This window comes from Salvelinus namaycush, chromosome 24, assembly GCF_016432855.1.
Source record: "Salvelinus namaycush isolate Seneca chromosome 24, SaNama_1.0, whole genome shotgun sequence".
Taxonomy (NCBI): Eukaryota; Metazoa; Chordata; class Actinopteri; order Salmoniformes; family Salmonidae; genus Salvelinus; species Salvelinus namaycush.
In genome coordinates, this window is record NC_052330.1 from 8637 (window position 1) to 80725 (window position 72089).

Genomic DNA, 72089 nt, shown 5'->3' on the forward strand with positions numbered 1-72089 from the left:
TTCCTTGCTGAGCGGCCTTTCAGGTTATGTCAATATAGGACTTGTTTTACTGTGGATATAGATACTTTTGTACCCGTTTTCTCCAGCATCTTCACAAGGTCCTTTGCTGTTGTTCTGGGATTGATTTGCACTTTTCGCACCAAGGTACGTTCATCTCTAGGAGACAGAACGCGTTTCCTTCCTGAGCGGTGTGATGGCTGTGTGGCCCCATGGTGTTTATACTTGCGTACTGTTTTTGTACAGATGAACGTGGTACCTCCAGGCATTTGGAAATTGCTCCCAAGGATGAACCAGACTTGTGGAGGTCCACAATTTTTTTCTGAGGTCTTGCTGATTTCTTTTGATTTTTCCCATTTATGTCAAGCAGAGGCACTGAGTTTGAAGGTAGGCCTTGAAATACATCCACAGGTACACCTCCAATTGACTCAAATTATGTCAATTAGCCTATCAGAAGCTTCTAAAGCCATGACATCATTTTCTGGAATTTTCCAAGCTGTTTAAAGGCACAGTCAACTTAGTGTTTATAAACTTCTGACCCACTGGAATTGTGATATAGTGAATTATAAGTGAAATAATCTCTCTGTAAACAGTTGTTGGAAAAATTACTTGTCATGCACAAAGTAGATGTCCTAACTGACTTGCCAAAACTATAGTTTGTTAACAAGAAATTTGTGGAGTGGTTAAAATGAGTTTAAATGACTCCAACCTAAGTGTATGTAAACTTCTAACTTCAACTGTAGATGACCTGGAGCCAGTGTGTTTGGCGACGAATATGAAACGAGGGCCAGCCAACGAGAGCATACAGGTCGCAGTGGTGGGTAGTATATGGGGCTATGGAGACAAAACGGATGGCACTGTAATTGACTACATCCAATTTGCTGAGAAGAGTGTTGGAGTCATTTTGTAAATGACTTCGCCGAAGTCAAAGATCGGTAGGATAGTCAGTTTTAGGAGGGTATGTTTTTTTTTTTTTTTTTTTTTTGTTTTTTTTTTGGGGTGGATCAGCTTAATATTGCGGAAAGAATGTTGCTTCCAATGTAATTGTCTGCATCATTTCCAATCCCCCATATTTTTTTGGGTAAATATATATATCCATACACGCATGCATACATATATACATATATACATACACATACCTATATAGACATACATACTTTTTTAAAGAATATACCTTTATTATTATTCCCCGCAACCCTACCACCGCTCCCCCAATTGGAGTAAACTAATAAACACTTCTGCTTTTACCTTCAATTTATACATCTTATACCTATTTTACAGACACAGACTACTTTATAATAGTTCTCTCTTGTTTGTTCTTAGTCCTTCCTCTATTTCTGTTGTCCATCCAATTTTATTTCCACTTGTAACTGTGCTATTTCACAAAAGCTCCGCACCTATACACATTTCACAGATCCCGTATGCCCTACATTGTTTATCTTGTTATTAGTCCCACCCTTCAGTTCCACTCAACCCTTCCCATCTATCTTCCAACATCATCCATTTCGGATTTTTATTTGCCATATATTTTTCAACTGTGCTGTGATGCTTCACAAAAGATTTGAACCTTCCTATTCTCATAGCTTCTACAGATTGTAAATTAAAAATAAACATTTTTGCTAAAATAATTATTATATTATTGATTGATTGACTATGGCTTTTCAAATCCCCCAGTATTGCTATCTGTAGCGTTAGTTCTAGGCAAATGTTGCAATTCTTCAGCCATTCCTGGACCTGTGACCAAAAACGAGCTACATATGGACAATACCAAAATAAATGGTCTAATGACTCTGCCTCCTCACAGCAGAATCTACAGAGCTGGGAAGATTGTATACCCCATATATATAACATTCTATTAGTTGCAAGAATTTTGTACAATAATTTAAATTGAAAAATTCGAAGTTTTGAATCCGGCGTTGTTTTGCGTATCAATTCATAAACCATGTGCCATGGAATGGGTACATCGAACATCTCTTCCCAACTATTTTGCAATTTATATGGCACAGCTGTCAGTTTTTTGGTCCTTAAATGAAATTGGTATATGTTTTTATTTATCACACTTTTCTTTAACCATTTATGTTCTTTAATACAGGGCCGACATACAAGTTCCTTACTTTTTTCCCCTTCTACTTGCCTCTTCCATTTTTGTGGTAATGCTGCAATTAATTGGTTGTAATTTTGGGTAGAGCAGACATTTCCATATGTCTGTGTGAGCTGCATGTGTGACATAACTCCACCAGTCCTATTTATGATATCATTCACAAAAATTATACCTTTTTTAAACATTTCTTCGATAAATACAGTTTTTTTATCAATTACTATATTTGAATTTAACCACAATATTTGTCGTACTATTTGTTCCGTCCTTTCAGGTGGATTAAACTGAAATTGCAACCAACTTTCTAAGGCTTGTTTAAAAAATAAGGATATTTTGGAGATTATTTCCTTTTCAAACAACCGAAAGTGAGCAGGTGTAATCTGAATAAAGGGAAAAAGGCCCTTCTTGAACATAGGATGAGACATTCGTACCAATTTACTAGAGAACCAGTTTGGATTTAAGTATAACTTTTGTATGACTGATGCCTTTAGTGAGAGGTCTAATGCTTTAATATTTAATAATTTCTGCCCTCCGAATTCATATTCGTTATATAAATAGGCCCTTTTAATTTTATCTGGCTTGCCGTTCCAAATAAAATGGAATATTTTTTGTTCATATAATTTAAAAAGCAGGTCACTAGGTGTAGGCAAAACCATAAGCAAATAGGTAAACTGTGATATGACTAAAGAGTTAATCAGGGTGATTTTTCCACAAATAGACAAGTATTTTCCTTTCCATGGTAGCAAGATCTTATCTATTTTTGCTAACTTTCTATAAAAATTTATTGGAGTGAGATCATTTCTTTCTTTTGGGATTTTTATACCGAGTATGTCCACATCTCCGTCAGACCATTTAATTGGTAAACTACATGGCAATATAAAATGTGTATTTTTTAGTGATCCAATACGTAATATGGTACATTTATCATAATTTGGTTTTAATCCAGAGAGGATAGCAAAGGTATCTAGATCCTCTATGAGGCCGTGGAGAGACTCTAGTTGTGGTTTTAAAAGAAAACATGAATCATCAGCGTACAATGACACCTTAGTTTTTAAGCCACGGATTTCTAATCCATTAATATTAATGTTTGATCTAATTTTAACAGCTAACATTTCGATGGCAATAATAAATAGATATGCCGATAGTGGACAACCTTGTTTTACTCCTCTAGATAGTTTAAAACTTTCTGAGATGTAGCCATTATTTACTATTTTACACCTAGGGTCACTATACATAATTTTAACCCATTTTATAAGAGATTCCCCAAAATTGAAATATTCTAGGCATTTATATATAAACTCCAGTCGTACTTTATCAAAAGCCTTTTCAAAATCAGCTATGAAAACCAGACCTGGTGTCCCCGATATTTCATAGTGTTCTATTGTTTCCAGTACTTGCCTTATATTATCTCCAATGTATCGTCCATGTAAAAAACCTGTCTGATTAGGATGAATAATATCTGACAAAACTTTTTTTATTCTATGCGCCAAGCATTTTGCTAGGATTTTTGCATCACAACACTGAAGTGTAAGAGGTCTCCAATTTTTTAATTGGACTGGATCTTTATATATACCACTTGGGTCCTGTTTCAGTAATAACGATATCAGACCTTCTTGTTGCGTGTCTGATAATCTACCATTTATATAGGAGTGGTTAAAACAAGCTAATAATGGTCCTTTGAGTATATCAAAAAAAGTTTTGTATACTTCCACTGGTATGCCATCCAGCCCTGGAGTTTTCCCATCCTTAAAGGCCCCAATTGCATCAAGCAGTTCCTCCTCTGTAATTTGGCCTTCACATGAGTCTTTCTGTACAGATGTTAATTTTACATTATTAATAGGAAAAAAATCCATACAATTAGTTTCAGTTAGTGGAGATGGAGGAGCCTGAAACGAAAACATATTCTTAAAGTACTTTACTTCCTCTTTCAAAATATCATTTGGTGAATCATGCGTGACTCCATCATTTGTAACAAGTTTTAATACATTTTTTTTGGTAGCATTTCTATATTGAAGATTGAAAAAGAATTTGGTGCATTTTTCCCCATATTCCATCCAGTTCGCTTTATTTTTATAATATATTACACTGGATCTTTCTTGAATAAGTTCCTCCATTTCTTTTTGTTTTTCCTCTAACTTATTCTGTGCCTCTATGGTACCGTTTTTATTGCTATCTAACTGTACTGTTAGTCCTTCAATTTCCTTTGTTAATATGGACTCTTTTGATCTAAATTCCCTTTGTTTTATAGATGAGTACTGAATTGCATGGCCTCTAAAGGCACACTTAAAAGTGTCCCATACAATAAGGGGATCTGCTGTACCTATGTTATGTCTGAAAAAGTCAGTTATAAAATCTTCTGTCCTAGTTCTAAACAATTTATCATCTAGTAGACTTTGATTAAATTTCCAATATCCTCGCCCACGTGGAAATTCTGTAAGAGAAATATATATGCCAATTATGTGATGATCCGACCGCATTCTGTCCCCTATCAACACTTTTTTAACTTTTGGTGCCAGAGAGAATGGTATAAGAAAGTAGTCAAGACGACTAGCTTGATTCAGCCTCCGCCATGTATATCTCACTAAATCAGGGTATTTAAGTCTCCATATATCCACTAATTCCAATATATCCATGACATTCATGATTTCCTTAAGTGCCTGAGGGTGATAGTTTGTAGTGTGAATTCCTTTCCGGTCTATAGAGGTATTTAAGACCGTATTAAAATCTCCCACTATAATAATAGAGTCTAGTGTTGCTTGTAGAGTTGATAAATTCTTATATATATTTTCAAAGAAGCTTGGATCATCATTATTCGGACCGTATAGGTTAACAAGCCATATTTGTTTATTGTCCAATAACATATTTAAAATAATCCATCTACCTTGAGGATCTGTTCGGACAATTTGCACATTTGGATCAAAATTATTGTTAATTAAAACGATCACCCCTTTTGAATTTCTTTGCCCATGGGAGAAATATATTTTGCCCCCCCAGTTCTTTTTCCACAAAACTTCATCTAAAACTGTTGAATGGGTTTCCTGTAAACAATAGATATTATAATCCTTCTCTTTTAGCCAGGTAAATACTGATCGTCTTTTCTTATTATCTGCTAAGCCATTACAATTGTAACTGGCTATACTTATTTCACCACTTACCATAATGAGACACACCTTTCATTCTTTTAATCAGAATATATTTTTGTAAACGTACTATTAAAAAGTAACCTAATGATTGAGTGTCTATATAGTTGTACCATGATATTTGCATTTCTACTAAGTAAACCTCCAATTGGTCCCTACTATTCCACCCGCTAAAAGGCCTCATCTCGAGATGGCTTGTCATCCCAATGCCCGGTAGACCACCCTCGACCCCCTGTATCCCATAGCCCTGAACCGACTGGGATCCATTCTTTGAAAAGAGCATACAGTGCCATTTACCGAATTGAAGAAGATCAATTACCATATGCATTTCCATTGCCCTCACCTCGATTTGTATTATATATATCTGTGGATCATCCTCTATTGTCCCTAACATCTTTTACTTCTTCCTTCGCAACAGTTGTGGGATACACACATACACCCACACACACTCAGCCCTTACCCCCACACAACCATAAGCTCACTTTCTCAACAATTGCACCATCCCAGAGCCCAACTCAAAATGGGTCATGATTAACAAATGCACTTGCAGTTGCAGCTGCATGAGAAGGCCTGCAAGACCGCACAAAAAATTAGCAAAAATTGAGAGATTTATTTACCATTGTCATATCCTAGATAATGGAGGTCAAATGTACACCTTATTCCTGAAACACCCACAATACGGCCTCCCGTCATGACCATGTCCCCACGCATCTCCATGCAGTCCGACTTTGATTTTGTGCCGCCAGGGCCACAATAATATACCCCCTCTCTGAATGTCCGAGTGTGACCCCCTCCCCATGGGTTACTGCAGCTAGTGTTGCCAGCACTGCCACTGCCTGGGTGGGGGCACCCCACCGGAATCCCCACCGGCTAGGTACAAGGTCGTCAAGGTTCTCATTAGCAGCTTTGAGAATTTCCTTGTATATTATGCTCTCCCTTTATGGGGCTTTGGCTTTGCAGGACCAACCCTGCCAAGCAGGCTCAGAATCTTGAGGGGGCAGTGCTGCTCTTGGTCTCTGACCTCATTTTAGCTGCATACAGACCGCTTACAGCGGGCACATAAAACAGTTAGGGACTTCTCCTTAGTATCTGGGTCATTCAGGTGGGTGTCTAGGGTATAGTGCCATGGACCGTACCATTAAAATAGGATAATAAATAATTAGATATAATTTATAAAAAAATAAATAAAAAATGTAGTTCTCCATGATAGGACAATAAATAAATAAGACGTATAATTCATTATAAAGGTATATCCATCATCTGAACAACATTGAAAGCCCTCTCATACCCGGCTCACAGCAATACATTGGCTCTGGGATATGCAACCATTTCATTACTCACTCACTCAACTTTCCAAACATAACAAATAAAATAAAAAATAAACACAAACCATACCATCCACACATACTGTGCCTTCTGTTTACTTAGTTTTTATCTTCACTATGTTGAATTAGTGCTTGTGTGTTTAATTAGTTATATGTGAAGATTTATAGAAAAGCTATATTTTTTGTTGTATTGTTACAATCAGTAACCGGGCTTGAATTGTGTTTATTTCCCTCGTCTATGAGAACTTTGTAATTTTTAAAATAACCATGGAGTAGTCTTTGTGTCTCTGAACAACTGGTTATCAATATATAGTTTATCAACGACGAGAGCTACTCGTTTCGCTTTTAATCTATTTTCTTTGAAAATTGGATACAGAACTTTGCGCCGTTCTGCAATTTCCTTCGGAAACTGATCATTCATGCCAATTTTGGTCCCAGCAAGTCTTTTACCCAGGCTTTTAACCATTATTTTATCTTTAAATGAAGCAAATTTGGCAACGATTGGGCGTTCGTACCTCTGCCCTCTCTGTCCGAAGCGGTGAACGCGTTCAAGTTGGATTTTGTCGATAACTTCGCGTGGAATCTGAAGCGCTGTAAGGAGGAACTCTCTAACTATAGATTCAGGAACTTCTCCTTCTTTTTCTTGGATACCTGTAAGTACCAAATTCTCTCTCATGGATCTAGTTTGTATGTCTAGTAAGGTTTCCTTCAGAACGGTGTTCTCCTTTTTAATTCCATTCATTTCGGTTTCAATCTTATTGACTGTCCCTTTTAGCGCGTGTGTTTGCTTCTCCAATGTCGCAGTTTTTTCATCACTCATCTCTAGGCTTGCCTTCAACTCTTTTATATCCTTACTAACTAATTCAAGTATACCCAGTTTGTCATTTATTGATTTTAACAGATCGGTTTCGACCTTTACCATTCCCGGTGGTGAGAATATTAAGTCATCAGTGTCTGTAGAAGAGTCACGTTTTCGTTTTGTAATCGGTTCCCCTGTCTTACTCTCCGTCATGTTTGGTTGTTGCCTGTTTTCGTAATATTTGTCGATAAATGTCTCTAGTTTTAGGATTTGTTTTGTGTTATTGTCCAGATTGAAGGTTATCACTCACCAGATTAAGTAGTGCTAATATTTTAGTCTAATTTAGCAGATATTTCGAATATTATGTTTTATCTTGAGGTGCTCTACATAAATCCCTTCAGTCCGCCATTACCCTTACGTTACCTTTACGTCATACGTCAGGATTGGTACAAGCAAGAGATCCAATTTCAAGCAAGGAGGAGGGTATGTTTAGCAGCATAAGTGAAGGAGGCTTTGTTGCGAAATAGGAAGCCGATTCTAGATTGGAGATGCTTAATGTGAGTCTGGAAGTTGAGTTTACAGTCTAACCAGACCTAGGTATTTGTAATTTTCCACATATTCTAAGTCAGAACCGTCCAGAGTAGTGATGCTAGACGGGCGGGCGGGTGCAGGCAGCGATCGGTTGAAGAGCATGCATTTAGTTTTACTTGCATTTAACCTCTCTTGGGTGCATGAGACGTTAGCGTCCCACCTCTTTAACAGCCAGTGAAACTGCTGGGCGCCAAATTCAAATACAGAAATACTCATTATAAAAATTCAGAAAACAAAACATATTTTACATAGGTTTAAAGATTAACTTCTTGTGAATCCAACCACGGTGTCAGATTTTTTAAAAATGCTTTGCGGCGAAAGCATACCTTACGATTATTTGAGAACATAGCCCACTAGACAAATCATTACAAACAGTAACCAGCCAAGTAGAACAGTTACACAAGTCAGAAATAGAGATAAAATGAATCCCTTACCTTTGATGATCTTCATATGGTTACACTCAGCAGACATTCATTTACTCAATAAATGTTCCTTTTGTTCGATAAAGTCTCTTTATATCCAAAAACCTCAGTTTTGTTCGCGTTTTCTTCAGTAATCCACAGGCTCAAACGCAGTCAAAACAGGAAGACAAAAAAATCCAAATTGTATCCGTAAAGTTCATAGAAACATGTCAAACGATGTTTATATTCAATCCTCAGGTTGTTTTTAGCCTAAATAATCGATAATATTTCAACCGGACAATAACGTCGTCAATTTAAAAGGTAAACAAGAAACACACTCGGTCTCGCGCATGAAAAAGCTCTGTGACACTTTAGGGTCCACTCATTCAGACTGCTCTTACTTCTTCATTTTTCAGAATACAAGCCTGAAACAATTTCTAAAGATTGTTGACATCTAGTGGAAGGCATAGAAACTGCAATTTGAGTCCTAAGTCAATGGATACTGTAATGGCATTGAAACTTCCTGAATGGATTTTTCTCAGGTTTTCGCCTGCCAAATCAGTTCTGTTATACTCACAGACACTATTTTAACAGTTTTGGAAACTTTAGAGTTTTCCATCCAAATATACCAGTTATATGCATATCATATCTTCTGGACCCGAGAAGCAGGCAGTTTAATTTGGGCATGCATTTCATCCAAAATTTCAAATGCTGCCCCTACCCTAGAGAAGTTAAGAGCAGTTGGAGGCCACGGAAGGAGTGTTGTATGGCATTGAAGCTCGTCTGGAGGGTTATTAACACAGTGTCCAAAGAAGGGCCAGAAGTATACAAGAATGGTGTATCAGAGGTGGATCAGAGAATCACCAGCAGCAAGAGCGACATCATTGATATATACAGAGAAAGGAGTCGGCCCAGAGACACTGCCAGAGGTCCGGACAACAGGCCCTCCGATTTGACACATTGAACTCTATCTGAGAGGTAGTTGGTGAACCAGGCAAGGCAGTCATTTGAGAAACCAAGGTTGTTGAGTCTGCCGATAAGAATGCAGTGATTGACAGAGTCGAAAGCATTGGCCAGGTCGATGAAAATGGCTGCACAGTACTGTCTTTTACGATGGCGGTTATGATATCGTTTAGTACCTTGAGCGTGGCTGAGGTGCACCCATGACCAGCTCGGAAACCAGATTGCATAGCGGAGAAGGTACGGTGGGATTCGAAATGGTCAGTGATCTGTTTAACTTGGCTTTCGAAGACTTTAGAAAGGCAGGGTAGGATAGATGTAGGTCTGTAACAGTTTGGGTCTGGAGTGTCTCCCTCTTTGAACAGGAGGATGACCGCGGCGGATTTCCAATCTTTAGGGATCTCAGATGATACGAGAGAGAGGTTGAACAAGCTAGTAATAGGGGTTGCAACAATTGCGGTGGATAATTTTAGAAAGAGAGGGTCCAGATTGTCTAGCCCAGCTGATTTGTAGGGGTCCAGATTTTGCAGCTCATCAGCTATCTGGATTTGGGTGAAGGAGAAGTGGGGGAGGCTTGGGCAAGTTGTTGTGGGGGGTGCAGAGCTGTTGGCTGGGGTACGGGTAGCCAGGTTGAAAGCATCCCCAGCCGTAGAAAAATGCTTATTGAAATTCTCAATTATAGTAGATTTATCGGTGGTGACAGTGTTTCCTAGCCTCAGTGCAGTGGTCAACTGGGAAGAGGTGCTCTTATTCTCCATGAACTTTACAGTGTCCCACTTATGGGAGTCACTAGTGCGCATCTGACACCAAAGGAGGCTGTCTCATGGTGCGTTCGTAACCAAGGGGGAAGTGGGAATTTACCATGCTACTGGGAAAAAATCCACTTGAACGGTGGTAATTACTAGTGCGAAAATCGTCTATCATCCTGAGCACCCACTTCTCCCACATGGTGAACTCTGACGTCAGCTACTAAGGAAATGGCCTCTAACAGTGTTTTTGGCAATTAAATGCAACAAAACATTATTTATAAAAAAACACTATATTCATGTGGTTTTTTAACTCTTTAATTTGTTTATAAGCGTGATAGCTGTACTTTGAGTTTGTTGATACAGCTTGTTGCCCTTTAGTCAATTGCAGTTTCTTAAATGAGTTCAAATCACATGAATGCATCCAACTGGTAAGTTACCACCTCCTGCTGTACTGAACCCAAACCGAACTGTGGTTTAGTGAACCGTTACACCCCTAGTATGTTAAGTGTGTAGCTCAAACCATTCGGACTCTACAGACGTTTTTGCAACAGATTCAACAAGATGTTGATGACAACGATGCTGCTTTCCACTTTGATTCTTAAAGACGTGCTCTGGAACTTTGGCGTCCATGTAGTTCATACATGCAGAATTACTGTTTTACCTTGACTAGCCACGAAATCCCTAGATTGACAGCAGCTGTTTTTTTGGAAGCTGTGATGAAGCGCCATTTTCCACAAATGTTCCCCCATGTGGGCCGGCCCTCTAGCAATTAGAATTCAACCAATGAGCTTTAGCCACTCGCCATTTGAGTGACCGGTAGCAAGATGCACCAATGACATGGTGTACATGTGATGTAGTACACAATTTTCAGCGACCGCTTTTGACTCGTGAGCGCTCCTTTTAGAACTAGTGGCTAAAAAGTATCCAAAAGTGCCGTAGAATTCCTCTAATATAAATCCACAAGCGTTCTATAATTATACTAAGCTCAGCAACAAAAGAAACTGTCACTCTCACTGTCAACTGCGTTTATTTTCAGCAAACTTAACGTGTAAATATTTGTATGAACATAGGATTCAACAAGTTCCACAGACATGTGAATAACAGAAATGTAATAATGTATCCCCGAACAAACGGGGGGTCAAAATCAAAAGTACTGCAGTGCATCTCCTCATGGACTGCACCAGATTTGCCAGTTCTTGCTGTGAGATGTTACCCCACTCTTCCACCAAGGCACCTGCAAGTTCCCAGACATTTCTGGGGGGAATGGCCCTAACCCTCACCCTCCAAACCAACAGGTCCCAGACGTGGGATCCTGGCTCTTTGCTGGCCATGGCAGAACACTGACATTCCTGTCTTGCAGGGAATCACGCACAGAACGAGCAGTATGGCTGGTGGCATTGTCATGCTGGAAGGTCATGTCAGGATGAGCCTGCAAGAAGGGTACCACAGGAGAGAGGAGGATGTCTTCCCTGTAACGCACAGCGTTGAAATTGGCTGTTATGACAACAAGCTCAGTCCGATGATGCTGTGACACACCGCCCCAGACCATGACGGACCCTCCACATCCAAATCGATCCCGCTCCAGAGTACAGGCCTCGGTGTAAAGCTCATTCCTTCGACGATAAATGCGAATCCGACCATCACCCCTGGTGAGACAAAACCGCGACTCGTCAGTGAAGAGCACTTTTTGCCCGTCCTGTCTGGTCCTGCGGCGGTGGGTTTGTGCCCATAGGCAACGTTGTTGCCGGTGATGTCTGGTGAGGACCTGCCTTACAACAGGCTTACAAGCCCTCAGTCAGCCTCTCTCAGCCTATTGCGGACAGTCTGAGCACTGATGGAGGGATTGTGCATTCCTGGTGTAACTAGGGCAGTTGTTGCCAGCCTGTACCTGTCCCGAAGGTGTGATGTTCGAATGTACCGATCCTGTGCAGGTGTTGTTACACGTGGTCTGCCACTACGAGGTCGATCAGCTGTCTGTCCTATCTCCCTGTAGCGCTGTCTTAGGCGTCTCACAGTACGGACATTGCAATTTATTTCCCTGGCCACATCTGCAGTCCTCATGCCTCCTTGCAGCATGCCTAAGGCACGTTCACGCAGATGAGAAGGGACCCTGGGCATCTTTCTTTTGGTGTTTTTCAGTCAGTAGAAAGTCCTCTTTAGTGTCTTTAGTTTTCACAACTGTGACCTTATTTGCCTACTGTCTGTAAGCTGTTAGTGTCTTAACGACCGTTCCACAGGTGCATGTTCATAAATTGTTTATGGTTCATTGAACAAGCATGGGAAACCAGAGTTTAAACCCATTACAATGAAGATCTGTGAAGTTATTTGGATTATTACAAATTAGCTTTTAAAGACAGGGTCCTGAAAAAGGGATGTTTAATTTTTTGCTGAGTTTATGCATCGTAATGTCTGTAAACAATTTGTCTTTTCTTAGGAAGTGTCTAAAATAAATGGTGTCAGCCGCTAATGCTAATCATTAGTTAGCTGGCTAAATCAATTGAGGCCAGAGAAAAAAAGTGGTAAAAAAAATAAGGAAAATTGCACAGCATCGCGTCAGCTAGGCAAGAATGAAGGCTACCCGACACTCACTTTTAAGTTGAACGCCATGTTTCTTCTCAAATCCGTAGGACATAAAACATAGAGATAAGATAGATATCTATTTTGAGAAACTACATGTAGTATTTTCATATTTTAGCATACACTTTTCATAATGCGAAATTCCTGCAGTCAGCACATGACCAATCGCGCAGAGGCATTGCTCTGGCTACTAAGCAAAAACTATTTACACAAACATACAATTAAAATATGCTATTTTTTTATACAAACTGATCATGGTGCGTGGACTTCAATGAACTGAATGATGAGGAGGGTGAAGAGGGTGATTTTTAAATTTGATTGATCTAAATGATGAGGGTGATTGAATTTAGAACAATAGTGTAATGATAAAGAGTTGTGTGCAGGCGCTCTAATTATTTTATTATGAAAGCCTGGAAATGGTAGCCTATATAATCTCCCCTCAGAGAGTCAAATCAGACACAGAACAAGATACAACGTGTGTAGTTCACAATAGCAAGATGAACCAAACTAATGGACACACTGACCGCATTGCAAATGCTTGCAGAATTTAGATGGGTTGGAGTCAGATGGAGGATCGGATATTGAGCTTGAAATCGATTCTTCTTTATCTGATTCCTACGTTAACTCTGAGCCTCCGCCTGTGATGCCTGAGCCTCGTCGCAGTAAATCCAGAACTGAGCCAACTGAGACCTGCTCTCCCGCTTCCCCAAGCACCACAGCTCCCACTCGGGAAAAAGAAGACACAATGTTAAGTAGGTAGGTGTACACGAAACAAGGCCCATGAAAACTGCAGTGCAACCAATTTGTTTGTGGGGCTTGTTCATACAAAACCCTGAACCTGTGCTGACTGTGGACGCAAAACATAAAAAGAAGCCAAGATTGATTCATGCGTAAAGGCACAGGTATAAGGGCACAATACAGTGTCCAACACAATCAACAAATGACTTTTTTTTAATCTTGTCATTAATATATCTCTTTATGCAATTAATCCTTTACAATAGTTTATTAACTATTTATCAAGGGTTGGTGCTTATGTTGGCGCACCTTGCAGGTTGACATGCAAAAGTGGACGCCGGCAACGTTCTCAGCAGGTACTTATATACTGAAAGGCCAGGCGGTTCTAGTGTTAATAGGGATATGCATCTTTATCTTTCAAGACGATTCAATGCGTATCTAGATACATGGGCTCCGATACGATACAGAAACTAGACGTTTTAGTTTGAAACGATTCAGTTTGATTAGAGGAATGAATCCATGTGATGATCTCATCACCATCGCCCACTAATTAATTTGTCATTTTTGCAGATGAGAACTGTTCGAGCTAGTAATTTATCGATATTTGCTATGACATAGCCAATGAATATATAGCACAACTTTGGGTTTCACCCGTCTCAGAATCGAATGGTTTAGACCTGTGGTCACCAACCTTTTCTGAGCCAAGATCACTTTCTGAACCAAAAAGCAGGCCGAGATCTAATGCTCAGATTTTTTTTAAACATGATGTTAAAAAAAATTAAACCTATTAAAAACAGTTCTGTAGCAATGAGGTTTGTGCAGTAGGCTATAGGCTCAATACATTATCACTGCATATATGTTATTTTCAGACCATTGTAAAATGATACACTGCTCAAAAAAATAAAGGGAACACTTAAACAACACAATGTAACTCCAAGTCAATCACACTTCTGTGAAATCAAACTGTCCACTTAGGAAGCAACACTGATTGACAATAAATTTCACATGCTGTTGTGCAAATGGAATAGACAACAGGTGGAAATTATAGGCAATTAGCAAGACACCCCCAATAAAGGAGTGGTTCTGCAGGTGGTGACCACAGACCACTTCTCAGTTCCTATGCTTCCTGGCTGATGTTTTGGTCACTTTTGAATGCTGGCGGTGCTTACACTCTAGTGGTAGCATGAGACGGAGTCTACAACCCACACAAGTGGCTCAGGTAGTGCAGCTCATCCAGGATGGCACATCAATGCGAGCTGTGGCAAGAAGGTTTGCTGTGTCTGTCAGCGTAGTGTCCAGAGCATGGAGGCGCTACCAGGAGACAGGCCAGTACATCAGGAGACGTGGAGGAGGCCGTAGGAGGGCAACAACCCAGCAGCAGGACCGCTACCGCCGCCATTGTGCAAGGAGGAGCACTGCCAGAGCCCTAAAAAATGACCTCCAGCAGGCCACAAATGTGCATGTGTCTGCTCAAACGGTCAGAAACAGACTCCATGAGGGTGGTATGAGGGCCCGACGTCCACAGGTGGGGGTTGTGCTTACAGCCCAACACCGTGCAGGACGTTTGGCATTTGCCAGAGAACACCAAGATTGGCAAATTCGCCACTGGCGCCCTGTGCTCTTCACAGATTAAAGCAGGTTCACACGCACATGTGACAGACGTGACAGAGTCTGGAGACGCCGTGGAGAACGTTCTACTGCCTGCAACATCCTCCAGCATGACCGGTTTGGCGGTGGGTCAGTCATGGTGTGGGGTGGCATTTCTTTGGGGGGCCGCACAGCCCTCCATGTGCTCGCCAGAGGTAGCCTGACTGCCATTAGGTACCGAGATGAGATCCTCAGACCCCTTGTGAGACCATATGCTGGTGCGGTTGGCCCTGGGTTCCTCCTAATGCAAGACAATGCTAGACCATGTGGCTGGAGTGTGTCAGCAGTTCCTGCAAGAGGAAGGCATTGATGCTATGGACTGGCCCGCCCATTCCCCAGACCTGAATCCAATTGAGCACATCTGGGACATCATGTCTCGCTCCATCCACCAACGCCACGTTGCACCACAGACTGTCCAGGAGTTGGCGGATGCTTTAGTCCAGGTCTGGGAGGAGATCCCTCAGGAGACCATCCGCCACCTCATCAGGAGCATGCCCAGGCGTTGTAGGGAGGTCATACAGGCACGTGGAGGCCACACACACTACTGAGCCTCATTTTGACTTGTTTTAAGGACATTACATCAAAGTTGGATCAGCCTGTAGTGTGGTTTTCCACTTTAATTTTAAGTGTGACTCCAAATCCAGACCTCCATGGGTTGATACATTTGATTTCCATTGATCATTTGTGTGATTTTGTTGTCAGCACATTCAACTATGTAAAGAAAAAAATATTTAATAACAATATTTCATTCATTCAGATCTAGGATGTGTTATTTTAGTGTTCCCTTTATTTTTTTGAGCAGTGTATATGATCACCCTGGTAATATAGAATTTGTTTTATTACTTGTGAGGCATAATTGAAATAATTTGCGTCTATTTTATTTTTTACTTTTTTTTTTACTGGACTGCATCTGATGCAGCCCAGCATCGCCAAACGCTACATTGGCCATCAGATGCTTCTGATCAGTCTCGAGGGAGGGATGAGTCATGTCACACTTCATGTTGTTACTCATATGACCACAGCGTGAAATACTCCTTGATATTAGAAACGCTCCGCTAATAACAACGCAAGTCTATCGATAGCGTGAGTGGCTAGGGAGACAGTGTTTTATGGCTTACAAAGTGTTGACAGTGCTGAATAAAAACCTCATAAAAACAGCAGCTCTTTGCTGTATTTGTTGACACTCTCTCTAGTCATGTTTTTTTTATTTTACACAGTAGACGACTATCAATTTCGCTGTGGGCTAGTGAAAGCTGCAGACACAGTAATCTGAGCTATTTGATTGGCCAGCCGTAGGCCTATAGGTACACTTGCTTTTCTCTCCGGGCCTGCATGATAGGTGGAGTTTGTACCTTCAGACTCATTATATGGTTCAAAATGAACACTTAAACTACCCAGTGTACAGGGCAGCTGAATCAAGTGCACCTAGCCCAAACTGTGCAAAAAATTTTACAGAAATGTTTGGTGATAGACTAGGAAACCCTTGCGTATCGGTGAATCGTTACATCTCTATTGCTTGAATATACCACAACCCTCGGGCCTTATTGCTTAATTAGACTTTAGTTTGACTAACAGCTAGCCAAACTGCATTGGACATGAAATATCTTAGGAAAGACCATTCTGGTTCTTCTTTCATTATGTATTGTATGAGTGGAAACCTAATGGATAAACAGTATAATACCTCAAACACCTGTATAATCTTTGAATTTCATGTAGCTCACCAAATCGAATGTCTGTTTGCCATAGAGAGTGGGTGAAAGTTTGCCCTTTGGCCAAGGGCTTTCGTGTAATTTTTTTGCAGTTTTAGTGTATTCATTATATGTCCTGTTGTTCACAGATCTGCACCAACATTTTGCGGACTCTTCCGCCTAGTGACAACCCCGATTTTGACCCAGAGGAGGACGAGCCCACTCTAGAGGCCTCATGGCCACACATACAGGTAAAACCATATCACTTTAATTTGACCTCTTCTTAACTTTTCTTTACGTATGTGTTATACCTGGTAGTATGAGCTTTATGTACAATTCATGTACCTTTTTCATAGATTTGTATTTTATTGACTTTTTCCAGCTTGTCTATGAGTTCCTTCTACGATTCTTGGAGAACCCAGACTTTCAGCCCAGCATCGCCAAGCGCTACATTGATCAGAAGTTCGTGCTGCAGGTAAGCATCGCAATCTGATGTCACACTGACCCGTTAATGACCCTTATCCTCTCAGATTTCATGCCGTCATCGTCAGTCACCCAAATGGCCACATGACATCACCATCAGTAGGGGTGTATTAGGAAGCAAATTTCCGAAAACATTCAACTTGACCAATAAGAAACGGTTGTTTTTGTTGCATAATGTGTTCCATTGAAAAACGTTTTGCTGTGTTTGCTATGGTATATAGGGATGTTCCAAATAGACCATTTATAAAAAATAAAATGAAAAGTTTAAACTGACATTTTTTTTTTATCGGTTTTCCGTTAAAGCGATAAGAAACATTCATAGAATTCAACGTGAATTCAGAGCGTTAAGCATTGCACCTGTACTACAATTACTGTATCTCAATTTCACTTTGGAAAGTTTGCATTTCCTTCTCATTTAACTCCTCAAAGTATTACCATACAGGACTTCGCTGTTTCTCTGCCATTTTCCAACTGTTAACGATGACGACGTAGGGGTGGATAAATCGACTCCTAAGAATCGTCTCATAAGATTCCGTATTTTGGGAACAGAGGAGACTGATTTGTTGCCTTACTTCCGAGAAAACAAAATACTTGCATCTTTCATAGCAAGCTAGCGAGGGACTGAGAGAGAGGGGATGGGCACAGTAAAGGCATGTCGGCCACCAGGCAGACAGTCAGAACCGTGTACTAGGCCTGTCTTATCAGCAATCAAAAGCTGGAAATGGAAATGCTGGAATGCTGTATCTCGCAATTTCTTGGCTTGCTATGTCTCCCAACTTCAGTAAAGCAGGGCCTATTATCAATGAATATGCTAGGATATTGAGATAAGTTGAGCCTCGCGCTTCATCGCTCTTAGTTGTTTTGGAAATTGACCCACTATGCTGTTTCTTTCTGCATCTACGCCCAATATATTTTTGGTTAAGGATTTTTCTTAACATTAAGGATCCCAATTTTATTTAATAGTGTGCACTAACGAATACACCCCTGGTCTGTCAGTGTTGCTCAAAGCTATTGTATTGATTCACCAAATATTGTAGAGACTCATTTCCTGTTGTTTACTGTGTTAGTTCTATGTGGAACTAAAGGGTACACACAGACCCAAAAAGACAGACCTGGCAGCATTACAAGCCTCAGACTGACTGCTAAACATCTACTCTTCAAAAGACAGTACAATATATCAAACGCAAACCGAATTTGGATAATCATTTGAGAATTTAATCTGATTTGTAAGCGGTCATATTGATTTAGTTTAAACGAAAACGGCACCAATTTCCTTTCCTGTTTTTTGTTCGAGAGCCTCAAGTTCAGAGTATGAAAGACCAAAATGTTTTGATTATATCTCCTGGCAGTTATCAAAACCAGTTATTTTAACATGACATCTTCTGAACGTCAGTTGGAGGCATGTGGTGTCCCTTTGGAGGACGTCATCTTACAACAACTTGTACATTTCTTCAGTGTCAGTCTCACCATTTAGCCGAATTTGTCATGGGCATGTCTGCCATGATGACAGATAGTCCTCGTATGCTTCGGCTTGGTATTCTAGGATCTATACCGTCATATTAATTTGGCACCAAATGGTAGAAAACGGACAAACTGGGAGATACGACCTGAACTGTCAATAAGAAACGCAGGTGTTCGCATTTTGTAATTAAACATTTTGCTACGGTGTGCCCTAATGAATACGACCCAGTCTCACCCTTGCAGGAGCAACGAACCGGGGCTGTGCCGTGCGTATTTATCGAGCCGTCCTGCTTTCCCCAGGGCAAGGGAGCGAACAGGGACTAATACTACGGCCTGGAATGTTGGCTGAGCTGCAGCATCCGAGGTGCTTAGGCTAAATTTCCATGATGCGAGTGGTGTCGTGGGGAGCTTTGAATAGCTCCCTGTTTACATTGCAGGAAGAGAAAAGGGGACTGTGGTCAGAGAGAGGCTGGGGAAGAGGAGCGGCGGGAGGGCAGAACAAGCCCAGTTTTTTTTTTTGTAGTGTCAGTGCTTTCCCCTTTCTCTCTGTAAGCTTGTTAGAGACAGATCTTGACATGGGATAGGGACTGTACGATATGCTCACAGTGGAACTGATGGTTAGAATGTGTTTCATTTAATCTTGGTGAGCAGTAAGTATTTATTTTAGAAATGTTTGTCTGGGGAAAATGCATCCCTCTGCGAATGTTTAGCTCATTGATAGTCTTCAAAAGAGAGTGTGTGTGTGCGCGCGCACGTGTGTACTACAGGCTGTGAGTGCATGCAGAGGGGAAGAAAGTGCAGCCCTGTCATTACCGTAGTTACAGTTATGGAAAGTGTTGTCACGGAGGTGTTGTCACCACAGTACGGCTTCCTGTGAGTCTGCTGATGCTGGACAAAAAACTCTACCAAAACATCAACATGAAAGCCTTGAATGGGTCATATTTTCCCAAATATTCAATTGATTCATTTTGATTAAATTAAAGTATCAAATGGCTTGAAGTATTTCCAGGCGATGTACAATGCTTTCAAAAAGAATTCACACCCCTTTACTTTTTCCAAATGTTGTTGTTACAGCCTGTATTAAATTGATATGTTGGTCACTGGCCTACACACCATGCCCTATAATGTCAAAGTGGAATTATGTTTTTTGAAATTTGTACAAATTAATTTGAAAGGAAAAGCTGAAATGTCTTCTCCCAATAAGTATTCAATCCCTTATGGCAAGTAAATTAGTTCAGGAATAAAAATGTGCTTAACAAGTCACATAATAGGTTGCATGGACTGTGTGCAATAAGTGTTTAACATGCGCCGTTTATACCTCCCGTGTGCATGCCGGTGATTAGTGGTAGTAGTGGTGTGCAGATGTGGGCAGGCTTCTATTTAAATAAATCCATTAAATATTCACCATCAAAAATAAATCCATTATTAATTTGTTCCTAAGAAACATTTATTTTGTAGTAAAAATATAACAGAATAAAATAAAGATTATTTTCCTCACACGACGTGTGGAACCGCTGTCATATAAAAAAGTTTTGAAACCCAAGCCCATGCTTATTTTGATCCACGTTTCATCTCTTTCGTGTCCTCACTACCACTTTGTTAGGGAGCAGCTGTAGGGTCTTACATTTAGAGTATCTTAAAAATAATACATTTCCCTTGGCAACATTTTTTTGCTACTATCTTTAAGCCTTTGTCTGGGGGGGGGAAATCTTTCCATAACTGTTATAGGGGTCTTACCGTCCTCCCTCGGCTAACCTTTGTGCACTCGAGGAGTTAACTAGTTTGTTGTCGTCTTTTACTCAATTAGAAGTTATTATCCTGGGTGAACTAAATTATGAGTGTGAAATGCAGGCTTTAGACAATCTATACTGAACAAAAATATAAACGCAACATGCATCAATTTCAAAGAGTTACAGCCAAATCCTCTAAAACGTTGGAGGCAGCTTATGGTAGAGAAATTAACATTCAATTCTCTGGCAACAGCTCTGGTGGACATTCCTGCACTCAACATGCCAATTACACTCTCCCTCAAAACTTGAGACATCTGTGGCATTGTGTTGTGACAAAACTGCACATTTTAGTGGCCTTTTATTGTCCCCAGTACAAGGTGATCATGCTGTTTAATCATTTTCTTGATATGCCACACCTGTCAGGTGGATGGATTATCTTGGCAAAGGAGAAATGCTTTTTAAATGTAAAACAAAAATGTATGCACAAAATTTAAAAGAAATAAGCTTTTTGTGCATATGGACAATTTCTGGGATCTTTTATTTCAGCTCATGAAACATGGGACCAACACTTTACATGTTGCTTTTATATTTTGTTCAGTGTAAAAGGCATGTAATGATCTAAACCTAACCCAGCTAGAGACTAAGCATACACGGCCCAACCCTAAAGATCCTTCAAAGTCCACTCTGATTTGGTCTTATTTCAACAAATACACCAGAGAAATATGTTTCTACTGGTGTCTTCGCCCAAGACATTAGTGACCATTGCCCAGTTGTTTGTGTTACTAATGTGAGAATACAAAAATCTAAGCCTCGTGTCATCACAAAGAGAAACTTTAAAAACTTCATGTAAATAAGCTTTTTTTATTTTAGTGACCTTTGATTGTATTTCAGCTATCCCTGAACCGGATTTAGCTTTGAGCCTTTTTGCAGATGTCTTCAATAGTATTGTAGATATTCATGCTCCCTTAAAAAAAAATAAGGGTTGAAAGTAGATTTTTTTACTCTCCTTCATAAAAGAGATGATGCTTGGGTCAAGACCAGGAACACAGGCCCAGACTGGCAAGCTTTTAAGCAACTGAGGAATCATTGTGTAAGACGAATCAGAAAGGCTAAATCTGATATTATTTAACCGCTCATTCAGATTGGGATCGCGGCTAAATTCGGAGAAACTTTCAAGTCCCTGTATGGTTCTACTTCCTCCTCTCTGCCACAACAAATTAATTCAGACACTGGCCTCATTACGGGGAAAAATGCCAGAATTGATGCATTTAATCTAGGCCTGACCCATTTAGTCGACTGGTCGATTGTTTGGTCAATAGGCTGTTGCTCGACGGAGATTTCTTTAGTCGAGCAGTAGCAACAAAAAAAACACTCATTGTGTACAAGACACCTGTCTGATTTGCGCCTGTCTTAGTGGACTAATCCATTGTGGAGGCCGTGGGGATGGCACAGTGCATCACTCTAAGACATGTGCTACTGAAATGGTATATGGTTATTTACATAAGAACAGTGGTGCAAAACTAAAAAATATATAATTTTATAACAAATGCACTTTCTCCCCTGTTTGTTGTTCTTAAACATCAGTGCGCTGTTGAATTGGCACCTTTTCCTAGTTGCTATGTGCATAACATAGAACAATGTGGCGGGGGCAGCAGCTGAGTTAAGAGACGAGAAAACAGCCCTTACCCTAATTGTCTAAGAAAAGTGAGGAGAGAGGAAACGCCAACTTAATTTGGTCTAATCAACAGCCTAACTGTTAAATGTGTCTAGCTTTATATATCATCCATAGACAGTGCATTCGGAAAGTATTCAGACCTCTTGACTTTTTACGTTATAGCCTTATTCTAAAATGGGTTAAATTGTTTCCCCCCGCTCATCAATCTACACACAATACCCCATAATGAAAAGGTAAAAGTTTTTTTTATACATTTTTGCAAATGTATTAAAAATTAAAAACTGAAATCACATTTACATAAGTATTCAGACCTTTTACTCAGTACTTTGTTGAAGCACCTTTGGCAGCGATTACAGCCTAGAGTATTCTTGGGTATGACGCTACAAGTTTGGCACACCTGTATTTGGGGAGTTTCTCCCATTCTCCTTTGCAGATCCTCTCAAGCTTTGTCAGGTTGGATCGGGAACATCGCTGTACAGCTATTTTCAGGTCTCTGCAGAGATGTTCAATCGGGTTCAAGTCCAGGCCACTCAAGGACATTCAGAGACTCGTCCCGAAGCCACTCCTGCGTTGTCTTGGCTGTGTGCTTAGGGTCATTGTCCTATTGGAAGGTGAACATTTGCCCCAGTCTGAGATCCTGAGTGCTCTGGAGCAGGTTTTCATCAAGGATCTCTCTGTACTTTGCTCTGTTCATCTTTCCCTCAATCCTGACTAGTATCCCAGTCCCTGCCGCTGAAAAACATCCCCACAGCATGATGCTGCCACCACCATGCTTCACCGTAGGGATGGGGACTGCTTCCTTCAGACGTGATGCTTGGCATCCAAGCCAAAGAGTTCAATCTTGGTTTCATCAGACCAGAGAATCTTGTTTCTCATGGTCAGAGTCCTTTAGGTACCTTTTGGCAAACTCCAAGCGGACTGTCATGTGCCTTTTACTGAGGAGTGTCTTCCGTCTGGCCACTCTACCATAAAGGCCTGATTGGTGGAGTGCTGCAAAGATGGTTGTCCTTCTGGAAGGTTCTCCTGTCTCCAAAGAGGAACTCTCTGTCTCGGAGCGCTACTGACAATTCCTTTGACCCCATGTCTTGGTTTTTGCTCTGACATGTGCTATCAACTCTGGAACCTTATATAAACAGGTGTGTGCCTTTCCAAATCATGTCCAATCAATTGAATTTACCACAGGTGGACTCCAATCAAGTTGTAGAAACAGCTCAAGGATGATCAATGGAAACAGGATGCACCTGAGCTCAATTTCGAGTCTCATAGCAAAGGGCCTGAATGCTTATTTAAATAAGGTATTTTTTTTCATATACATTTGCAAGCTTTTCTACATCTGTTTTCGCTTTGTAATTATGGGGTATTGTGTGTAGATTGATGAGGGGGGAAAAACTATTTAATACATTTTAGAATAAGGCTGTAACAACAAAATGTGGAAAAAGTCAAGGGGTCTGAATACTTAACGAATACACTTAAAGGGGAACTGCACCTGCTGATTTGGCTTTGTTTTTTGGCTTGCTCCTGAAGAAATGTTGGCGGCCATGACATAAGCCAAACGTGAGTTGGCTTAGTGGTGTGGTATAATGTGGGTGTTTCTTGGGTGTGTCCTTAACACCTCCAAGACACCCATCTGCCAGAACCTTGCCCGCAGGCTGTTTCCCCCCACTCAATCACAACAAACTTCCTGCGGGTTGAGTTCAATAATAACAGGCCGATGTATGGTGAGATGCTAGAGGAAGCTTTGAATAGGTCAGTAGCCTACAGAGTAATATGAGAAGAATGCCATTGCTGAATTTATGTAGATATTCTACTTAAATAAGTGTTTTGATAACTTTCAAATGTAGTAGCAAGTCCATGTAGAATAAACAACCGTTTACATAACGCCATAGTGTTCTGTTAATATAACAACGTGCACCTTTCATGTTTCTTTGGCAAAGTATCTGTATTACAATGACAATCAGCATTTTGTCTGGTGGTAATGGGGCTGCCTTGGCAAACATGTCAGAGTGGTCATACCTTCCTGTGTAGTGTCCCATATACAACAAGAGTTCCCTGATCCTGGTGCAGAATACACAGGGTTTCTCCCTCCCCATATTAACTGATACCATTCAATTCAATAATGCAAGGCAATACAAGTAAAAGTTGTCTGGTAAAATGTTAATACCGAGTGCCAAGTCTCTCTCCATTCACAGACATCAGTATCAAGCCCATCTGTCAGTCTGAATTTAATCTGATCATCTTGCAAACCTCCACGTGCTGGCTCCATACATGTTTCTGTGAACACATAAACACATAGTCACTGGGTTTTTTTAACCAATGGCAGTGACCCACAAACAGGTACTATGTTAAAGTTTGAACAGGTCAGATAAAACCTACCCAATTATGGTCTCCCCACCAAACGACTGAGGCTGCTGTCTGGCAAAAGCATCTCCAGTCCATCTGTAGAAATAATCAGATTGCTGGATATGCTATGATACCCACCTTTGCTCTTTCTGGTAGGTCTCTGCGTCCATCCACGACCAGGGGATCAGTCTGGCACACAAATGTGCACGTTGTCTAACAGAAAAACAGTCAACAATTGTCAATTATATTGTCAATTATAAACATAGCTCAAGAAATAATGTAATCTCATTTGGAAGCTAATTCTATGCTTTACGGATGTAGACTGACTAGCTTCAGATTGGATTAGATTCAGGCTGGTGACGCTGTTACATCATGCAACCTACTGTGACATGTTTTGTTATGTCACTGGGTTGGTTTGAGTTTGTTGCTGCTAGTTAGTTGCTGTTGTAGTCAGACATTAGTTAGCTAGTACCACCATAGATGCATCCCATATTTATTCGTGCCCCTCAGAGGCTGTGGCTGTTTCGTTTAAGTTACACTAACTTAGTGGCATGGAAATACGATTACATTGCTAAAGTAGGCAAATAATTAGTAGGAAACAACTTTGCCGTATTATGTCGTCAACTGTACTTTAGAGAGATGGCAATGTTGTCATTACTGTTACTAGCAAAGTCCGTCAAAAAATACCTAGCAATGCTCATGTTAGCTGGCTAAAGTTATACTGCACCTAAAGTCAGTCTGGCGACATCACAATCATGATGAGATGTTCCTACTAATTAACGTTATTTGCCGGCTTTTGAAGTTATTGTGTTTCCAAGCCATATCTGAGTTGTATTGAGGTAGGCTAAGGTTAGGTAGCTAGCTTGCTAACTAACGTTATTAGGGTAGCTAGCTAGCTAACGTCAGCTATGCTAGCGATAATGATTATCAACATATACATAACCACTGGGGACCAACGAACTCCAACCACCTATTCCGCAGGACAGGGTCCTTTGGCAGAGCATGCCGACCACGATCCTTTGAACGTGTTGGAGGCGACGTAACATAATGTAACAGAAACATGGGAGCCCCATTCAATGAAGGGAAGCGAAGTGGGTGGAGGGGTGATTTGCACGTGGAGCTTGGCAAAAGGGGGCATGATTTGTTGACATAATTGTAATCCAAACCCAACCTTAATTTACTCGTGATGCACAGAGGTTCCAAACTGTGTTTTAGATGAGACCGATTGTATGACTTAAATGATCCTACTTACACTTTGAAGTCCATTTTGACACTAGAATAAATGTTTGACTCGATGCCACATAGGCCGTTTTCAAAGGGATTAGTTGTTTTTTAGAGGCAGTCGCTCTTTAAACGCTTCTGTTGTGGTAGAATCAGAATGCCCATGTCTTCACTCTCAGCTCTGTGCTTGTCAGGGCAGGGGGACTGGGAGAGCGGGCCTGATGGGACAAACAACATGGCAGGGGAATCACTCGGGAAGTTCTGTTCTTACCGACTGACTGCCTGGCTGGCTGATTTACTGACTGGTGTGACTGACTGACAGGCTGACTGACTGGTGTTAGTGAGGAGTTATTCTCACCTGCCCGGCCAAATCCTGAACCTGAACAGGCCTTTTGCTGTTGAACAAGTAATTTAGTCACTTCAAAAGATGCATCGCTGTGCTAGAACTGAACTGAAACCTATTATGAGTCATGCATTCAAAGTAGGCCTACATTAGCATTCTCTTTCTCTGTTCCCATTCTCACTTTTTACATTCTATACTTTATATTTTTACACTGTTTCGGGTTTGGGTGTGTGCGCACACATGCAATTTTGTACCTTTAGGTATTGTTAACCAGTATTGCATTTGCTTCCTGTATATAACACAGGTTAGGATACGGACTGTAGAAAGAGGCTGTTTGTGTGAGTCTAATCCCTATCATTAGATGTATGCTGTGAACCTCTTAGGGTGGCCCTATGTGTTGTCAAAACATAAAACACTTACAGTGTAACAGGTCAGATTAAACACTTACGGCCTCCATACGTTCCCTCTGTTCTCCCTCTCCTAATGCACGGTTAGCCTGTCCAGGCAGAGATTTCTCTGTGAGAGCCCACTGAGTGGTCTTCTTTTAGATGTGTCCCAAATGGCACCCTATTCCCTACTACTTTTGACCTCGGCCCATAGGGTTCTGGTCAAAAGTAGTGCACTAAATAGGGTATAGGGTGCCAGTTGGGACACGAGCGGTGCCTCTGCTTGAACAGTTCCCATGCAGGGAGGTTATTATTAAACTGTACCGTCACATTAAGTGCAGGCAGCGAAAGGAAAGAGAGCTGCAGGCAGGCCAGGCGGGCAGTTTTCACCTTGGAGCACAGACTGAGGCTCAGCCGGGGCAGAGAGGAAGAGCGAGGATGCACTAGAGGTCACGACCTCCCCGTGGATACAGACCCACTTCCTCCTTCCCTCCCTCCCTCTCTTGGCCTTCTCAATAAATGTACTGCACAAAGCTACAGTGTAGACTGTACATGCATTATAGCACACCCATAATAAGTATTTCTACAGCTCAAATGCATGCATGTGCGTAGTGTGGACGCACAGCACACATACACACAGCCGGGGGTGCGGTAACTTTTCTGTCATGCAGTGTCAAGCTCATTCGACACTTTTCTTTAAGCTACTCTCAGAGAGTGCTGCTGCACATTAACAGACCTGATGAGGATCAGTCATTTTGTTTATGCAGCATTCTCCTTCAAACCCGGTCTCAGTGGGTGTCGGGGCTTTAAAAAAACATAGATCTGTTGTTCTGCTTCCCGATCGATATCATAAGAGGTGTTTAAATTGAGCTCAACACTGCTTTCTATGAATTTTAGCAGAATGTAGCTCTTTGCTTTGCCTCTTTTTTCTGCAGCTGCAGGTAGTCTTAGACCTGCAGAGAAAATAACTATACTTTGAGTGTAGGTTTTAGAAACCTAATGGCTTGTTCAGGGGGGAAAAAGCCTAGTCATTTCAGTTGAACCATCAGTAACTACACTTTTGCAGAGAGAATTGACCTTGCTGGAGGTTGGTTGGAACACAGGCCGTAATGTCAGTGACTTTGTGCACTGATTGACTCATTTCAAAGCAGCCGTACTGTGTTTGAACACGGCGCCAAAGGCAATTAAGAGAAACCGCTGTGCTAGCTGGTGCCTTGACATTGTCAGAGGCAGAGGACATGGGAGGCGGCATTTAAGACAACTGGGTCGTGTTCTGTAATGGAGAAAAGGTATTGAAACAGGGAGCTACTTAAGTACCTGTCTAGTGAGAACATAATTTTTGTTGCAAAACGTTTTGCTACGGTGTGCACTACTGAACACAACCTTGGATAGGATCGTTCTGTAATGTCTTGTTTTCTTTGGTGCTAAGACATGTGTTGACTTGGCACCTTAGCACCAATCGTGTAATACAGTAGTCTCTATTCCACTCTACTCTCAGAATGTTTTTATAGTTCAACTTCACACTGTGAAACGTGTAGATTGACAATGACGAACTCACAGTAAAGTGTCCCTCTGGGCGCTTTGTGTAAGAGACATGTGGCTCTTCCTGGGTGACCTTGTAGGACAGAACATATGCTCGGATGAACACCGTCCGCTCTGCTCCTAATGCTGCTGTAACATAACAGACATAGCAAAGGTCAAGTTCAGGACAAACTGCATTAGCCTCTGGGTGAAATCCCACTGGTCGGGTCTTGATTATCATTGATGGTGAATGAATATTGACCCTGGCCTCCTGCATAGCTGAATCATAGCCTGGAAGGGGACACATCCCAATAAACCAAGCAGCAGCATCCTTTCCTATGGCCTATTTCCTTGTGCTCGCTGATTTCAACAGACTTGATGGAGTTAGGCTAAGCAGCATGGCATGGATCAAGCAGAAACATTTTCACATGTTGCTTGTAGGCCAGTAGTCCTGTCGAATCAGTGCAGGGTTACAGTAAGTACATTGCAAAGGAAACCATGAATAGTATTGGGATGAAGCCTCGTAGTATCTTTGTGTCTGCAACAGGGGAGTGTGCTGCGTTTGGTGTCAGGCTGGGGGAGGAAGGCAGGACTGTAATTGTGGCACTTCTCTGCTGGAATGGCGACCCTGTCATTGTGGTCCTGGCAACCCCATAGAAAGACGAAGCCCACATTTTAGGACCCGCCCGAGATCAGAGCTAGCTAGTCTATTCCTCTGAGCTCAGTGGCATATTTCTAAACGGCTCCGCTCCTTTAAAGAGTAACGGTATAGTACTAATGACTCATCATACTGAAGGATGGAAATAGCCTTTTTCTATGCCAAGGGTTTGTATCTATATACAATATGGTGTCTATATGTGCATGTTATAAAAGTGGTCGATGGCTGCAATAGGATATGATATGTCCACTCTTTGCTTAGATGACTACTAGCAGGCATGTAGTGGATTATATGTGTTTCATTTGGTGATAGAGGTTGTAAGCTTTAGTTGAAACTGTCTTTAAATTATGTTTATTTTCTTTTTATACCACCCTCTTTTGGTGTGACTTGGACCTTTGTATGTTTAGGCTTCTATTTGTTTCTATTGACAATTTTGGTAACAGAGGACCTTTGCACAGCATCTAGAAAATAAAATCTAAGCGAAACACCACTGTCACCATGGAGAGAGACAGAGCCGTCAGAAACAAAACTTTCTATTCTAGCTTTGGGAATGACACTGGGAAGATAGCCTATAAGTTGATGTCCTCTTTTTCTGTCCCCCTCTCTCTCTGTTTCCTCTTTGTCCATGGCAGCTCCTGGAACTGTTTGACAGTGAGGACCCCCGGGAGAGGGACTTCCTGAAGACTGTCCTGCATCGGATCTACGGGAAGTTCCTGGGGTTGCGGGCTTTCATCAGGAAGCAGATCAACAACATCTTCTTGCGGTGAGTGAATAGTGAAGCGCCCCTCGTTCACCGGAACAAACAGCAGGGCATCCTTCAAAGACCCACACAGGGATCCTTAAAACTGGGTTCAAACCCCCGCAGCTCAGCTCATAAAAAGTCCATGGCCGTATTCATTAGGGCCTACGGTAGCAAAACGTCAGGTAGTCCCGCCGTGTTTCAGTCCATTTTCCTCCGCTTGTTGCCTAATGAATACGACCCTTGTGTTTTTCTCCAGTTGGCTCCTTTTACAATGCCACCACTGACCACCACCTTCTTTCAAACTGCAACCACCCGTATGTCTCTGAAAGCCCACACCTGTCAGTTAGTTTCCCCTCTTCTTTCTGTCAATGCCCTGGCTGAGAAGGGGAACTGTGCTGCTGTAAGTGTTTCCTTGGCAGGCTTTCCCAGCCATGCTCTTTCATACAGAAACAGCAGCAGCGGCTTGGGGACAACTGATAGATGGGAAATTATCAAGACTATCTATGTCAGACCCCACAGCACATCTCTTGTCAGTGCAGAGGAAATGTCCTTTGGTCATAAGGTCAAAAGTCAAATGGGATTCTCATAAAGGATCGTTTCAGACTTTCTAGATGCAGTACTATGATGACAGTATCAGAGTCATGACAGTCATTCTTTTGGATTGCAATGATGATGAGCTTTTCTCAACCCTTCGGGCTCCACTCCTAACCCCAAACATAATGTCTCATCTCAAGTCACGACCACTAGCAAAACTGTACCTCCATTCACATGACTGAAGTATAGTAAAAAAAAATATATATAAAAAATGCAATAATCATGAGACACAGAAGCACAGCAGAGATTCCTGTTGCTGTGGTTACAGAGAAACGCTTTACTCCTTGTTGATTGACGGAGGGGCCCACTCAACGTTGACCATCTGCCGCCAGGATTAAAAATGCCATCGGAGGGCATTCAAATGCTCCATTAGAGCCTCCATGCCCACTGCACGGTCTGACTGGCAGGGCAGTACCAACTGTTTCCAAACAGCCCAAAATGGGTCACTCAAAAATAAAAATCATTGTTTGGGGGGGTGAGCTCTGTTTGGGCTGTTGGGTCTACTGCTCTGCTTTCCGCAAATGAGGTAAGGGGGGTTAGTTGGGTTAGGAGCGCTACAGTGGCTAAGCACATTTCACAGCTTTTACACGTTGTGATTCGACTCAGTGAGCATCAAAGTCAGCAGAGGGAGCCATTTTAGCCTTCCTAATGCAATGTCGCTCTCTCTCTGCTCCATTGTGTCCAATCAGAACCATACGCTCCTGTCGTCTCTGTGTAGTCATTTGAAGTTTGATGATGGTGTGTGTTTGTGTTGTCTGATTCTGGTAGGTTCATCTACGAGACCGATCACTTCAATGGAGTGGCCGAGCTCCTGGAGATACTGGGGAGGTGAGTCCAGAGGTTTTTGTGGTGTGATTTCAAGCATGCATTGACAGCAATAAACATATAGCAATGTTATCAGGCATCTTTGACTCAAGCTGCATGTTGCACAAAACTGCAGTAGCACAGCAAGCACATGACATTGTATTAGGTGGAACTAGGACATGAAACCTTGTACACTCATATGCCATAATATCTCCATTTTACCTGATTTACTCATATCGCTACACTAGAGGTTCCCTTGAGTGTTTCTACAGGCTGCTCTGCTGTTAACATCTTAACACCACAGAATTCTGGGAATCTCAGTCACACTGCTGACCTGTCCTTTTCAACTATTTGAGTTATGGTCTGGGGGCACTTCCTGTTAAAAGAAAAATGAAGCTTTGTTATTTTGTTCCACAGTGAAATGTCTCCCTGGTTCTACCTAATGAATATTTATCTCTCTCTGCCTCTCAGACCGCCCAGCCGTGTGTGTGTGTGTGTGTGTGTGTGCGTGTACAGTCTCTCATGCATGCGTGTTTGCCTCTCAAGGCGATGATTGGTGTGTTGTATTTGTATATCTGCAGCATCATCAATGGCTTTGCACTGCCGTTGAAGGCGGAACACAAGCAGTTCCTGATGAAGGTGCTCATCCCCATGCACACCGGCAAAGGACTGGCCCTGTTCCACGCACAGGTAACCAAACACCTAATACAAGATCAATAAATAACCCATTTTAAGAATTTGCTTTAACTACTCTCTCTCAGTAGACAACCGCTCTTCTATTTTTAGCACCTATCTAAATCTGAGAAATATAACTGGCTTTAAAATGAATGATAGGTAAAATGGTATACAAGATTATGACATAGTAATTAGCTTAGCTACCCGTTTGTTCTGTCAGGTCAGTCTTTTTGAACAGTAGATGATGTAGAAGCCTGTGTAATCATAACCTCATGAGCTAAAATGAACTGTGCTCTGAAAAAAAGCCTTGGATAACAGTGCCATCTAGAGGCCGTATTATACACTTGAACCTCTGAGTACAAAACATTCCATAACATAGACTGACCAGGGGAAAGCTATGATCCCTTATTGATGTCAACTGTTAAATCCACTTCAATCAGTGTAGATTAAGGGGAGGAGACTGGTTAAAGAAGGATTTTTAAGCCTTGAGACATGTATGTGTGCTATTCAGAGGGTGAATGGGCTTTTGGACAGGGTATGGTAAAAGATACCAGGATCACCGGTTTGAGTGTGTCAAGAACTGCATTGCTGCTGGATTTTATACGCTCAACAGTTTCCCATATGTGTATCAAGAATGTTCAACCACCCAAAGGACATCCAGCAAACTTAACATAACTGTGTGAAACATTGGAGTCAACATGAGCCAGCATCCCTGTGGACCGCTTGACACCTTGTAGAGTCCATACCCTGACGAATTGAGCCTGTTCTGAGGCAAAAGGCGGTGCAACTCAATATTAGGAAGGTGTTCCTAATGTTTTATACACTCGGTGTATAGTACACACCACATTGTAATGTTTCTGTTAACATTAAGTACGTAAGCTCACTTGCCTGTTCTTTGTCCTTTCAGCTGGCCTACTGTGTTGTCCAGTTTCTGGAGAAGGACCCCACCCTTACTGAGCCGGTACTCTAACTAACATTTCTTACATTCTACTATAGAGACACTAGGTTCCCATAAGAAAAAGTAATATATGGCTCTATATATATGTGTGTGTGTGTGTGTGTGTGTGTGTGTGTGTGTGTGTGTGTGTGTGTGTGTGTGTGTGTGTGTGTGTGTACACTACCGTTCAAAAGTTTGGGGTCACTTAGAAATGTCCTTGTTTTTGAAAGAAAAGCACACTTTTTTGTCCATTAAAATAACATCAAATTGATCAGAAATACAGTGTAGACATTGTTAATGTTGTAAATGACTATTCTAGCTGGAAACTGATTATTTTTAATGGAATATCTACATAGGCGTACAGAGGTCCATTATTAGCAACCATCACTCCTGTGTTCCAATGGCACGTTGTGTTAGCTAATCCAAGTTTATCATTTTAAAAGGCTAATTGATCATTAGAAAACCCTTATGCAATTATGTTAGCACAGCTGAAAACTGTTGTTTTGATTAAAGAAGCAATAAAACTGTACTTCTTTAGACTAGTTGAATATCTGGAGCATCAGCAATTGTGGGTTTGATTACAGGCTCAAAATGTCCAGAAACAAAGACCTTTCTTCTGAATCTCGTCAGTCTATTCTTGTTCTGAGAAATGAAGGCTATTCCATGCGAGAAATTGCCAAGAAACTGAAGATCTCGTACAACGCTGTGTACTAGTCCCTTCACAGAACAGCGCAAACTGGCTCTAACCAGAATAGAAAGAGTGGAAGGCCCCGGTGCACAACTGAGCAAGAGGACAAGTACATCCGAGTGGCTAGTTTGAGAAACAGACGCCTTACAAGTCCTCAACTGGCAGCTTCATTAAATAGTACCCACCGAACACCAGTCTCAACGCCAACAGTGAAGAGGTGACTCCGGGATGCTGGCCTTTCAAACAGTCCATTTATATTTTCCAACGGGGCTATACATTTGTTTTTGTTTTTTTTCTCACCTGAGTAGCCTCGTTTCACTGCCAAAAATCAAATTAAACCATCTAGTGTTAAGCGAAATAACAGCACAATGTCAAATACAAGTAGCCTAGTAAAATAATTAGCATCCAATCACGTTAACCGTTACTCTTTCGCGGGAATTCCACTAACTGTCCGTATGTAGCCAAACGTAGCTGCTGCTAATGTTGGTATCTGTACTGATGGCTCAAAAGCCATGACAGGGAGACATAGTGGAGTGGTAACGTGCATGCAAGCAGTTGCTCCTGACGCCACTTGGGTACACTGCAGCATCCACCGAGAGGCTCTTGCTGCCAAGGGAAAGCCTGACAGCTTGAAAGACGTTTTGGACACGACAGTGAAAATGCTTAACTTTGTTAAAGCAAGACCCCTGACCTGTCGTGTATTTTCTGCGTTATGTAATGATATGGGCAGCGACCATGTAACGCTTTTACAACATACAGAAGTGCGCTGGTTATCAAGGGGCAAAGTATTGACCCGTTTAAAAAAATTGAAAGACGAGCTTAAAGTTTTATTTACTGACCATAACTGTCGCTTGTCTGACCGCTTGCATGATGACGAGTTTCTCACATGACTGGTCTATCTGGGTGATGTGTTTTCTTGCTTGAATGATTTGAATCTAGGATTACAGGGACGCTCCGCAACTAAACTCAGCAAAAAAAAGAAACGTCCTCTCACTGTCAACTGCGTTTTATTTTCAGCAAACTTAACATGTGTAAATATTTATATGAACATAAGATTCAACAACTGAGACATAAACTGAACAAGTTCCACAGACATGTGGCTAACAGAAATGGAATAATGTGTCCCTGAACAAAGGGGGGGTCAAAATCAAAAGTAACAGTCGGTATCTGGTGTGGCCACCAGCTACATTAAGTACTGCAGTGAATCTCCTCCTCATAGACTGCATCAGATTTGCCCGTTCTTGCTGTGAGATGTTACCCCACTCTTCCACCAAGGCACCTGCAAGTTCCCAGACAGATCTGGGGGGAATGGCACATGCCCTCACACTCTGATCTAACAGGTCCCAGATGTGCTCAATGGGATTGAGATCCGGGCTCTTCGCTGGCCATGGCAGAACACTGACAGAACGAGCAGTATGACTGGTGGCATTGTCATGCTGGAGGGTCATGTCAGGATGAGCCTGCAAGAAGGGTACCACATGAGAGAGGAGGATGTCTTCCCTGTAACGCACCGTGTTGAGATTGCCTGTTATGACAACAAGCTCAGTCCGATGATGCTGTGACACACCGCCCCAGACCATGACGAACCCTCCACATCCAAATCGATCCCGCTCCAGAGTACAGGCCTCGATGTGACGCTCATTTCTTCGACGATAAATGCGAATCCGACCATCACCCCTGGTGAGACGAAACCGCGACTCGTCAGTGAAGAGCACTTTTTGCCCGTCCTGTCTGGTCCAGCGGCGGTAGGTTTGTGCCCATAGGCAACGTTGTTGCCGGTGATGTCTGGTGAGGACCTGCCTTACAACAGGCTTACAAGCCCTCAGTCAGCCTCTCTCAGCCTATTGCGGACAGTCTGAGCACTGATGGAGGGATTGTGCGTTCCTAGTGTAACTAGGGCAGTTGTTGCCATCCTGTACCTGTCCCGAAGGTGTGATGTTCGAATGTACCGATCCTGTGCAGGTGTTGTTACACGTGGTCTGCCACTGCGAGGACGATCAGCTGTCCGTCCTGTCTCCCTGTAGCGCTGTCTTAGGCGTCTCACAGTACGGACATTGCAATTTATTTCCCTGGCCACGTCTGCAGTCCTCATGCTTCCTTGCAGCATGCCTAAGGCACGTTCACGAGCAGGGACCCTGGGCATCTTTCTTTTGGTGTTTTTCCAGAGTCAGTAGACAGGCCTCTTTAGTATCCTAAGTTTTCATAACTGTGACCTTATTTGCCTACCGTCTGTAAGCTGTTAGTGTCTTAATGACCGTTCCACAGGTGCATGTTCATAAATTTTTTATGGTTCATTGAACAAGCATGGGAAACAGTGTTTCAACCCTTAACTTCACAGATCTTCATTGTAATTTGGATTTTTACAAATTATCTTTGAAAGACAGGGTCCTGAAAAGGGGACGTTTCTTTTTTTGCTGAGTTTATATTCAATGTGCAGGACAAAATTGAGGCTATGATTAAGAAGTTGGAGCTCTTCTCTGTCCTCAATAACAAGGACAACACACAGGTCTTTCCATCATTGTATGATTTTTTTGTGTGCAAGGAAACTCAAGCTTACGGACAATGACAAATGTGATATAGCGAAGCACCTGAGTGAGTTGGGTGTGCAATTACTCCGGTTACGTTATCCCTTTCATGCCATGCCTCCAGTCCACTTACCGATATCTGAACCAGAGAGCATGAAAACTAAATACAGGCACAGACTGTGTGTGGAAAATGATTTAAGACAGACTCTCTCCAATACAACCCAACATTGCAGAGTTATGTGCATCCTTTCAAGCACACCCTTCTTGTTAACCTGTGGTGAGTTATTCACAATTTTTTATGAACAAATAAGGTTTTATATGTAAGATGGTTAAATAAAGAGCAAAATTATTGATTATTTTTATTTTATTATTTGTGCCCTGGTCCTATAAGAGCTCTTTGTCACTTCTCACAAGCCGGGTTGTGACAAAAACTCACACTCCGGAGGTGGCTCCAGCGACCTGTTCGGTGGCTACAAGGAAGAAGCAGATGGCCTCCAACCTTTTCGCCCCACCAGAGCCCCAGGGGTGTCATCAGGCGAACCAACCCCCCAGGACCTGATTCCTAGGACCATGCCTCAGGACTACCTGGGCTGGTGACTCCTTGCTGTTCCCAGTTCACCTGCTCGTGCTGCTGCTCCAGTTTCAACTGTTCTGCCTGCAGTTATGGAACCTGCTGTTGTCGACTTGTCCCGGACCTGCTGTTTTCGACTTTCTCTCTACCGCACCTGCTGTCTAACTCTGAATGATCGGCTACGAAAAGCCAACTGACATTTACTCCTGAGGTGCTGGCCTGTTTCATCCTCTACAACCACTGTGATTATTATTATTTGACCCTGCTAGTCATCTATGAACGTTTGAACATCTTGGCCATGTACTGTTGTAATCTCCACACGGCACAGCCAGAAGAGGACTGGCCACCCCTCAGAGCCTGGTTCCTCTCTAGGTTTCTTCCTAGGTCCCTGCCTTTCTAGGGAGTTTTTCCTAGCCACCGTGCTTCTACATCTGCATTGCTTGCTGTTTGGGGTTTAGGCTGGGTTTCTGTATAGCACTTTGTGACATCGGCTGATGTAAAAAGGGCTTTATAAATACATTTGATTGATTGATGATTGATAATAAATCTATCCTATAGTGTGTGTGTGGCAGGCTTACAATGATGGCAAAAAACAACATTTGAGAGTGCGCTGACCCTGGCGCTAGAGGGGGTACGCAGCTGGAAGTTGAATGTTTGAAGGGGTACGGGACTAAAAAGTTTGGGAACCACTGGTCTACACCATCTCGATCTAATCTCAAAATGAGATGGCAAGTATCATCTACAAGAAACAACAAAGTAGTCATAAGGTTGCACTGAATGCAATTAGAAAATAATGAATCCCTACCTGTGAGTGTTGCTTTTAAATCTATTGTTTTTAAATACATGCCATGTATTCCAGAAAAGTGTTAAATTTATTTACATGTCAAAGCAATAAATGCATTGAACAAAAATAAAAATAAATCGGAGTAAATTTTGCATGATGAAAATGCATATCCATATGATACTTTTTTTCTATGGGGGTGTGAGATTTATGTTAGACTATATCATCATATATTTTAAAATGCATGTCACGTTTATAAACTACGTGGCAGTAGAATGGCCCGTACTGAAAAACTCAGGGACTTTCAACGTGGCACCGTCATAGGATGCCACCTTTCCTTCAAGTCAGTTTGTCAAATGTCTGCCCTGCTAGAGCTGCCCCGGTCAACTGTAAGTGTTATTGTGGAGTGGAAACGTCTAGGAGCAACAACGGCTCAGCCGCGAAGTGGTAGGGCACACAAGTTCACAGAACGGGTCCGCCGAGTGCTGAAGCATGTAGCGAGTAAAACTCCTTTGTCCTCGGTTGCAACAATCACTACCGAGTTCCAAACTGCCTCAGGAAGCGACGTCGGCACAAGAACTGTTCGTCGAGAGCTTCATGGAATGAGTTTCCATGGCTTAGCAGCCGTACACAAGCCTAAGATCACCATGCGTAATGCCAAGCGTCAGCTGGAGTGGTGTAAATCTCGAATCCATTGTACTCTGTAGCAGTGGAAACACGTTCTCTGGAGTGATGAATCATGCTTCACCATCTGACAGTCTGATGAACGAATTGGGGTTTGGTGGATGCAAGAAGATAGCTACCTGCCCCCAATGCATAGTACCAACTGTAAAGTTTGGTGGAAGAAGAATAATGCTCTGGGGCTGTTTTTCATGGTTTGGGCTAGGCCACTTAGTTCCAGTGAAGGGAAATATTAACGCTACAGCAATACAAAAAACAAACATTTTAGACGATTCTGTGCTTCCAACTTTGTGGCAACAGTTTGGGAAAGGCCCTTTCCTGTTTCAGCATGACAATGCTCCGTGCACAAAGCGAGATGCATACAGAAATGATTTGATCTGTGTGGAAGAACTTGACTGGTCTGCACAGAGCCCTGACCTCAACCCCATTGAACACCTTTAAGATGAATTGGAACACCAACTGCGAGCCAGGCCTAATCGCCCAACATCAGTACCCGACCTCACCAATGCTATTGTGGCTGAATGGAATTAAGTCCCCGCAGCAATTTTCCAACATCTAGTGGAAAGCCTTCCCAGAATAATGGGGCTGTTATAGCAGCAAAGGGTGGACCAACTCCATATTAATGACCATGATTTTGGAATGAAATGTTCGATGAGCAGGTGTCCACATACTGGAATGTATATGGGTTTTAAATATATGGTCAATGCCATATATTACTTTTCCATACTGGGTTGTGGATGTCAGCTTTCCTGTAAAGCTGTAGGAATGTCTGTGCCAGTTTCCTATCCTCAAACATTTTTTTTTCTCAAATCATGAATAGCTCATATTGTACCAAGGTAAATAGCATGTCAAATACTGCAGTGCTATCGTCCTATGCACATTACCGTTGGTTTGTTGACTAAAGACAGACAGAAAAAATGAAAGGCTCTTCCTTGGAACTAAATGTCATCTGTTCAATCCTCAGGTGATTCGGGGGCTGTTGAAGTTTTGGCCCAAAATCTGTAGCCAGAAGGAGGTATGTCTGTCTGGCTGTTTCGGTCTGTTTCTCTGTTATGACTGCCAGATTACACCGCACACTCGAGCAGATACTTGTAAAAAAGTGTATCGGCATCTCTTGAACATCTGTGTATTGTTGTTTCCCACCTGCTCTAGGTGATGTACCTAGGGGAAATCGAGGAGATCCTGGATGTCATTGAGCCCACCCAGTTCAAGAAGATCCAAGAGCCCCTGTTCAAGCAGATCTCCAGATGTGTGGCCAACCCCCACTTCCAGGTACAGTCTTGACTTCCAACTTACTTTTAGCTCCCAGTGGAAAGGAAGCTGGCAAAGGGCCTCAATAAAAGTGCATCTCCAGCAAACCCTTATCATTTTAAAAGGCTATTTGATCATTAGAAAACCCTTTTGCAAGTATGTTAGCACAGCTGAAAACTGTTTTGCTGATTAAAGAAGCAATGAAACTGGCCTTCTTTAGACTAGTTGAGTATCTGGAGCATCAGCATTTGTGGGTTCGATTACAGACTCAAAATGTCCAGAAACTAAGCACTTTCTTCTGAAACTCGTCAGTCTATTCTTGTTCTGAGAAATTAAGGCTATTCCATGCGAGAAATTGCCAAGAAACTGAAGATCTCATACAACGCTGTTTACTAGTCCCTTCACAGAACAGCGCAAACTGTCTCTAACCAGAATAGAAAGAGTGGGAGGCCTCGGAGCGCAACTGAGCAAGAGGACAAGTACATCAGAGTGTCTTGTTTGAGAAACAGTTAGAATCAAAGACTCCGGTTTGAGTTCCTCTGTCCAGTGTCTGTGTACTTTTGCCCATCTTAATCTTTTCTTTTTATTGGCCAGTCTGAGATATGGCTTTTTCTTTGCAACTCTGCCTAGAATGTCAGCAAACCGGAGTCGCCTCTTCACAGTTGACTTTGAGACGGGTGTTTTGCGGGTACTGTTTAATGAAGCTGCCAGTTGAGGACTTGTAAGGCGTCTGTTTCTCAAACTAGACACAGTATTTCTGATCTATTTGATGTGATTTTAATGGATAATATTTTTCAATGTTGCTTTTCTTTCAATAACAAGGACACTTCTAAGTGACCCCAAACTTTTGAACGGTAGTGTACCTACAGTGCATTCGGAAAGTATTCAGACCCCTTGACTTTTTCCACATTTTGTTACGATACAGCCTTGTTCTAAAATTGATTCAATTAGATTTTTTCCTCATCAATCTACACTAGGGATGCACAATATATCGGTGAACATATCTGAATCGGACGATATTAGCTAAAAATGCCAACATCGGTATCGGCCAATGTCTAGTTTAGGCCGATGTGCAAAACCATTGTCAAACCTGACGTGCATACCTATGTAACGTAGGTACATGACGCCACGTAAAAGCTTTGCGCTACACGTGCAACACAGCATTCCTAACCTTGCCCACAATGTCGAGCAGTCATTTGAAAGACTAAGAAAACTTCAGCGAGACAACTCAAAAGGTAAAATCCATTAAAGCCAAGATAATGGATTTAATTTCACTTGACAATCAACCGTTCTCTGTCGTGGGTGATGTTTGCTTTCGCCAACTGGCCGAACACCGGTACACACTACCAAGTACGCTATTTTTCAGATGTTGCCCTACCAGAGTTTCACAGTAAAGGCGTCACTGCTATTAGCTTCACATCATACATACTATTGAACACCGTTTGGGTCTTTGCGTTTCAAAAAATATACAGTAGCACTGTCAAAGCTGTACAAAAAAAGTCTGCAAACACCGGCCACGAACGATGTGTTTACAATACCGCGTTGGTAATAAAACATCATTTGTTTGACCGCAACTTCTGGGGTAGCTAGCTTTAGCTTGGTACCTAGCTAGCACCAATACAACCAGCCTGATAACAATGACCAGTAGAAACTGCAGTCTTTTTCATCATTCTTTCCAATGATTTCGGAATCCTTGTGAGTAAGTATTAGCTAGGTAGCCACTTGTTTGTTCACCTATTGAAATTTAACTTCAGTTCATGAAAATTAATAGCTAGCCAGCTACTTAACCCTGTTTCCCATGCTAACGTTATAAGCAGCCAGCTAGCTTCATCTGGCTAGTGAGACTCGACCGGATCGGTCGTGTGTTGTGAAGCTAGCCACAATAAAGATTAGGCACAATAGTGGAATTTGCGGTTTGCCTTCAAAATTAAAGCATGTCATTGACAGTGATGCAAAATAATAAAAATAGTATAATTATGCCATACTTTTAGTTAGAAGGCTAACTGCAAATTCCACTATTGTGGCTAATCCTTATTGTGACTAGCTTCACATAGATGTGTTAATCAAATAAGAACTGTCTTATAAATTAGGGTGGTTTTAGATGATGACACCTAAATTATGTCGTTTTTCTATGTTTTTGGGGAAGAACATCATGAGCTAGCTAGCTTTTTTTTATGACCAGCACTGTAGGTGGGCGAGACAACTTTACCAGCATCATAGCATTCGTATCGATGAATCGTTGTGACATATGAGTGATAGTGTAATCAATGTGTAATAGCTACGTAAAAAATGTATGAACGTGTTAAATTATTATGTGACATGCAGTCATATTCAGGTCCTGATTGGTCAACAAGCTTATTTGACAGTTCAAATAGTGTTATTTGACACGCAAAGACCCAAACGGCGTTCCATAGCAAAGACCCAAACGGCATTCCATAGAAATCCTGGTTGAGAATGAAACTACTGAACAAATGAGCAACTAAACAGCACAGCAAGTAAGTGAAAGAAATAGGTTTTGATTATGTTTTACTGGTAAGGAACATGCGTAAATGCCAACAAAATAACTTTTTGGTGTGTGTGTAACCTTTATTTAACTAGGCAAGTCAGTTAAGGACAAATTCTTATTTACAATGATGGCCTACCCCGGCCAAACCCGGACGACGCTGGGCCAATTTTGCACCGCCCTATGGGACTCCCAATCACGGCCGGATGTGATACAGCCTGGATTCGAACCAGGGACTGTAGTGACGCCTCTTGCACTGAGATGCAGTGCCTTCGACCGCCGCGTCCATGTGTGTGTGTTAACTATTTAACTGTACTAGAATGCTTAAAAGGCCGCTAAATGTTTTTATATTGGTATCGGGTGTTTTGGCAAGGAAAATATTGGATATCGGTATCGGACAAAAATGTCATATCGGTGCATCACTAGTCTAAACACACTATCCCATAATGACAAATCATTTTTTTTCGCTGATTTATAAAAAAATGTTAAATGATCACATTTACATAAGTATTCAGACCCTTTACTCGGTACTTTTTGGGGTATTGTGTGTAGATTGAGGATTTTTTTTTATTTTAGAGTAATGCTGTAATGTACAAAATGTGGAAAAAGTCAAGGGGTCTGAATACTTCCCGAATGCACTGTATGTATCATATTCCGGACTCTGGTCCGGAAGCTAATTTCCTGCAATTCTATTCATTTTACCGTAGGGTTTTGTACTGTGTATTTAAATACTTTATTCTCGACATAGCTCATTCTAATATTTCTACTACATTGTATTTTGGTTACTGTTTATACATGCCACATTTATTTATATACTGGATTCTTGACATAAAGTAGCTCACTAATATATCTACTGCTATACATATTATTCTTAGTATATCTTGTGTAAATTAATCCGGTGTATACTCAGTGGCCAGTTTATTAGGTACACCCATCTAGTACCAGGTTGGACCCCCCTTGGCTTCCAGAACAACCTGAATTATTTTGGGCATGGACATGTTGCTCAATTGGTATCAAGGGACCTAACATCTGCCAGGAAAACACTCCCTACACCACCGCCACCATCCTGTACCGTTGACACCAGGCAGGATGCCATGAAATCCTGACTGCCATCAGTATGATGCAACTGGGATTTGTCTGACCAGGCAATGTTTTTCCACTCATCAATTGTCCAGTGTTGGTTATCGCATGCCCACCGGAGCCACTTCTTCTGTTTAGCTGATAGGAGTGGAACCTGGTGTGGTTATCTGTTGCAATAGCCAATCCGTGACAATGACCGATGAGTTGTGCGTTTCGAGATGCCATACCGCTGTTGTACTGTGCCGTTATTTGCCTGTTTGTGGCCCGCCTGTTAGCTTGTACGATCCTTGCCATTCTCCTTCGACTTCTCATCAACGAGCTGTTTTCGCCCACAGGACTGCCGCTAACTGGATGTTTTTAGTTTGTCGCACCATCCTCTGTAAACCCTAGACACTGTCGTGCGGGAAAAGTCCAGGAGGTCGGCCGTTTCTGAGATAATGGAACCGGCACGCCTGTCACCGATGATCATTCTTTTGCCCGTTCTAACAATAAAATGGAACAGTAAGTCATTGTCTCGATACCTGTCTGCCTGCTTTATATAGCAAGCCACGGCCACGTGACTCACGGTCTGTAGGAGCGAACCATTTTCAGTGAACGGGGTGGCGTACCTAATAAACTGACCACTGATCATATATACGTATAGATTGCATTTGGATTACTGTTAATTAATTATTTATTTTGTTGTGTACTTGTTTGACATGTTACTGCATTGTTAGGAGCTAGTAACAAAAGCATTTCGCTGCACCCGCTATAACACAATACCTCATAATGACAATGCAAAAATTGGTTTTTAGAAAAAATTTCTAATTTATTGAAAATAAAAAAACAGCTTTCATATTTACAAGTATTCAGACCCTGTCACGATCGTCTATGGGTGAGAGAGAGGACCAAGGCGCAGCGTGTGCAAAATATGTTCCGGACTGAAGACCATCCCAGAGGGACGGCAGCTCCGGACTGAGGGACGGCAGCTCCGGACTGAGGGACGGCAGCTCCGGACTGAGGGACGGCAGCTCCGGACGCTCATGGCTGGCTGACGGATCTGGCTGCTCATGGCTGGCTGACGGATCTGGCTGCTCATGGCTGGCTGACGGATCTGGCTGCACATGGCTGGCTGACGGATCTGGCTGCTCATGGCTGGCTGACGGATCTGGCTGCTCATGGCTGGCTGACGGACGGCTCTGGCGGATCCTGGCTGACTGGCGGCTCCTGGCTGACGAACGGCTCTGACGGCTCGGGACAGACGGGCGGCTCTAATGGCTCGGGACAGACGGACGGCTCTAATGGCTCGGGACAGACGGACGGCTCAGATGGCGCTGGGCAGACGGACGGCTCAGATGGCGCTGGGCAGACGGACGGCTCAGATGGCGCTGGGCAGACGGACGGCTCAGATGGGGCTGGGCAGACGGACGGCTCAGATGGCGCTGGGCAGACGGACGGCTCAGATGGGGCTGGGCAGACGGATGGCTCAGATGGGGCTGGGCAGACGGGCAGTTCAGGCGCCGCTGGGCAGACGGCAGACTCTGGCCGACTGAGGCGCACTGTAGGCCTGGTGCGTGGTGCCGGAACTGGTGGTACCGGGCTGGGGACACGCACCTGAAGGCTAGTGCGGGGAGAAGGAACAGGGCATACTGGACCCTGGAGACGCACATTAGGCCTAGTGCGTGGTGCCGGAACTGGTGGTACCGGGCTGGGGACACGCATCTCAGGGCTAGTGCGGGGAGCAGGAACAGGACGCACAGGACTCTGGAGACGCACAGGAGGCGTGGTGCGTGGTGTAGGCACTGGTGGTAATGGGCTGGAGACACGCACCATAGGGCTAGTGCGTGGAGGAGGCACAGGGCTCTGGAGACGCACAGGAAGCCTGGTGCGTGGTGTAGGCACTGGTGGTACTGGGTTGGGGCGGGGAGGTGGCACCGGAAATACCGGACCGTGCAGGCGTACTGGCTCCCTTGAGCACTGAGCCTGCCCAACCTTACCTGGTTGTATGCTCCCCGTCGCCCGACCAGTGCGGGGAGGTGGAATAACCCGCACCGGGCTATGTAGGCGAACCGGGGACACCATGCGTAAGGCTGGTGCCATGTAAGCCGGCCCGAGGAGACGCAGTGGTGGCCAGATGCGTTGGGCCGGCTTCATGACATCCGGCTCAATCCTCAATCTAGCCCTGCCAGTGCGGAGAGGTGGAATAACCCGCACCGGGCTATGAACACGTACAGGAGACACCATGCGCCATTACTGCGTAACACGGTGTCTGCCCGTACTCTCGCTCTCCACGGTAAGTACAGGGAGTATGCGCAGGTCTCCTACCTGACTTCGCCACACTCCCTTTTAGCCCCCCCCAAGAAATGTTTGGGTTGTACTCGCAGGCTTCCAGCCTTGCTTCCGTGCTGCCTCCTCATATCGCCTCCTCTCGGCTTTAGCTGCCTCCAGCTCTTCACGAGGGAGGCGATATTCTCCCGGTTGTGCCCAAGGTCCCTTTCCATCCAATATCTCCTCCCATGTCCATGAATCCTTTATGCGCTGCTCCCGTTGCTGCTTTACACGCCGCTTGGTCCGATTCTGGTGGGTAATTCTGTCACGATCGTCTATGGGTGAGAGAGAGGACCAAGGCGCAGCGTGTGCAAAATACATTCTCTTTTATTTAGAGAAGGGAAAAAACACGCAACGAACACTATAACAAAACAAAACAAAACAACAAACGATCGTGAAGCTAAAAACGTAAGTGCACACACAAGCTACAAACGTACAACATAGACAATTACCCACAAAACCCCAATGCCTATGACTGCCTTAAATATGGCTCTCAACTAGAGACAATGAACCACAGCTGCCTCTAATTGAGAACCAATCTAGGCAGCCATAGACATACAAACACCTAGACAAGACACTGACCCATTTACCATACAAAACCCCTAGACAATACAAAAACACATACATTCCCCATGTCACACCCTGACCTAACTAAAATAATAAAGAAAACAAAGAATACTAAGGCCAGGGCGTGACAGACCCTTTACTCAGTACTTCGTTGAAGTAGCTTTGGCAGCAGATACAGCCTCATGTCTTCTTGGGTATGACGCTACAAGCTTGGCATACCTGTATTTGGGGAGATTTAACCATTCTTCTCTGCAGATCCTCCCAAGCTCTGTCAGGTTGGATGGGGAGCGTTGCTATTTTGAGGTCTCTCCAGAGATGTTCGATTGGGTTCAAGTCTGGGCTCTGGCTGGGCCACTCAAGGACATTCAGAGACTTGTCCCAAAGCCACTCCTGCATTGTCTTGGCTGTGTGCTTAGGGTCGTTGTTCTGTTAGAAGGTGAACCTTCGCCCCCAGTGTGAGGTCCTGAGCGCTCTGGAGCACGTTTTCAACAAGGATCTCTGTACTTTGCGTCGTTCATCTTTGCCTCAATCCTGACTAGTCTCCCAGTCCCTGCCACTGAAAAACACCCCCACAGCATGATGCTGCCACCACCATGCTTCATCGTAGGTGCCAGGTTTATTCCAGACGTGACGCTTGGCCTTCAGGCCAAGCTGTTCAATCTTGCTTTCATCAGACCAGATAATCTTGTTTCTCATGGTCTGAGAGTCCTTGAGGTGCCTTTTGGCAAACTCCAAGCGGGCTGTAATGTGCCTTTTACTGAGGAGTGTCTTCCATCTGGCCACTCTACCATAAAAGCCTGATTGGTGGAGTGCTGCAGAGATGGTTGTCCTTCTGGAAGGTTCTCCCATCTCCAAAGAGGAACTCTGGAGCTCTGTTAGAATGACCATCGGGTTCTTGGTCACCTCCCTGACCAAGGCCCTTCTCCCCCGATTGCTCAGTTTGGCTGGGCGGCCAGCTCTAGGAAGAGTCTTGGTGGTGTCAAACATCTTCCATTTAAGAATGATGGAGGCTACTGTGTTCTTGGGGACCTTCAATGCTTCAGAAGTGTTTTGGTTCCCTTCCCCAGATCTGTGCCTCGACACAATCCTATCTCAGAGCTTTATGAACAATTCCTTCGACCTCAAGGCTTGGTTTTTGCCCTGACATGCACTGTCAACTGTGGGACCTTATATAGACAGGTAGGTGCCTTTCCAAAACATGTCCAGTCAATTCAATATACCACAGGTGGACCCCAATCAAGTTGTAGAAACATCTCAAGGATGATCAATGGAAACAGTATAATTTCGAGTCTCATAGCAAAGGGTCTGAATACTTTAGACATATTTGCATATTCCATTATAGCCAATGGTAAGTGATGACTCAACAAAATGTGACAACCAATTTTCGTTGTAATGAAACAAAATATTTATAAAACGATTTTGGGAATAAACTACCAGCACAGAAAGAGTGAAAGTAAGGCCACATGTAAAAATGGGTGAACTTAATGTTACTGTCATTTGTTAGACTGCCAGCCCAACTCAGCTCATTTCCTCTTGATCCCTACAGGTAGCAGAGCGTGCCCTCTACTTCTGGAACAACGAGTATATCCTGAGCCTCATTGAGGAGAACATCGACAAGATTCTTCCTATCATGTTTGGTAGCCTGTACAGAATCTCCAAAGAACACTGGAACCCGTACGTACTCCACTCTCAGGTTCTCAACCCATTGCCCTCAGGGTAAAGCAGTAACAAGTAACAACGCAATGCTTAATACTGAACTCTTAACTATGGTTGGCGTAGAGGTTGGGGTTTTACGTTTTCTGCGATATCCCTCTAACTGTGTGTATGAGAAATGGTATTGCTTTATTGGGGCTTAATACAAGTTTGTGTTTTTCTAGTTATCCAATCCTAGCATTGCTACTGTAAGATTGAGTGAGAGCCAGTGAACATCTCCGGATGTGTTTAATTCTGGCTCATCTCCGGATGTGTTTAATTCTGATGCCATTATCCCCTGTATTTTTCCAGGACGATTGTAGCTCTGGTCTACAATGTGCTGAAGACCCTGATGGAGATGAACAGCACGCTATTTGATGAGCTGACAGCCTCCTACAAATCAGACAGACAGCGGTGAGTGAGCTCTTCCAGTTCATATATTCATTTTAGTTCTTCAGTCTAAACAAACAGTGTGAGCAAACTAGAACAATAAATAGTAAGGGATAGAGTTGGGAAACAACTCTGGCTTGTTTGCTTTGTACAACACATAATACATTGGATTACATTACCTCTGTTAATTACCCATTTTCGAGGACAGTCAGTCCTTCAGTCCCCCTCTGTACCTAAAGTCTGAAATTGGTGTGTGTGTGTATGTGTCCAGGGAGAAGAAGAAGGAGCTGGAGAGGGAGGAGCTGTGGAAAAAGCTAGATGAGTTGAAGCTGAGCGATGTGGCAGCACTGGTGCAAAACAACAGCCACGGGCTCCAGAACGCTGCCCAAAACAACAACAACAACAACAATCACCACGACAACCAGGAGAAGAGCACCGCTATCTGCGCGGACCATGAAGACCCTGTTGTCGCCATGGATACCACGGAGGGTGTTGAGATTGTCACAAGTGCCAAATGACACAGGACTCCATTTTGTATTCCGTAACGGTTTCGAGGCCGTCTCAGAACTGTCAGGGAGGGGCTTGGGGGTGACTGGGAGGAGGGGGTCTGAGAAAATAGCAACAAAAAAAAGATAAACCTCATCAGTATGTTCAATCTATATACAGTAAAACTATTTCAAATGCCAGCAATTGTCCTTTGGCAGAAAACGTATATTTCAATTTAAGAATATTTTGGGATGTTAGTGTGGCCACAGTATATTGGTAAACTTTTTTGTCTGATCAAAGAATTTATCCTTTCACATTTACTTTCTTAACTGAGAAAAGATTTTTGTGATATTCAATGTATAAAAAATATGAGGGGGGGGAATAATGACTTGAAAATTAACGTTTCTGATTGTGCTGCACTTAGAGGAGCTAAATGGCTATTTTAAGATTTGTCTTTTGTATGTGCTTTCATCACTGCTCCCAACACGGTTGCAAACTTAAGGGAAGAGGGGTTCAGGGGGCGAGCTTTAGGGGGTGGGTGGGAGACGATGGAGACAGGAGTGTGTTCATAGTCCCTACATAGGAGACCTGAGTGAATGTCACTATCATGAGGTCTCGTGTTTTCGGGTGTTTAATATTCTTATCTGAATACATGATGCTTAACGTCATAGCTGTTATTATAACACATTCAAAACCTGCAGCCATAAAACCTATTTACAGTAAGTATTTGAAATGAGCTTAGTTTAGAGAAACAAATGATGAAATGGTCACAGATTTAAGTACGTATAACATATTTTTCCAGTCTAAATAGAGAATCGATTAATAATTAAAAAAGCTGATGTAGAAAAAAGAAATGAGCCATATATTTTTTTTTCCAGAGTATTGTTAAAGACAGAGATGTTGATTTTTGAAACCAGGTGGTGGCAAATTGTCTGGTTTCTGCAGATTAAACATGGCTGGATGCAGTGTGTGCGTGTATGGGGGAGTTTGCTTTAACGTGAGTGTCTGTTCTCTATTGTAGGTCCAGTCTTTTCTGATGCCTTTCTGTCAGAGTGTATGTACCATTCCAATCTCTGTGATATACAACTGTGTGGGGAACCTGTTTTGTAATGACAGACCTTATCTAGGTTTTGAACACCATCAAAATAAAGTCTACCTTATGTTTCTACTCAAAAAAAACATGGGTATGTCTCTTTCTTTTGTCTTGAGTAGCAGCAACATTTTAAGTCACTAGGTGGCCCCAGAGTTTCAAATTAATCTTGTTTGTCGTGGAATTGTAGAATGCTAATTTTAAAACCCCTTATTTATCAAAAGTGATTTATAGTTTCTTAAAGAATTCAAAGCCAGCACAGGTTTCAGATTTTGTTGCTTTAAAGTTTCCTTTTAAAATATGAATTTAGGATTTTTCCCCACTGATCTTCTACACAACCTCCACGTTTAAAATGAAAACATTTTTAGCTAATGTCAAATTTATTAGGCCATACACATTTTATTAAATGTTTAACGGATTTTATTTTTGAAACAGTGAGGCGAGCAAGCAAAGTTTTTACAATGAAGTAGACAAGTCTTAAAATATCATAGCATCCTTAGTTCAACACCTAACGGCTTAATCAATCGATTTTAGCCTCTTGTGGAGGCTAGAAGAAGCATAGTTCAGACTTAATCCGAGTGGAAGTTGTGTATCTACTGGAAACTTGAATATTTTTCAAATGTATTTTTGTTGAGAAAAGTAAAAAGGGGCATTTAATTAAATTTGTACAGCCTTACAAATAGTAAACCGGAATGTCTTGATTGCAACAGTGTCCTCAGGGGTTGGGATGTAATCTGAAATATTTTTTTGAGAAGATTTAAAACGGGCAATCCGCAGTAATCCCCGTCACTTTTTCTGTAAAAAAAGAAAAGGTCTGGAGAAATGTAACCACTGAAATGCATAGACAGAGCTATGGATGCAAGGACTGACCATGTCAAAATTATTGTTTTAACCCTGTTTCGAGGCTATACAATGTTTGTTTACTTTTAATTTGTTTACAAACATTGGCGTAAAACAAGTTTATAATTTGGGCTCTGATGGGGTACGGCAGTTGAATTAAGATCATGAGGCCTTTATAAGAATCAATGGATACATACCATTATTTAACAACTACAGATCGCCCCTTTAAATATTACACCCCAAAATGTGGACTATAAAGTGTAAAAGGGGGAAAGGAGAAATTATTTGAATACGTTGGAAAAGTGTTTTCATATCAAGATAATTTGATAAAGTGACAATCTACAGTATGTACTGCAGGCTGTGTACCTGAAGAGTGAGACCTCACACGAAATAGCCTATCTGTAGCTACTCGGGTACAGAGTATTTATAGCATGCCCATTGATCACAGCGAGAATAAAGACTCCTGTATAGAGCAGTCCACACATCAGAGAAAAAACTTCAGAGCCTGACCAAAGAATCCCATAATAATCATCTTCAGAGACAGCGGCTGTGAGAAGAGAATACACATGATAATTGAGCAAGCAAAGGTCACGTTATGCTAATTAGGAAGTATGAGGAGACTGACACGAACATGTGATCCAATGCCACGCATATTTAGCTTTTGCTGGCTATTAAATGTTGAGGTTAGAGTCAGAAGTCTTCAAGTTTCGTGAGGTGATTTACCCTTTCCTGAAATGGTATCAAAAATGATCCTTCGGAACTCATCTGTATACACAGTTGTGGGTGGGATCGGCACTGTCTCTATTTTCTCCTCCAAACTCGTGCCCGTTGCTGACATACGTTACCGTCCAAAAGTTTGGGGTCACTTAGAAATGTCCTTGTTTTGCATGAAATGAAACTTTGCTTTCGTCAAAGATTCCTCCATTTGCAGCAATTACAGCCTTGCAGATCTTGCATTCTAGTTGTCAATTTGTTGGTAATCTGAAGAGATTTCACCCCATGCTTCCTGAAGCACCTCCCACAAATTGGATTGGCTTGATGGGCACTTCTTAAGTACCTTACGGTCAAGCTGCTCCCACAACAGCTATATAGGGTTGAGATCCGGTGACTGTGCTGGCCACTCCATTATAGACAAAATACCAGCTGACTGCTTCTTCCCTAAATAGTTCTTGCATAGTTTGGAGCTGTGCTTTGGGTCATTGTCCTGTTGCAGGAGAGAATTGACTCCAATTAAACGCCCTTCACAGGGTATGGCATGGCGTTGCAAAATGGAGTGATAGCCTTCCTTCTTCAAGATCCCTTTTACTCTGTACAAAAGCACCCCCAGAACATCACATTGCCTCCACCATGCTTGAAAGATGGTGTCAAGCACTCCTCCAGCATATTTTCATTTTTTCTGCGTCTCACGAATGTTCTTCTTTGTAAGAAATCCCGCTATGCCCTCCGACGAACCATCAAACAGGCAAAGCGTCAATACAGGACTAAGATTGAATCCAACTACACCGGCTCTGATGCTCATCGGATGTGTCAGGGCTTGCAAACAATTACAGACTACAAAGGGAAGCACAGCCGCAAGCTGCCCAGTGACACGAGCCTACCAGATGAGCTAAATTACTTATACGCTCGCTTCGAGGCAAGTAACACTAAAGCATGCATGAGAACATCAGCTGTTCCGGATGACTGTGTGATCACGCTCTCTGTAGCCGATGTAAGACCTTTAAACAGGTAAATATTCACAAGGCCGCAGGGCCAGACGGATTACCAGGACGTGTACTCTGAGCATAAGCTGACCAACTGGCAAGTGTCTTCCCTGACATTTTCAACCTCTCCCTGTCTGAGTCTTTAATACATGTTTCAAGCAAACCACCATGGTCCCTGTGCCCAGGAGCACTAATGTAACCTGCCTAAATGACTACCGACCCGTAGCACTCAACGTCTGTAGCCATGAAGTGCTTTGAAAGGCTGGTCATGGCTCACATCAACACCGTTACCCCAGAAACCCTAGACCCACTCCAATTTGCATACCACTCCAACAGATCCACAGATGATGCCATCTCTATTGCACTCCACACTGCCCTTTCACATCTGGACAAAAGGAACACCTATGTAAGGAACACCTATGTGAGAATGCTATTCATTGACTACAGTTCAGCGTTCAACACCATAGTGCCCTCAAAGCTCATCACTAAGCTAAAGACCCTGGGACTAAACACCTCCCTCTGCAACTGGACTCCTGATAGGCCGCCACCAGGTGGTAAGGGTAGGTTTCAACACATCTGCCACGCTGATCCTCAACACGGGGGCCCCTCAGGGGTGATTGCTCAGTCCCCTCCTGCACTCCCTGTTTACTCATGACTGCATGGCCAGGAACGACTCCAACACCATCATTAAGTTTGCCGATGACACAACAGTGGTAGGCCTGATCACCGACAATGATGAGACAGCCTATAGGGAGGTCAGCGACCTGGCCCAGGGCAACAACCTCTCCCTCAACGTGATCAAGACAAAGGAGATTATTGTGGACTCCAGGAAAAGGAGGACCGAGCATGCCCCCATTCTCATCGACGGACTGTAGTGCAGGTTGAGAGCTTCAAGTTCCTTAGTGTCCACATCACCAACAAACTAACATGGTCCAAGCACACCAAGACAGTCGTGAAGAGGGCACAACGAAACCTATTCCCCCTCAGGAGACTGAAAAGATTTGGCATAGGTCCTCAGATCCTCAAAAGGTCTTACAGCTGCACCATCGAGAGCATCCTGACTGGTTGCATCACTGCCTGGAATGGCAACTGCTCGGCCTCCGACCGCAATGCACTACAGAGGGTAGTGCGTATGGCCCAGTACATCACTGCGGCCAAGCTTCCTGCCATCCAGGACCTCTATACTCTATACTATAAATTGTCAGACTCCAGCCACCCTAGTCATAGACTGTTCTCTTTGCTACCACACGGCAAGCGGTACCGGAGTGCCAAGTCTCGGTCCAAGAGGCTTCTAAACAGCTTCTACCCCCAAGCCATAAGACTCCTGAACATCTAATCAAGTGGTTACTCAGACTATTTCCATTAAAAACTCGCTAAATCTATTGACAAAGTCGTTAAGTTGGCAACACTGAATGGGAAATTAAATGCATCCATCTGTGGCGTGATTTTTTGAATCAATTCGTCTGACATAACAAAAAGTACATTCCATTGCATGAGCCACATCAGTTAGCATAATTTCAATGAACGTTCTAAATTACCATGGAAATGTACACTTGAGTTAACCTGTCAAACTGCCAGAGTCAAGCCTTTTGCACACCTGTTGTGTCAAACTGTATGTGTTCCGACAGAAGTCCATTCATTTCATTGAGAGGCAATCCACACCGCTGCGACTTATGTGCAATGTGTGTGCAGTGTGTGCAGTGTGTCGAATGCATTGGATTTCCTCAATTTGTGTGTTACATTGCCATGCAGTACCAGTAGTAAACCACCGGAGAATTGGCTAATTTGTAGTGTTATTATTTTGGTTGTGATGCAGCACATGAATTGTGACGACTAAGTCAAGTGTACCCTACGGCAAATAGCCTGTGTGCACACGACGTTAGAAGCTCCATGCGCAAGGCAACTAAGTGGTGCATCACAGTATTTTTACATAACTCATATATCACAGCCAGTCTCTAAAGCAGCTTTGATCAAGCCAGACATGAAAACTCTGACACGCTCGTGATTGTCTACGTGCTGCACTTTTGTATTATCCAATGGAAGCATTGGCATTATCGTTTTTTCCCCATAAGACATGGAAAGGCTGGTTTCTCTTTTACATGGTTTCTCTCAAATGTGTTATTGGCATATCGCACCCCAATGTTTGTTTGATATGATGCTGTCATGTTTGTAGAGAAATTGCTTCAGTGAACTTCAGAAATCTTGATGGCTTGTCAAGGAAAGACGTGATTGGTGATAATACATTTATTTGTATTGCATGTATTGCATACACTTCCATATTAGGAATATCAGACTCAAGTCATCCACATCCTCTTTGGTGATCAGGGTTCAGATCTGAATCTACCTTCTGAATTCATCTGCCTAATGATGATGATACTGCAGCTTGGTCCCCATGGGACATCTTAGCAAAGGTCGAGTGAGAGGGTAGAATCGTAATAGCTATTTGGATGTAAAAATCGGCATAACCCCAGTGGAAAATAGTCATGTAACCTCCTGGCTTTGTATCTACTGCGATAGGATATTTTCCATCATATCACACTCCAATTCACACAAACACATCCCGACCTGAAAGGTTGTGTGCATGTGTGCCTTTTCATGCGTGTGACCCCCCCTCTTTCCTGAGATATTGTTGGGGCTGGTTGTCACGGCGGTGCCTCGTTAGCCTGGAAAAAGGGGCGAGCACTTTGGTGGGACGCCCAGCGATCTCATTACTACAGGAAGCCTGTCCGAGCATAGAGATGGAGGGATGATGGGAGAGGACTGTGGGTCCAGGTCAAGCAGAACCCTGTTTCCTTTTTTGTCCAGCGGGCCTCCATTGTTCCAAACCCTCATTAGCGCTAGCTGAAAAAGCCAGTCAGGAGGACCCTGTGCCCCTCCTGTGTACTGTAGAGCCCCACTATTCTACTCTCACAAGTCCCACCACTGTTCCCCTGCACTCCGCTCCACATTCAGACTGGACAGGAACACGGACAGGGATACATGGACACAGACATGGAAGCTCCAGGAACACGAAGATTGGAAGATCTTGGGATCGCAGTGATGAGGAGGGGAAGCTATGACGAAGCTGCGGCTTTAGGACTACATCCTGTGAGTACTAACCAACTTTAGTAGGAGTCTTTGTAGCCTTCATGGTTACATTTTGAGTGGTGCAGGTATTTTTCATTTTTATTTCACCTTTATTTAGTATTTTTCATTTTTATTTCACCTTTATTTAACCAGGTAGGCTAGTTGAGAACAAGTTCTCATTTGCAACTGCGACCTGGCCAAGATAAAGCAAAGCAGTTCGACACATACAACAACACAGAGTTACAGACGGAATAAACAAACATACAATCAATAATACAGTAGAAAAATCTATATACAGCATGTGCAAATGAGGTAGGATAAGAGAGGTAAGGCAATAAATAGGCCATGGTGGCGAAGTAATTACAATATAGCAATTAAACACTGGAATGGTAGGATGTGCAGAAGATGAATGTGCAAGTAGAGATACTGGGGTGCAAAGGAGCAAGATAAATAAATAAATACAGTATGGGGATGAGGTAGATTGGATGGGCTATTTACAGATGAGCTATGTACAGGTGCAGTGATCTGTGAGCTGCTCTGACAGCTGAATATAGGGTATTGATATTAGAGGTCGACCGATTAATCGGAATGGCCGATTAAAGTTAAAATAAGTGTTCATTCAGTATTGTTGTAATTGTCATTATTACAAATAAATAAATAAAAAATCGTCCGATTAATCGGTATCGTCTTTTTTTGTCCTCCAATAATCGGTATCGGTATCGGCGTTGAAAAATCATAATCAGTCGACCTCTAATTGATATGGCAAGGGTCAAATCATAATGGCTTCATTGGTGTTGCCATGTGATGGCTATATGCATTGTTTTCAATAGTGCCATTTTTGTCAAAAGATTTATCCTGCATAGTTGGCTTGACATTCAATTAGAAAGACAACGACATCACAGAGACGAAATTATTTGGCCATATTTTCAAACAACAGCCTTTTGCATCATTATCAACAGAAAAATGGACTAATGGCCACACAGACAAAACTCATAAACAACCTACCTATGACTCATGTTTGTCATGGATGCAAGAACACACACACACACGCACACTGCAACACCCTGAACATAACTCTGGAAGCTTTGAATAAACTTTGCAAAAGCATTTGGAGAGGATGACCTCTCCACCCTAACCTGTGTCTGATATTAGGGCCTTATGTACATCTCTACGCACACCATGCTGTGCCTGGGCTCAGTTGAGAGGAAGAGATCTCACACACCTCAGCTCAGCCTCAGAGCTGAGGTGTGTGAATCATTTCTCCCTTTCTGAATCAGGATCAAATGCTACACTATATGTACAAAAGTATTAAAGTAAATTAATGGATTTGGCTATTTCAGGCACAACCGTTGCTGACAAGTGTATAAAATTGAGCACACAGCCATGCAATCTCCATATACAACTATTGGCAGTAGAATGGCCTTACAGAAGAGCTCAGTGACTTTCAACGTGGCGCCGTCATAGGATGCCACCTTTCCAACAAGTCAGTTTGTCAAATTTATGCCCTGCTAGAGCTGCCCCGGTCAACTGTAAGTGCTTTTATTGTAAAGTGGAAACGTCTAGGAGCAACAACGGCGAGCCCATGAAGTTGTAGGCCACACAAGCTCAAAGAATGGGACCGTCGAGTGCTGAAGTGCGTAGGGCGTAAAAATCATCTGTCCTCGGTTGCAACATTCACTACTGAGTTCCAAACTGCTTCTGGATGCAACGTCAGCACAAGAACTGTTCGTCGGTAGCTTCATGAAATGGGTTTCCATGGCCGAGCAGCCACACCCAAGCCTAAGATCACCATGCGCAATGCCAAGCATCGGCTGGAGTGATGAATCACGCTTCACAATCTGGCAGTCCGACGGACCAATCTGGGTTTGACTGATGCCAGGAGAATGCTACCTGCCCCAATGCATAGTGCCAACTGTAAAGTTTGGTGGAGGAGGAATAATGGTCTGGGGCTGGTTTTCATGGTTCGGGCTAGGCCCCTTAGTTCCAGTGAAGGGAAATCTTAATGCTACAGCATACAAAGACATACTAGAGGATGTTGTGCTTCCAACTTTGTGGCAACAGTTTGGGGAAGGACCTTTTCTGTTTCAGCATGACAATGTCCCCGTGCACAAAGCGAGGTCCATACAGAGATGGTTTGTCGAGATCAGTGTGGAAGTACTTGACTGGCCTGCACAGAGCCCTGATCTCAACCCCATCGAACACCTTTGAGATGAATTGGAATGCCAATTGGTCTCGGTATTAACGATCTCAGACCCCTCTCTCCCCCCGGTCTTGGTCTTGACTCGGACTCGATTTGCTCCGGTCTTGGTCTTGAATCGGTCTCGCTTTAGGTGGTCTCAAACACAACACTAGCTCTAACAGCACCTTCTGAACTGTTGTGGTGGGCATGGCAATGTTTTGTGTATACCTGCAATACATCAGGCAAGAAAAAACAGGTTTTGGTCACGAAAACAAACCAATTTTTTCTGATTTCAAAAGTTCAGGTAGCACCACGTTTAGTTTAATTTCAAAATGTTTTCTCCCCTCTGAACATGACCCTGAACTCTCTGATGGCACATTTCCAAACATGATTTACCCGAGTGTTTTACCCAAATGGCGCAGACTTTTCTGTTTACATCTACGTGGGCCGACACCCATGTTTGGGCCATGGCTCCGGCAGACCTGCTCTCATTTGGAGCCAAAGCCACTGGTACTTATCAGCCTTTATTTACATAACAATGGTTAACTGTGAACTTGAACACCTTCTCACAAAGCAACTATTTTTACTATGCAGAGGTTGTTGATCCTGCTCTTCACAAGTCCTAACTGTCAGTCCTAGCTATGGAAACACAATTTCCCTAGTATAACATAAGGGTGTATACACTAGTGTTTGGCATTTTCAGAACACAAGGCACAAGAGCGCCCATTCAAGAGAGCTGAGTCACAAGACGACCTGAGACCTTTGACCTTATATCCAATCAATATCGGTGCAGGGCCTGTAATGAACGATGCAGTGGCCTAGAGCCCATCAATGGGCTGGATGAATGGGTCTTCTAGTGTTCAGTGACCTACACTCAAGTGAGCATGATTCACGTTCATGATTGTGAATGTGGTTGCTGGTTCTCTGACGAAAGTGGGTCACGCGAGGTAGCTATGTATGGCCAATGTGGGTCTGTCAGTGGGTACATTTGCGAGCTAGTCTGCTGCTTCGATGTGGCCTTGCTGGAAAAGAGCGCACCTCTCTAGGGTAGGGTACCAGAGGGTAAAACGGCGAGGGGTGCTTTGTTGTATATCCTTGTCTTGGCGTTCGACATTTACTTCCAGCCCATAACTCCTCATAGGGAGTGTCTATCCAGCATTTTTCTTTCTTTCTCCTTGGTCGGCCCGTAACCCAGTTTCTGTGAGGTCTGTTTGTGGGGAGAGGCAATCAAAGTAGGACAGTCTGTCAAAAACAAGATGGCTGCCAGATAATCACGATGCCACACTTTGTTTTCTTTGATTTGTTTTCTTTTTAATGACAGAGAAAGATTTTATTTTCCTGTGATTACATCTAACCTGGATAAAGTTGGTCCACTAAAACCTTTGTTGTGTTGTTGAATTGAAGTAGTAGTCCTGGTTTTCGTTTAACTCGCTTTAATAACAACTAATAATCGTACAGGTTTCACGGTTCAGCCATTAGTTCTAACGTTCTAGTCACGTCTTCATTCTTATAACAGGTAGGTCTTCTCGTGATATAGTCTATTCAACCGTACTACATCCTTTCCCTTGTTAGAATTAAAGTCCACAACTTTGACAATAAAATGATATCCCTGTTTCAGTAGCTTACACAAATGAAATACTATTTTCTTTTACATTCAGGTAAGTACTTTGTTTGATTTTTTTCACAACCTGTTTTTAACATCAACCAAAGTTTCAATAGTAATTTTCAGTGCTTCTATATCAACATTCAACAGTCGTTTATGGAACTCTTCGGAAACAAATCTTATTTTATCTCAGTTCTTTAGATTAGATTTTTTTTTACATTACCATGTCTGTAAACCTTACTGTCTTTTTCACAAATCTACCACTCCTGGTAGTCACTTCTGATAGTTCCATGGCGTTATGTACTTCCACGGCTTCCACGGCTGAGTCATTGGCTGGTTCTGGGAACGCTAAACCCAAGTTGCAAAAGAGTGTGCCAAAAGTGTTTGACATTCCTGATGAGTTTATATCCATCGTCTGTGCTCACTAGTTCAAATGAGTTGTCTTAGGTGTGTCTCAGTAACACGCAACTAAGTGTGTCTCTCGGAACTCGGCATCCAGCTATCCATTCACCATACTTGCGATGTGCACAATGTCTCCAACATCGAAGTTGTGTTCTTCGGCTCTGTTTGTTTTGTCAGCATATTGTTTTATTTTCTGTTTGTAGGTTTTGTGGTGGTTTTGATTGTCTTTCGCTTTTAGTTTTTCCTTTATCTTCTCAATGCTTGGCAACTTTGTTCGATTGTCTCTTCCAAACACGAGAAAGCTGGTGTTTCTCCTGAAGTGGGATGAGATGTTGAGCAATAGACTAGAATCTTTGGTAGCTCCTCTTTCCAGCTCTTCCCTTCACTTTTGGCTGTTCTCAAGGCTTTCTTAAGATATCAATGGAATCACTCGATTTTCCCATTGCTCTTAGGATAATACGGTGATGCTATGATCCCACACTTTGTCAACAATTTTTTAAAAGTCTGTCCAACGAATTGTCTGCCATTATCCGTAATCAAAGATTTTTAACATCTCTGAATACACTGCATTTGAAGATACTGTATGTCAGATATGACAACAGTTTCTGGGTAAGAGCTGTAATAGTAAATTATGGTAAGTACAGTCATGGCCAAATATATTGGCGTCCTTGGACTTTTTAAAGAATTCCTTATTTCTTCTCAAATAAATTGACATTTTAAAACTTTTGGTCCCCACACCTTGCTATTTACAACATTGCAGAACCAACTTGATTTTTGTGAAGTTAAGTTTACAAATGTAATTTAGAAAAGAAAGACAAATTACATGGATTTGGACATTTTCCACAGTTTCAAGACTTCATCCTGTTTTGTTGCTTCTTTACAATACGCACTGCAGGTAAGTCGTGTGTGCTAACTGAAAGCACTCTTTGCACATAATCGTCGACTTATTCATTTTTTCAGTTTAAGGTAAGGGAAGTCGAGATAATGAATCTGCAACGTTTGTCTTTTCCGTGATGTGCTCAAACTTGTAGTTGTATGTTTTTGGGCTCCCGAGTGGCGCTGCGGTCTAAGGCACTGCATCTCAGTGCTAGAAGTGTCACTATAGACACCCTGGTTTGAATCCAGGCTGTATCACAACTGGCCGTGTTTGGGAGTTCCATAGGGTGGCGCATAATTGGCCCAGCGTTGTCTGGGTTTGGCTGGTGTAGGCCGTCATTGTAAATAAGAATTTCTTCTTAACTGACTTGCCTAGTTAAATAAAGGTTAAATATTTTTTTATATAAAAAATGGTTGTAGTCTGAGTTCAAGTCTTTGAATTCTCGTCGGACACAGAGTCAACTTCTCTGGATTGACCATGTAGATCAGTGGCTTGTGATTTCTTTTGACAAAAAGAAAAGTTCCAAAGTGTTCTACTGCCCGTAGGCATCCAAGGGCCTCTCGCTCAATCTGAGAGTATCTTCTCTCTGTAGGGGTCAGTGAACGACTTGTGTAAGAAATTGGCCTGTTCTGTCCATTTTCCTGTAGCAATATAGCTCCAAGTCCTACTGGGCTTGTGTCACTAATCACTACTGTTCATACATCTAGATTTTTTAATTGTATTTATTTATTTTTTTCCCCCCAATTTCTTGATATCCAATTGGCAGTTACAGTCTTTTCCCATCACTGCAACTCCTGTACAGACTCGGGAGAGGCAAAGTTCAAGAGCCATGCATCCTCTGAAACAAGACAATACCAAGCCACACTGCTTCCTGACACACTGCTCGCTTAACCCGGAAGCCAGCCGCACCAATGTGTTGGAGGAAACGCCGTACAACTGGTGACCATGTTTGCGCCCAGCCCGCCACAGGAGTCGCTAGAGCGCAATGGGACAAGGACATCCTGCCCGGCCAAACCCTCCCCTAACCCGGATGACGCTGGGCCAATTGCACATCACCACATGGGTCTCTCGGGTCTCATGGGTCTCTACCATATGCTGACACATGCACATTTGTGGCCTGCTGGAGGTCATTTTGCAGGGCTCTGGCAGTGCTCCTCCTTGCACAAAGGCGGAGGTAGCGGTCCTGCTGCTGGGTTGTTGCCCTCCTACGGCCTCCTCCACGTCTCCTGATGTACTGGCCTGTCTCCTGGTAGCGCCTCCATGCTCTGGACACTACGCTGACAGACACAGCAAACCTTCTTGCCACAGCTCGCATTGATGTGCCATCCTGGATGAGCTGCACTACCTGAGCCACTTGTGTGGGTTGTAGACTCCGTCTCATGCTACCACTAGAGTGAAAGCACCGCCAGCATTCAAAAGTGACCAAAACATCAGCCAGGAAGCATAGGAACTGAGAAGTGGTCTGTGGTCACCACCTGCAGAACCAACAGCATGTGAAATTTATTGTCAATCAGTGTTGCTTCCTAAGTGGACAGTTTGATTTCACAGAAGTGTGATTGACTTGGAGTTACATTGTGTTGTTTAAGTGTTCCCTTTATTTTTTTGAGCAGTGTATAATTTGTATTTTGTGTTTTTATTTTCAATACTGATGCAATTGCTCGCGACAAACACTTGCATAATATGGCCAAGCCTAACCGAACTGCGAAGAAACGGGCTTCTATGGTCTACATTCGGTTACATTCGGCTATTGTTTACATATTGTGCATCACGTGTAATGCGTCAACAGATTGAAAACACAAGCGACAGTACCTACCGGCGCCGCAAAAATCGGGTAATCAACACTTTCCTGTGGATACCCTATCTCCACCTCCTACCGCCAAAAGGACCAACAGCATGTACAACCGGTAAAGTAAGTGTAAATATAATTTTATTCAACATTTTGTCTCGTAGAGACTACTGCATATTTTTTACACCAACTTCTGATATCCGTAGAGAAATCATGGTAACAGACTGATGTTTAGGCAACCTAGTGATTGGTCTACTGAACTGACATTGTCTCCTGTAATCAACATTTTGCCACTACTTCTTGCAGAACTTGAGGAACACCTTGTTTCCATAAACATTCCCTTCCTAAACCAGACTATATAGTCTTGACTCTCTCTCTCTCTCTTTCTTTCTCACTAGGTCATGCTGGCACTATGAAGACATCCTTTACCAACAGCATAATTTGTTGGCATTGGGAAATGACTCAAAATGAACACCTCATTATTAAAAGACCTAGAGCTTTTTGTTTTACGTTGTGTTTCACGTTGAAGACACTATCTATGAGTGGCGATGGCCCCTAGTGAAATAGACAGTCGACATGGGCTATAATCTATACCAAGACACTAACTATGAGTGGTGATAGCTCCTAGTAAAATAGACAGTCAACATGGGTTACAATCTATAGTAAGTGATGCCTTTTCAACATGGCTCCTCATGTTTAACTCTCTCTGTCACTCAGATAATGTTGCCTGATACCACTTTTGAACATTATGTGTTTATATATCGTAATCTTATCTATTTTCACCAAAGAACACATTTCTTCAAGCTTGCTGAAACTCTCCCGAAAGGCACGTTTTCATTTTGAACCCTGACCCCTACAGAAAGATACTGTTGTTAGAGTGCTGTGATAAAAAGTAGTCTATAAATTCTTTATTTCCATCCCCATTCAGAATACATGCATAATTGGAAACAATATAAAGATATTGAAGCATATTTGATTACTATGCTAGTAGTTCTTGCCTAAGAAAATGTTGTGTGGGGTTTCCCATTTAATTCAGTAAAAGTACTTTCTGTAGTGCCTCTTTCAGCCCTTATGCTGCCTGCTACCCAGTCCTTTATGATGCTGTACTATCACTTCATTTAGGCTACTCAATGTCTGATAGGCTTATCATGCAAACATTTCATGCAAACGAACACTTCTCACTCATTACGTTTGTACAAATACAAAACTTTCAATCAATCAATCGACCAATCAATCAATCATTGTGTCATCACTACAATTTCCATTCCGGCATTATCCATCACAGTGTCATTCTATACTGTCGAAGTACAGTTCTAGGTCATTGTGCATACTGTATGTAGGTCATATGAACTTCATCCACAATGATTCCGACGATTTTGGAGCTGTATAGGACTGAGGCCAACACATCTCTCCCTGTCTTCCCCAACCAGCTCTCCGGACTTCCAAAGACAAGGTCGCAAGCATATAGCGTTCTTGTCTTTATCCACAACCCCCGCTCTGTGACCCAGGGCTGTTGCCTCACGGATTTGTTCCTCTGTCCACCACAGACTTTAGCGAGGACACGATTGTCAGAGTGGACACTGTTTTCCTTGCTTTTTGAAGACCAGAACTAGCTACGTAGCTAGCTGGTAAAGGAGGCTTTCCCCCAAAGCCTAACACTTCCTCCTCTCTCACAAAGGCTTCACGTACATGTTTACAGTCTTTCATCTCTCATCGTCATAAATGTGTTGTTGATTTAAATAAATAGTCCTGGTTCTCGTTTAACTCGCTTTAATAATAACTAATAATCATACAGGTTTCACGGTTCAAAGCCATTCTTGCTCGAACGATGAACACTGTAGTGATGTCTTCATTCTTATATCAGGTAGGCAATCTCGTGATATAGTTTATTCAACTATACTACAACCTTTTTGTCATTGTTGTTGTTGTTTTCTATGGAGGGGTAGATTATAATAATGCCTGAACAGGTATGTTCAATGTCTTAAAAAATATCAACAAATATTTGTTGACAAGATTTTGGAGAATATTCTTTTCATTTAAAAAAATTTCTTTTACTTTTATTTAACTAGGCAAGTCAGTTAAGAACACATTCTTATTTACAATTACGGTCTACCCCGGCCAAACCCGGACAATGCTGGGCCAATTGTGCGCCGCCCTATGGGACTACCAATCACGGCCAGTTGTGATACAGCCTGGAAGGGGTAGATGTCCTCATTTTGTTCATAGCTTTTTCCTTAATTTGTTCATTGCTTTGTCCTTATTATTATTTTTCTGGTTTGTCCTTCACACGATGCCATTAGAAAAGCCTCTTCTTTTACAGGCATGGATATTGAATTTATGATAGGCCTACATTTACATTTTATAAAGGAACGTTGGGCCTTTATTTTTCCAACAAAAGTAGTAATCACAATTTACAATACTACATTCGGTAATGCTTTCTGGGCTCTAAGTGCATTCAGAAAGTATTCATACCCCTTGACTTATTCCACATTTTGTTTTGTTACAGCCCGAATTCAAAATGGATTAAATGCATGTTTTCTCACACATCCACACACAATAGCCCATAATAACAAAGAGAAAACAACATGTTTTTAGACATTTTTACAAATGTATTGAAAATGAAATACAGAAATATCTAATTTACATAAGTATTCACACCCATGAGTCAATTCATGTTAGAATCACGCTTGGCAGCGATTACAGCAGTCTTTCTCTGTAAGTCTCTGGATTGTACAATATCTGCACATTATTCTTTTAGTTTTTTTTAGCTCTGTCAAGTTATTGATGATCATTGCTAGACAGCCATTTTCAAGTCTTGCCTTAGATTTTCAAGACGATTTAGGTCAAAACTGTAACTAGGCCTCTCAGAAACATTCGACGTCATCTTGGTAAGCAACTCCAGCGTATATTTGGCCTTGTGTTTTAGGTTATTGTCCTGCTGAAAGGTGAATTTGTCTACCAGTGTCTGTTGGAAAGCAGACTGATCCAGGTTTTCCTCTCGGATTTTGCCTGTGCTTAGCTCTTTGACAAACATACCCATAACATGATTTAGCCACCACCATGCTTGAAAATATGAAGAGTGGTACTCAGTGATGTGTTGGATTTACCCTAACCATAACACTTTGTACTTAGGGCATAAAGTTAATTTCCTTGCCACATATTTTGCAGTTTTACTTTAGTGCCTTATTGAAAACAGGATGCATGTTTTGGAATATTTTTATTCTGCACAGGCTTCCTTCTTTTCACTCTGTAGTTTAGTATTGTGGAGTAACTATAATGTTGCTGAGTCATCCTCAGTTTTCTCCTATCACAGCCATTAAACTCTGTAACTGCTTTTTTACCCATTGACCAATAATTGCTTTTCTTTGCGAGTCATTGAAAAACCTCCCTGGTTCAATCTATGATTGAAATTCACTGTTCGACTGAGGGACCTTACAGATAATTGCATGTGTGGGGTACAATGATTAGGTGGTCATTCAAAAATCATGTTAAACACTATTATTGGCAACAGAGCCCACGCAATTTATTTTGTGACTTGTTAAGCAAATTTTTACTCCTGAACTTATTTAGGCTTGCCATAGCAAAGGGGTTGAATACTTACTGAATCAAGACATTTCAACTTTTTATTTTCAATGAATCTGTAAACATGACTAAAGACATAATTCCCCTTTAACATTATGGGGTATTGTGTGTAGGCGAGTGACACAATCTCAATCTAATCTGTGAGAACAGATCCTGGAGATGAGAAGCAAGTACAGGGAGTGAACATGAACAGGAACAGGGGAAAACAAAACGACAATAATGCTGACACAGGGATGAAACAGACAGATATAGGGAAGGCAGTCAAAATGTGAAGGAGTCCAGGTGAGTCCAATGAGTGCAGATGAGAAGGGAAACGGGATCAGGCGTGACAGTAATCCCCCCTCTAGGGGCGCCACCCGTCGTCCCACCTGGGCGAGCCTGACGGGCCGGTCGAGGCATGGGCGCTGGACTAGCCGGCTGAGGCGTAGAAGCCCGACGAGCCGGCTGAGGCGTGGGAGCCTGACGATCCCGTTGAGGTGTGTAAGCCTGATGAGCCGGCCGAGGCGCGACATGGGATGGGAGCATAATGAGCCTGCTGAGGTGTGGGTGCCCGACGAGCCAGCTGAGGCAAAGTAACATCACACCTCCTCCTCCATGCTTCATGTGGGAACTACACATGCAGAGATCATCCATTCACCTACTCTGCGTCTCACAAAGACATGGCAGTTGGAACAAAAAAATTCAGATCAAAGGACAGATTTCCACCGGTCTAATGGCCATTGCTCGTGTTTCTTGGCCCAAGCAAGTCTCTTCGTCTTATTGGTGTCCTTTAGTAGTGGTTTCTTTGCAGCAATTCAACCATGAAGGCCTGATTCACGCAGTCTCCTCTGAACAGTTGATGTTGAGATGTGTCTGTTACTTGAACTCTGTGAAGCATTTATTTGGGCTGCAATTTCTGAGGCAGGTAACTATAATGAACTCATCCCCTGCAGCAGATGTAACTCCGGGTCTTCCTGTCCTGTGGCGGTCCTCGTGAGAGCCAGTTTCATCAGTGCTTGATGGTTTTTGCGACTGCACTGACTGAACTTTCAAAGTTCTTGACTTTTTCCTGATTGACTGACCTTCATGTCTTAAAGTAATGATGGACTGTCATTTCTATTTTCTTATTTGAGCTGTTCTTGCCATAATATGGACTTGGTATTTTACCAGATAGGGCTATCTTTTGAATACCACCCCTACCTTATCAGAGCACAACCGATTGGCTCAAATGCATTAACCTCTATGGGAGCGGTGCCACCCCCGCTCGGGACGGTTGAGCTAACGTAAGCTAATGTAACTGGCATGAGGTTGTAAGTAAGAAGAACATTTCCCAGGACATGGACATATATGATATGGGCAGAAAACTTAAATTCTTGTAAATCTAACTGCACTCACTGTCCAATTCACAGTAGCTATTACAGTGAAAGAATAACATTCTATTGTTTGAGAAGAGTGCACAATTATGAACTTGAAAATGTATTAATAAACAAATTTGGCAAATTTGGGCAGTCCTGATACAACATTTTGATCAGAAATGCAATGGTTCATAGAATCAGTCTAAAACTTTGCACTTACACTGCTGCCATCTAGTGGCCAACATCGAAATTGCGCCTAACCTGGAATAGTACATTGTGACCTTTCTCTTGCATTTCAAAGATGGAAAAAAAAGAAACTTATGTTTTTTTCTTTGTATTATCTTTTACCAGATCTAATGTGTTATACTCGCCTACATTAATTTCCACAAACTCCAGGATGCTGGCGTTCTAGGCAGAGTTGCAAAGAAAAAGCCATATCTCAGACTGGCCAATAAAAAGAAAAGATTAAGATGGGCAAAAGAACACAGACACTGGACAGAGGAACTCTGCCTAGAAGGCCAGCATCCCGGAGTCGCCTCTTCACTGTTGACGTTGAGACTGGTGTTTTGCGGGTACTATTAATGAAGCTGCCAGTTGAAGACTTGTGAGGCATCTGTTTCTCAAACTAGACACTAATGTACTTGTCCTCTTGCTCAGTTGTGCACCGGGGCTTCCCACTCCTCTTTCTATTCTGGTTAGAGACAGTTTGCGCTGTTCTGTGAAGGGAGTAGTACACAGTGTTGTACGAGATCTTCAGTTTCTTGGCAATTTCTCGCATGGAATAGCTTTCATTTCTCAGAACAAAAATAGACTGACATGTTTCAGAAGAAAGGTCTTTGTTTCTGGCCATTTTGAGCCTGTAATCGAACCCACAAATGCTGATGCTCCAGATACTCAACTAGTCTAAAGAAGGCCAGTTGTATTGCTTCTTTAATCAGAACAACAGTTTCAGCTGTGCTAACATAATTGCAAAAGGGTTTTCTAATGATCAATTAGCCTTTTAAAATGATAAACATCATTAGCTAACACAATGTGCCATTGGAACACAGGAGGGATGGTTGCTGATAATGGGCCTAAAGATCTGCCGTTTCCAGCTACAATAGTCATTTACAACATTAACAATGCTTACACTGTATTTCTGATCAAGTTGATGTTATTTTTATGGACAAAAAATATGCTTTTCTTTCAAAAACAAGGATGTTTCTAAGTGACCCCAAACTTTTGAACGGTAGTGCATATGCCAATTATCTGATGGTCCGACCGCATTCTGTCCTCTATCAACACTTTTTATACTTTTGGTGCCAACGAGAATGACATAAGTAGTCAAGATGACTAGCTTGACTGAGCCTCCGCCATGTATTATATATCTCACTAGGTCAGGATATTTAAGCCTTCATATATTCACTAGTTCCAATATATTGATTTCCTTTATGGTCCATTGAGGTGTTTAAAACAGTATTATAATCTCCCTCCACATTGCTTGTAGGGTTGATCAAATCAAATCAAATTTTATTTGTCACATACACATGGTTAGCAGATGTTAATGCGAGTGTAGCGAAATGCTTGTGCTTCTAGTTCCGACAATGCAGTAATAACCAACGAGTAATCTAACCTAACAATTCCACAACTACTACCTTACACACACAAGTGTAAAGGGATAAAGAATATGTACATAAAGATATATGAATGAGTGATGGTACAGAACGGCATAGGCAAGATGCAGTAGATGGTATCGAGTACAGTATATACTGTACATATGAGATGAGTAATGAAGGGTATGTAAACATAAAAGTGCATAGTTTAAAGTGGCTAGTGATACATGTATTACATAAAGATGGCAAGATGCAGTAGATGATATAGAGTACACTATATACATATACATTATATTAAGTGGCATTGTTTAAAGTGGTTAGTGATACATTTTTGATCAATTTCCATCAATTTCCATTATTATAGTGAGCTGGAGTTGAGTCAGTATGTTGGCAGCAGCCACTCGATGTTAGTGGTGGCTGTTTAACAGTCTGATGGCCTTGAGATAGAAGCTGTTTTTCAGTCTCTCGGTCCCTGCTTTGATGCACCTGTACTGACCTCGCCTTCTGGATGATAGCGGGGTGAACAGGCAGTGGCTCGGGTGGTTGTTGTCCTTGATGGTCTTTATGGCCTTCCTGTGACATCGGGTGGTGTAGGTGTCCTGGAGGGCAGGTAGTTTGCCCCCAGTGATGCGTTGTGCAGACCTCACTACCCTCTGGAGAGCCTTACGGTTGTGGGCGGAGCAGTTGCCGTACCAGGCGGTGATACAGCCCGACAGGATGCTCTCGATTGTGCATCTGTAGAAGTTTGTGAGTGCTTTTGGTGACAAGCCGAATTTCTTCAGCCTCCTGAGGTTGAAGAGGCGCTGCTGCGCCTTCTTCACAACGCTGTCTGTGTGGGTGGACCAATTCAGTTTGTCCGTGATGTGTACGCCAAGGAACTTAAAACTTACTACCCTCTCCACTACTGTCTCGTCGATGTGGATAGGGGGGTGCTCCCTCTGCTGTTTCCTGAAGTCCACAATCATCTCCTTTGTTTGTTGACGTTGAGTGTGAGGTTATTTTCCTGACACCACACTCCGAGGGCCCTCACCTCCTCCCTGTAGGCCGTCTCGTCGTTGTTGGTAAACAAGCCAACCACTGTAGTGTCGTCCGCAAACTTGATGATTGAGTTGGAGGCGTGCATGGCCACGCAGTTGTGGGTGAACAGGGAGTACAGGAGAGGGCTCAGAACGCACTCTTGTGGGGCCCCAGTGTTGAGGATCAGCGGGGTGGAGATGTTGTTAGCTACCCTCACCATCTGGGGGCGGCCCGTCAGGAAGTCCAGTACCCAGTTGCACAGGGCGGGGTCGAGACCCAGGGTCTCGAGCTTGATGACGAGTTTGGAGGGTACTATGGTGTTAAATGCTGAGCTGTAGTCGATGAACAGCATTCTCACATAGGTATTCCTCTTGTCCAGATGGGTTAGGGCAGTGTGCAGTGTGGTTGCGATTGCGTCGTCTGTGGATCTATTGAGGCGGGAAGCAAATTGGAGTGGGTCTAGGGTGTGAGGTAGGGTGGAGGGGATATGGTCCTTGACTAGTCTCTCAAAGCACTTCATAATGACGGAAGTGAGTGCTACGGGGCGGTAGTCGTTTAGCTCAGTTACCTTAGCTTTCTTGGGAACAATGGTGGCCCTCTTGAAGCATGTGGGAACAGCAGACTGGGATAAGGATTGATTGAATATGTCATCAATGAGTTTCCTGTAAACAATATATATTCGTCACATGTGCTCCCTCTCCGGCCTCGAGGTCACCAGGCTGCTCATTATGGCGCACATCTGGCACCATCGTTACGCGCACCTGCGCGTCATCAGACTCACCTGGACTCCATCACTTCCCTGATTACCTTCCCTATATATGTCACTCCCTTTGGTTCCTTCCCCAGGTGTTATTGTTTCATGTCTGTGCGTTGTTTGAGGTTCTTGGTTTGTATTATGTTTATTTTATTGAAACACTCACTCCCTGAACTTGCTTCCCGACTCTCAGCGCACATTGTTAATATTTACCGTCTCTTTAAGCCGGTAAATATTGTTTGTCTTTTCTTATCTGCTAAGCCTTTATAATTTGAACTGGCTATACCTATTTCACATTTGACCGTTCTGATTGGAACATATGTCAGTGATGGCTTTGGTATGCAGATAAGGCTGTTTTTCTAGTGCCTGAAGAGTCAAATTTCTCCTTGAAAGTGGTGGGTTGGGTTCCAGGAAAAGAGCCTTTTTCAAGATGGAATGAGGAAATCCATATGTGGTTGTTTGACTGGGGAGGTGAGTAGGACAACAGGAGAATGACTATCCAAACCAATTTGACTTTTCTTGACCATTCTGTTTGTAGAGTATGGTAGGCCAAAGAATACAAACCCATCGTGCCTACTATACTTAAAGCATTTGTAAGTTCAGATACATTTTACCTACCGTAAATTTGGACACAGCTTTCACCCTATGTGACTCCTCCAAAGCTCTGTGTGTGGTGACTTTACAAGTTTGCCGCAAACTGTAATGGTGCACGGGGTCATTCATGTTGCGAGATTGTCGTCACACTTTGACAACACGAACCCTCGTTTGTTTCTAACAAAGAATATAGAGCGGCAGATGAGGGTGGTGAATTAGGGAGGCTGTGTTTTAGTTTTCCCATGCCTGAACAAGCTGTCATTGTTAGCCTGAGCCAGTTTGCTCTAGAATGTTGTGGGCCTGACAATGGGACTGTAGCCCTGGTTCCACAGTGATGGGGAAATGGGCTGGACAGAGCTTGTGTCCCAAATGGCATCCTATTGCCTATATATGGGCCCTGGCCTTAGGTAGTGCGCTGTATAGGGAATAGGGTATCATTTGGGACACAGGCAGAATGTCAGTCCATTTCCCTCAGGCACTCATGTAGAACAATCTGGAAGAGAACGGTCTATCAGGCTTTGCCAAACCAAAACATAAACCCAGAGGGGACCCAGGACCGAGTTTCAGAAACACTGGTCTGAATGATGGCTGTACAAATTAGGTCCATTTGGAGGACCATTATAGGTCCAGTTTGTCATAATGAACCTGTACAGACAAAGATATGGCTATAATGGATTTCTGAAATCCGATTGAAAATGTCACAGCAACTCAGTTTGCAGTTACTGTATCTATGAAATCAAACCTTTTCCCATTATTCTATTCCTATGCCGTTTACCCTGAAGTGATTTATGTGATCCACTTACTCAGAGAAAGTGTGAAATGGCAGGGATATGTATGTATGTGTGAGTGTGTGCATGCGTGTGTGACAATGTACAGTATATGCGAACACTATGCTCAAACCTTCTGTTCTCTCACAGCACCTTCGCAGTTTGGCCCAGAGGCGTCGTTCCGCCCCGTCCCTGGCTTTTGAGAAGGCTCTGGGCAGCATGCCATGGTCCTCCATCAGGTGAGTTTGCTCTGCTCCTCTCTACTCTGTTATCACAGTAGTATCTGCTGCCACCACCCGTCCCAGGGGGCAGTAGAAAGCCCCTCCACTCACAGCCAGCTGCCATTTTGTCAGATTCAATAGATACAAATTGGATAAAAAGATTTCAATGGAAAGAAATAGGATAGAAAGATGTTTCGAACTTCAATGGATAGACATACCTCTTATTGGTTACAATCTTTTTGTTTGAATTTTATCACTTTGATACACATTTATGAACTTCGCTTCTAAACCACCCTCATTTACATGTGAAAAGACTTGGCTTATTCATTACCGTTGAACTATTTCTTCAAAAGCAAAGCACAAAGAGTAATTCCAAGAGACATGTCATTTACACAAGAACACATTATTTTACTCACACTCTAAACATTATTTCACAGCCTTTCATACATACAGTACATGACATACAGTACCAGTCAAAAGTTTGGACAATTACTGATTCAAGGGTTTTTCTTTATTTTTACTATTTGCTACATTGTAGAATAATAGTGAAGAAATTAAAACTATGAAATAACACATGGAATCATGTAGTAACCAAAAAAGTGTGAAACAAAACAAAATATATTTTATATTTGAGGTTCTTCAAATAGCCACCCTTTGCCTTGATGACAGCTTTGTGCACTCCTGGCACTCTCTCAACCAGCTTCATGAGGTAGTCACCTGGAATGCATTTCAATTAGCATGTTGATATAGAATTTTGTGATCAATTTACATAAATTTCAATTATCCTTATCGGTCTGCAACCCAGAGTGTGTAAAGTTCTGGTTTAAATGAAATAGACAGAATTCCCAGCTCACAATTAGTCAAACCCAGTTTTATTCACGAGAGC

General features: G+C 42.6%; 1 protein-coding gene across 1 annotated transcript; it reads left to right on the plus strand.

Moving 5' to 3' along the window:
- Positions 1 to 16856: 16856 nt before the first annotated feature.
- On the plus strand, positions 16857 to 48978 carry LOC120019227 (serine/threonine-protein phosphatase 2A 56 kDa regulatory subunit alpha isoform-like; the record flags this gene model as incomplete). Its single annotated transcript, XM_038962549.1, has 11 exons — positions 16857 to 16958; positions 17090 to 17182; positions 29158 to 29288; positions 30630 to 30689; positions 31247 to 31355; positions 32248 to 32301; positions 38488 to 38538; positions 38676 to 38795; positions 46778 to 46905; positions 47236 to 47337; positions 47585 to 48978. Coding segments are annotated over 11 exons (1197 nt in total), but the record flags the coding sequence as incomplete, so codon positions are not given.
- Between the last annotated feature and the right edge of the window lie 23111 nt (positions 48979 to 72089).